The sequence below is a fragment of the Furipterus horrens genome, unplaced genomic scaffold (genome assembly GCF_987537825.1).
Source record: "Furipterus horrens unplaced genomic scaffold, mFurHor1.1.pri manual_scaffold_11, whole genome shotgun sequence".
NCBI classification, from domain to species: Eukaryota; Metazoa; Chordata; class Mammalia; order Chiroptera; family Furipteridae; genus Furipterus; species Furipterus horrens.
In genome coordinates this window covers 39,542,578-39,614,666 of record NW_028327181.1, presented here as the reverse complement: position 1 = coordinate 39,614,666, position 72,089 = coordinate 39,542,578, and positions in this window count along the sequence as shown.

Genomic DNA, 72,089 nt, shown 5'->3' with positions numbered 1-72,089 from the left:
AGATTTTGTTCAAAAATTACTCAGTCTGTGTTCTAACAGAATATGGACTAAGTCTATGTTTAAAGAATACTCACTCAGCTCAGTGTTCTAACATAAGACTCACTTAGCCTGTGTTCTAACAGAATGTGGTTTCAGATCAAAAATTACTAACTCAGTCTGTGTTCTAACAGAATGTGGACTCAGATTTTGTTCAAAAATTACTCAGTCTGTGTTCTAACAGAATATGGACTCAGTCTATGTTTAAAGAATACTCACTCAGCCTGTGTTTTAGCAGAACGCTCACTTAGCCTGTGTTCTAACAGAATGTGGACTCAGATACTGTTCAAAAATTACTAACTCAGTCTGTGTTCTAACAGAATTTGGACGCAGTCTCTGTTTAAAAAATACTCACTCACCTCAGTGTTCTAACAGAACACTCACGTAGCCTGTGTTCTAACAGAACACTAACTCAGCCTGTGTTCTAACAAAATGTGGATTCAGATCAAAAATTACTAACGCAGTCTGTGTTCTAACAGAATATGGACTTAGATTTTGTTCAAAAATTACTCAGTCTGTGTTCTAACAGAATATGGACTCAGTCTATGTTTAAAGAATACTCACTCAGCCAGTATTTTACCAGAGTATGGACTCAGCCTGTGTTCTAACAGAATACTCACACAGCCTGTGTTCTAACAGAATATGTACTCAGTCTATATTTAAAGAATACTCACTCACCTCAGTATTCTAACAGAACACTCACGTAGCCAGTGTTCTAACAGAATACTAACTCAGCCTGTGTTCTAAAAGAATGTGGACTCAGATTTTGTTCAAAAATTACTCAGTCTGTTTCTAACAGAATATGGAGTCAGTCTATGTTTAAAGAATACTCACTCAACCAGTATTTTACCAGAGTATGGACTCAGCCTGTGTTCTACCAGAATACTCACACAGCCTGTGTTCTAACAGAATATGGACTCAGTCTATATTTAAAGAATACTCACTGACCTCAGTATTCTAACAGAACACTCACGTACCCTGTGTTCTAACAGAACACTAACTCAGCCTGTTTTCTAACAGAATGTCGATTCAGATCAAAAATTACTAACGCAGTCTGTGTTCTAACAGAATATGGACTTAGATGTTGTTCAAAAATTACTCAGTCTGTGTTCTAACAGAATATGGACTCAGTCTATGTTTAAAGAATACTCACTCAGCCAATATTTGACCAGAGTATGGACTCAGCCTGTGTTCTAACAGAATACTCACACAGCCTGTGTTCTAACAGAATATGGACTCAGTCTATATTTAAAGAATACTCACTCACCTCAGTATTCCTACAGAACACTCACGTAGCCAGTGTTCTAACAGAATACTAACTCAGCCTGGGTTCTAACAGAATGTGCATTCAGATCAAATATTACTAACTCAGTCTGTGTTCTAACAGAATGTGGACTCAGATTTTGTTCAAAAATTACTCAGTCTGTGTTCTAACAGAATATGGACTAAGTCTATGTTTAAAGAATACTCACTCAGCTCAGTGTTCTAACATAACACTCACTTAGCCTGTGTTCTAAGAGAATGTGGTTTCAGATCAAAAATTACTAACTCAGTCTGTGTTCTAACAGAATGTGGACTCAGATTTTGTTCAAAAATTACTCAGTCTGTGTTCTAACAGAATATGGACTCAGTCTATGTTTAAAGAATACTCACTCAGCCAGTGTTCTACCAGAATATGGATTCAGACTATTTTCAAAAATACTCACTCAGCCTGTGTTCTAGCAGAACGCTCACTTAGCCTGTGTTCTAACAGAATGTGGACTCAGATATTGTACAAAAATTACTAACTCAGTCTGTGTTCTAACAGAATTTGGACGCAGTCTCTGTTTAAAAAATACTCACTCACCTCAGTGTTCTAACAGAACACTCACGTAGCCTGTGTTCTAACAGAACACTAACTCAGCCTGTTTTCCAGCAGAATGTGGATTCAGATCAAAAATTACTAACGCAGTCTGTGTTCTAACAGAATATGGACTTAGATTTTGTTCAAAAATTACTCAGTCTGTGTTCTAACAGAATATGGACTCAGTCTATGTTTAAAGAATACTCACTCAGCCAGTATTTTACCAGAGTATGGACTCAGCCTGTGTTCTAACAGAATACTCACACAGCCTGTGTTCTAACAGAATATGTACTCAGTCTATATTTAAAGAATACTCACTCACCTCAGTATTCTAACAGAACACTCACGTAGCCAGTGTTCTAACAGAATACTAACTCAGCCTGTGTTCTAACAGAATGTGGATTCAGATCAAAAATTACTAACTCAGTCTGTGTTCTAACAGAATGTGGACTCAGATTTTGTTCAAAAATTACTCAGTCTGTTTCTAACAGAATATGGTCTCAGTCTATGTTTAAAGAATACTCACTCAGCCAGTATTTTAACAGAGTATGGACTCAGCCTGTGTTCTAACAGAATACTCACACAGCCTGTGTTCTAACAGAATATGGACTCAGTCTATATTTAAAGAATACTCACTCACCTCAGTATTCTAACAGAACACTCACGTAGCCTGTGTTCTAACAGAACACTAACTCAGCCTGCTTTCTAACAGAATGTGGATTCAGATCAAATATTACTAACGAAGTCTGTGTTCTAACAGAATGTGGACTCAGATTTTGTTCAAAAATTACTCAGTCTGTTTCTAACAGAATATGGTCTCAGTCTATGTTTAAAGAATACTCACTCAGCCAGTATTTTACCAGAGTATGGACTCAGCCTGTGTTCTAACAGAATACTCACACAGCCTGTGTTCTAACAGAATATGGACTCAGTCTATATTTAAAGAATACTCACTCACCTCAGTATTCTAACAGAACACTCACGTAGCCTGTGTTCTAACAGAACACTAACTCAGCCTGCTTTCTAACAGAATGTGGATTCAGATCAAATATTACTAACGAAGTCTGTGTTCTAACAGAATATGGACTTAGATTTTGTTCAAAAATTACTCAGTCTGTGTTCTAACAGAATATGGACTCAGTCTATGTTTAAAGAATACTCACTCAGCTAATATTTTACCAGAGTATGTACTCGGCCTGTGTTCTAACAGAATACTCACACAGCCTGTGTTCTAACAGAATATGGACTCAGTCTATACTTAAAGAATACTGACTCACCTCAGTATTCCAACAGAACACTCACGTAGCCAGTGTTGTAACAGAATACTAACTCAGCCTGTGTTCTAACAGAATGTGGATTCAGATCAAATATTACTAACTCAGTCTGTGTTCTGACAGAATGTGGACTCAGATTTTGTTCAAAATTACTCAGTCTGTGTTCTAACAGAATATGGGTTCAGATCAAAAATTACTAACTCAGTCTGTGTTCTAACAGAATGTGGGTTCAGATCAAAAATTACTAACTCAGTCTGTGTTCTAACAGAATGTGGGTTCAGATCAAAAATTACTAACTCAGTCTGTGTTCTAACAGAATATGAACTCAGATTTTGTTCAAAAATTACTCAGTCTGTGTTCTAACAGAATATGGACTCAGTCTATATTTAAAGAATACTCACTCACCTCAGTATTCTAACAGAACACTCACGTAGCCAGTGTTCTAACAGAATACTAACTCATCCTGTGTTCTAACAGAATGTGGATTCAGATCAAAAATTACTAACTCAATCTGTGTTCTAACAGAATGTGGACTCAGATTTTGTTCAAAAATTACTCAGTCTGTTTCTAACAAAATATGGTCTCAGTCTTTGTTTAAAGAATACTCACTCAGCTCAGTGTTCTAACATAACACTCACTTAGCCTGTGTTCTAACAGAATGTGGTTTCAGATCAAAAATTACTAACTCAGTCTGTGTTCTAACAGAATATGAACTCAGATTTTGTTCAAAAATTACTCAGTCTGTGTTCTAACAGAATATGGACTCAGTCTATGTTTAAAGAATACTCACTCAGCCAGTGTTCTACCAGAATATGGATTCAGACTATTTTCAAGAATACTCACTCAGCCTGTGTTCTAGCAGAACGCTCACTTAGCCTGTATTCTAACAGAATGTGTACTCAGATATTGTTCAAAAATTACTTACTCAGTCTGTGTTCTAACAGAATTTGGACGCAGTCTCTGTTTAAAAAATACTCACTCACCTCAGTATTCTAACAGAACACTCACGTAGCCTGTGTTCTAACAGAACACTAACTCAGCCTGTTTTCTAACAAAATGTGGATTCAGATCAAAAATTACTAACGCAGTCTGTGTTCTAACAGAATATGGACTTAGATTTTGTTCAAAAATTACTCAGTCTGTGTTCTAACAGAATATGGACTCAGTCTATGTTTAAAGAATACTCACTCAGCCAGTATTTTACCAGAGTATGGACTCAGCCTGTGTTCTAACAGAATACTCACACAGCCTGTGTTCTAACAGAATATGTACTCAGTCTATATTTAAAGAATACTCACTCACCTCAGTATTCTAACAGAACACTCATGTAGCCAGTGTTCTAACAGAATACTAACTCAGCCTGTGTTCTAACAGAATGTGGACTCAGATTTTGTTCAAAAATTACTCAGTCTGTTTCTAACAGAATATGGAGTCAGTCTATGTTTAAAGAATACTCACTCAACCAGTATTTTACCAGAGTATGGACTCAGCCTGTGTTCTAACAGAATACTCACACAGCCTGTGTTCTAACAGAATATGGACTCAGTCTATATTTAAAGAATACTCACTCACCTCAGTATTCTAACAGAACACTCACGTAGCCAGTGTTCTAACAGAATACTAACTCAGCCTGTGTTCTAACAGAATGTGGATTCAGATCAAAAATTACTAAGTCTGTGTTCTAACAGAATGTGGACTCAGATTTTGTTCAAAAATTACTCAGTCTGTTTCTAACAGAATATGGTCTCAGTCTATGTTTTAAGATTACTCACTCAGCCAGTATTTTACCAGAGTATGGACTCAGCCTGTGTTCTAACAGAATACTCACACAGCCTGTGTTCTAACAGAATATGTACTCAGTCTATATTTAAAGAATACTCACTCACCTCAGTATTCTAACAGAACACTCATGTAGCCAGTGTTCTAACAGAATACTAACTCAGCCTGTGTTCTAACAGAATGTGGACTCAGATTTTGTTCAAAAATTACTCAGTCTGTTTCTAACAGAATATGGAGTCAGTCTATGTTTAAAGAATACTCACTCAACCAGTATTTTACCAGAGTATGGACTCAGCCTGTGTTCTAACAGAATACTCACACAGCCTGTGTTCTAACAGAATATGGACTCAGTCTATATTTAAAGAATACTCACTAACCTCAGTATTCCAACAGAACACTCATGTAGCCAGTGTTCTAACAGAATACTAACTCAGCCTGTGTTCTAACGGAATGTGGATTCAGATCAAATATTACTAACTCAGTCTGTGTTCTAACAGAATGTGGACTCAGATTTTGTTCAAAAATTATTCAGCCTGTGTTCTAACAGAATGTGGATTCAGATCAAAAATTACTAACTCAGTCTGTGTTCTAACAGAATGTGGGTTCAGATCAAAAATTACTAACTCAGTCTGTGTTCTAACAGAATATGAACTCAGATTTTGTTCAAAAATTACTCAGTCTGTGTTCTAACAGAATATGGACTCAGTCTATATTTAAAGAATACTCACTCACCTCAGTATTCTAACAGAACACTCACGTAGCCAGTGTTCTAACAGAATACTAACTCATCCTGTGTTCTAACAGAATGTGGATTCAGATCAAAAATTACTAACTCAGTCTGTGTTCTAACAGAATGTGGACTCAGATTTTGTTCAAAAATTACTCAGTCTGTGTTCTAACAGAATATGGACTAAGTCTATGTTTAAAGAATACTCACTCAGCTCAGTGTTCTAACATAACACTCACTTAGCCTGTGTTCTAACAGAATGTGGGTTCAGATTAAAAATTACTAACTCAGTCTGTGTTCTAACAGAATATGAACTCAGATTTTGTTCAAAAATTACTAAGTCTGTGTTCTAACAGAATATGGACTCAGTCTATGTTTAAAGAATACTCACTCAGCCAGTGTTCTACCAGAATATGGATTCAGACTATTTTCAAGAATACTCACTCAGCCTGTGTTCTAGCAGAACGCTCACTTAGCCTGTATTCTAACAGAATGTGTACTCAGATATTGTTCAAAAATTACTTAGTCTGTGTTCTAACAGAATTTGGACGCAGTCTCTGTTTAAAAAATACTCACTCACCTCAGTATTTTAACAGAACACTCACGTAGCCTGTGTTCTAACAGAACACTAACTCAGCCTGTTTTCTAACAAAATGTGGATTCAGATCAAAAATTACTAACGCAGTCTGTGTTCTAATAGAATATGGACTTAGATTTTGTTCAAAAATTACTCAGTCTGTGTTCTAACAGAATATGGACTCAGTCTATGTTTAAAGAATACTCACTCAGCCAGTATTTTACCAGAGTATGGACTCAGCCTGTGTTCTAACAGAATGTGGACTCAGATTTTGTTCAAAAATTACTCAGTCTGTTTCTAACAGAATATGGAGTCAGTCTATGTTTAAAGAATACTCACTCAACCAGTATTTTACCAGAGTATGGACTCAGCCTGTGTTCTAACAGAATACTCACACAGCCTGTGTTCTAACAGAATATGGACTCAGTCTATATTTAAAGAATACTCACTCACCTCAGTATTCTAACAGAACACTCACGTAGCCAGTGTTCTAACAGAATACTAACTCAGCCTGTGTTCTAACAGAATGTGGATTCAGATCAAAAATTACTAAGTCTGTGTTCTAACAGAATGTGGACTCAGATTTTGTTCAAAAATTACTCAGTCTGTTTCTAACAGAATATGGTCTCAGTCTATGTTTTAAGATTACTCACTCAGCCAGTATTTTACCAGAGTATGGACTCAGCCTGTGTTCTAACAGAATACTCACACAGCCTGTGTTCTAACAGAATATGGACTCAGTCTATATTTAAAGAATACTCACTAACCTCAGTATTCCAACAGAACACTCATGTAGCCAGTGTTCTAACAGAATACTAACTCAGCCTGTGTTCTAACGGAATGTGGATTCAGATCAAATATTACTAACTCAGTCTGTGTTCTAACAGAATGTGGACTCAGATTTTGTTCAAAAATTATTCAGCCTGTGTTCTAACAGAATGTGGATTCAGATCAAAAATTACTAACTCAGTCTGTGTTCTAACAGAATGTGGGTTCAGATCAAAAATTACTAACTCAGTCTGTGTTCTAACAGAATATGAACTCAGATTTTGTTCAAAAATTACTCAGTCTGTGTTCTAACAGAATATGGACTCAGTCTATATTTAAAGAATACTCACTCACCTCAGTATTCTAACAGAACACTCACGTAGCCAGTGTTCTAACAGAATACTAACTCATCCTGTGTTCTAACAGAATGTGGATTCAGATCAAAAATTACTAACTCAGTCTGTGTTCTAACAGAATGTGGACTCAGATTTTGTTCAAAAATTACTCAGTCTGTTTCTAACAAAATATGGTCTCAGTCTTTGTTTAAAGAATACTCACTCAGCTCATTTTTCTAACATAACACTCACTTAGCCTGTGTTCTAACAGAATGTGGTTTCAGATCAAAAATTACTAACTCAGTCTGTGTTCTAACAGAATTTGGACGCAGTCTCTGTTTAAAAAATACTCACTCACCTCAGTATTCTAACAGAACACTCACGTAGCCTGTGTTCTAACAGAACACTAACTCAGCCTGTTTTCTAACAAAATGTGGATTCAGATCAAAAATTACTAACGCAGTCTGTGTTCTAACAGAATATGGACTTAGATTTTGTTCAAAAATTACTCAGTCTGTGTTCTAACAGAATATGGACTCAGTCTATGTTTAAAGAATACTCACTCAGCCAGTATTTTACCAGAGTATGGACTCAGCCTGTGTTCTAACAGAATACTCACACAGCCTGTGTTCTAACAGAATATGTACTCAGTCTATATTTAAAGAATACTCACTCACCTCAGTATTCTAACAGAACACTCACGTAGCCAGTGTTCTAACAGAATACTAACTCAGCCTGTGTTCTAACAGAATGTGGACTCAGATTTTGTTCAAAAATTACTCAGTCTGTTTCTAACAGAATATGGAGTCAGTCTATGTTTAAAGAATACTCACTCAACCAGTATTTTACCAGAGTATGGACTCAGCCTGTGTTCTAACAGAATACTCACACAGCCTGTGTTCTAACAGAATATGGACTCAGTCTATATTTAAAGAATACTCACTCACCTCAGTATTCTAACAGAACACTCACGTAGCCAGTGTTCTAACAGAATACTAACTCAGCCTGTGTTCTAACAGAATGTGGATTCAGATCAAAAATTACTAACTCAGCCTGTGTTCTAACAGAATGTGGACTCAGATTTTGTTCAAAAATTACTCAGTCTGTTTCTAACAGAATATGGACTCAGTCTATGTTTAAAGAATACTCACTCAACCAGTATTTTACCAGAGTATGGACTCAGCCTGTGTTCTAACAGAATACTCACACAGCCTGTGTTCTAACAGAATATGGACTCAGTCTATATTTAAAGAATACTCACTCACCTCAGTATTCTAACAGAACACTCACGTAGCCAGTGTTCTAACAGAATACTAACTCAGCCTGTGTTCTAACAGAATGTGGATTCAGATCAAAAATTACTTAGTCTGTGTTCTAACAGAATGTGGACTCAGATTTTGTTCAAAAATTACTCAGTCTGTTTCTAACAGAATATGGTCTCAGTCTATGTTTTAAGATTACTCACTCAGCCAGTATTTTACCAGAGTATGGACTCAGCCTGTGTTCTAACAGAATACTCACACAGCCTGTGTTCTAACAGAATATGGACTCAGTCTATATTTAAAGAATACTCACTAACCTCAGTATTCCAACAGAATACTCATGTAGCCAGTGTTCTAACAGAATACTAACTCAGCCTGTGTTCTAACGGAATGTGGATTCAGATCAAATATTACTAACTCAGTCTGTGTTCTAACAGAATGTGGACTCAGATTTTGTTCAAAAATTATTCAGCCTGTGTTCTAACAGAATGTGGATTCAGATCAAAAATTACTAACTCAGTCTGTGTTCTAACAGAATGTGGGTTCAGATCAAAAATTACTAACTCAGTCTGTGTTCTAACAGAATATGAACTCAGATTTTGTTCAAAAATTACTCAGTCTGTGTTCTAACAGAATATGGACTCAGTCTATATTTAAAGAATACTCACTCACCTCAGTATTCTAACAGAACACTCACGTAGCCAGTGTTCTAACAGAATACTAACTCATCCTGTGTTCTAACAGAATGTGGATTCAGATCAAAAATTACTAACTCAGTCTGTGTTCTAACAGAATGTGGACTCAGATTTTGTTCAAAAATTACTCAGTCTGTGTTCTAACAGAATATGGACTCAGTCTATGTTTAAAGAATACTCACTCAGCCAGTGTTCTACCAGAATATGGATTCAGACTATTTTCAAGAATACTCACTCAGCCTGTGTTCTAGCAGAACGCTCACTTAGCCTGTATTCTAACAGAATGTGTACTCAGATATTGTTCAAAAATTACTTACTCAGTCTGTGTTCTAACAGAATTTGGACGCAGTCTCTGTTTAAAAAATACTCACTCACCTCAGTATTCTAACAGAACACTCACGTAGCCTGTGTTCTAACAGAACACTAACTCAGCCTGTTTTCTAACAAAATGTGGATTCAGATCAAAAATTACTAACGCAGTCTGTGTTCTAACAGAATATGGACTTAGATTTTGTTCAAAAATTACTCAGTCTGTGTTCTAACAGAATATGGACTCAGTCTATGTTTAAAGAATACTCACTCAGCCAGTATTTTACCAGAGTATGGACTCAGCCTGTGTTCTAACAGAATACTCACACAGCCTGTGTTCTAACAGAATATGTACTCAGTCTATATTTAAAGAATACTCACTCACCTCAGTATTCTAACAGAACACTCATGTAGCCAGTGTTCTAACAGAATACTAACTCAGCCTGTGTTCTAACAGAATGTGGACTCAGATTTTGTTCAAAAATTACTCAGTCTGTTTCTAACAGAATATGGAGTCAGTCTATGTTTAAAGAATACTCACTCAACCAGTATTTTACCAGAGTATGGACTCAGCCTGTGTTCTAACAGAATACTCACACAGCCTGTGTTCTAACAGAATATGGACTCAGTCTATATTTAAAGAATACTCACTCACCTCAGTATTCTAACAGAACACTCACGTAGCCAGTGTTCTAACAGAATACTAACTCAGCCTGTGTTCTAACAGAATGTGGATTCAGATCAAAAATTACTAAGTCTGTGTTCTAACAGAATGTGGACTCAGATTTTGTTCAAAAATTACTCAGTCTGTTTCTAACAGAATATGGTCTCAGTCTATGTTTTAAGATTACTCACTCAGCCAGTATTTTACCAGAGTATGGACTCAGCCTGTGTTCTAACAGAATACTCACACAGCCTGTGTTCTAACAGAATATGGACTCAGTCTATATTTAAAGAATACTCACTAACCTCAGTATTCCAACAGAACACTCATGTAGCCAGTGTTCTAACAGAATACTAACTCAGCCTGTGTTCTAACGGAATGTGGATTCAGATCAAATATTACTAACTCAGTCTGTGTTCTAACAGAATGTGGGTTCAGATCAAAAATTACTAACTCAGTCTGTGTTCTAACAGAATATGAACTCAGATTTTGTTCAAAAATTACTCAGTCTGTGTTCTAACAGAATATGGACTCAGTCTATATTTAAAGAATACTCACTCACCTCAGTATTCTAACAGAACACTCACGTAGCCAGTGTTCTAACAGAATACTAACTCATCCTGTGTTCTAACAGAATGTGGATTCAGATCAAAAATTACTAACTCAGTCTGTGTTCTAACAGAATGTGGACTCAGATTTTGTTCAAAAATTACTCAGTCTGTTTCTAACAAAATATGGTCTCAGTCTTTGTTTAAAGAATACTCACTCAGCTCAGTGTTCTAACATAAGACTCACTTAGCCTGTGTTCTAACAGAATGTGGTTTCAGATCAAAAATTACTAACTCAGTCTGTGTTCTAACAGAATTTGGACGCAGTCTCTGTTTAAAAAATACTCACTCACCTCAGTATTCTAACAGAACACTCACGTAGCCTGTGTTCTAACAGAACACTAACTCAGCCTGTTTTCTAACAAAATGTGGATTCAGATCAAAAATTACTAACGCAGTCTGTGTTCTAACAGAATATGGACTTAGATTTTGTTCAAAAATTACTCAGTCTGTGTTCTAACAGAATGTGGACTCAGATTTTGTTCAAAAATTACTCAGTCTGTTTCTAACAGAATATGGAGTCAGTCTATGTTTAAAGAATACTCACTCAACCAGTATTTTACCAGAGTATGGACTCAGCCTTTGTTCTAACAGAATACTCACACAGCCTGTGTTCTAACAGAATATGGACTCAGTCTATATTTAAAGAATACTCACTCACCTCAGTATTCTAACAGAACACTCACGTAGCCAGTGTTCTAACAGAATACTAACTCAGCCTGTGTTCTAACAGAATGTGGATTCAGATCAAAAATTACTAACTCAGTCTGTGTTCTAACAGAATGTGGACTCAGATTTTGTTCAAAAATTACTCAGTCTGTTTCTAACAGAATATGGTCTCAGTCTATGTTTAAAGATTACTCACTCAGCCAGTATTTTACCAGAGTATGGACTCAGCCTGTGTTCTAACAGAATACTCACACAGCCTGTGTTCTAACAGAATATGGACTCAGTCTATATTTAAAGAATACTCACTCACCTCAGTATTCTCACAGAAAACTCACGTAGCCTGTGTTCTAACAGAACACTAACTCAGCCTGCTTTCTAACAGAATGTGGATTCAGATCAAATATTACTAACTCAGTCTGTGTTCTAACAGAATGTGGACTCAGATTTTGTTCAAAAATTACTCAGTCTGTTTCTAACAAAATATGGTCTCAGTCTTTGTTTAAAGAATACTCACTCAGCTCAGTGTTCTAACATAACACTCACTTAGCCTGTGTTCTAACAGAATGTGGTTTCAGTTCAAAAATTACTAACTCAGTCTGTGTTCTAACAGAATTTGGACGCAGTCTCTGTTTAAAAAATACTCACTCACCTCAGTATTCTAACAGAACACTCACGTAGCCTGTGTTCTAACAGAACACTAACTCAGCCTGTTTTCTAACAAAATGTGGATTCAGATCAAAAATTACTAACGCAGTCTGTGTTCTAACAGAATATGGACTTAGATTTTGTTCAAAAATTACTCAGTCTGTGTTCTAACAGAATGTGGACTCAGATTTTGTTCAAAAATTACTCAGTCTGTTTCTAACAGAATATGGAGTCAGTCTATGTTTAAAGAATACTCACTCAACCAGTATTTTACCAGAGTATGGACTCAGCCTGTGTTCTAACAGAATACTCACACAGCCTGTGTTCTAACAGAATATGGACTCAGTCTATATTTAAAGAATACTCACTCACCTCAGTATTCCAACAGAACACTCACGTAGCCAGTGTTGTAACAGAATACTAACTCAGCCTGTGTTCTAACAGAATGTGGATTCAGATCAAATATTACTAACTCAGTCTGTGTTCTAACAGAATGTGGACTCAGATTTTGTTCAAAATTACTCAGTCTCTGTTCTAACAGAATATGGACTAAGTCTATGTTTAAAGAATACTCACTCAGCTCAGTGTTCTAACATAACACTCACTTAGCCTGTGTTCTAACAGAATGTGGGTTCAGATCAAATATTACTAACTCAGTCTGTGTTCTAACAGAATGTGGACTCAGATTTTGTTCAAAAATTACTCAGTCTGTTTCTAACAGAATATGGACTCAGTCTATGTTTAAAGAATACTCACTCAGCCAGTATTTTACCAGAGTATGGACTCAGCCTGTGTTCTAACAGAATACTCACACAGCCTGTGTTCTAACAGAATATGGACTCAGTCTATATTTAAAGAATACTCACTCACCTCAGTATTCTAACAGAACACTCACGTAGCCTGTGTTCTAACAGAACAGTAACTCAGCCTGTTTTCTAACAAAATGTGGATTCAGATCAAAAATTACTAACGCAGTCTGTGTTCTAACAGAATATGGACTTAGATTTTGTTCAAAAATTACTCAGTCTGTGTTCTAACAGAATATGGACTCAGTCTATGTTTAAAGAATACTCACTCAGCCAGTATTTTACCAGAGTATGGACTCAGCCTGTGTTCTAACAGAATACTCACACAGCCTGTGTTCTAACAGAATATGGACTCAGTCTATATTTAAAGAATACTCACTAACCTCAGTATTCCAACAGAACACTCATGTAGCCAGTGTTATAACAGAATACTAACTCAGCCTGTGTTCTAACGGAATGTGGATTCAGATCAAATATTACTAACTCAGTCTGTGTTCTAACAGAATGTGGACTCAGATTTTGTTCAAAAATTATTCAGCCTGTGTTCTAACAGAATGTGGATTCAGATCAAAAATTACTAACTCAGTCTGTGTTCTAACAGAATGTGGGTTCAGATCAAAAATTACTAACTCAGTCTGTGTTCTAACAGAATATGAACTCAGATTTTGTTCAAAAATTACTCAGTCTGTGTTCTAACAGAATATGGACTCAGTCTATATTTAAAGAATACTCACTCACCTCAGTATTCTAACAGAACACTCACGTAGCCAGTGTTCTAACAGAATACTAACTCATCCTGTGTTCTAACAGAATGTGGATTCAGATCAAAAATTACTAACTCAGTCTGTGTTCTAACAGAATATGAACTCAGATTTTGTTCAAAAATTACTCAGTCTGTGTTCTAACAGAATATGGACTCAGTCTATGTTTAAAGAATACTCACTCAGCCAGTGTTCTACCAGAATATGGATTCAGACTATTTTCAAGAATACTCACTCAGCCTGTGTTCTAGCAGAACGCTCACTTAGCCTGTGTTCTAACAGAATGTGTACTCAGATATTGTTCAAAAATTACTTACTCAGTCTGTGTTCTAACAGAATTTGGACGCAGTCTCTGTTTAAAAAGTACTCACTCACCTCAGTATTCTAACAGAACACTCACGTAGCCTGTGTTCTAACAGAACACTAACTCAGCCTGTTTTCTAACAAAATGTGGATTCAGATCAAAAATTGCTAACGCAGTCTGTGTTCTAACAGAATATGGACTTAGATTTTGTTCAAAAATTACTCAGTCTGTGTTCTAACAGAATATGGACTCAGTCTATGTTTAAAGAATACTCACTCAGCCAGTATTTTACCAGAGTATGGACTCAGCCTGTGTTCTAACAGAATACTCACACAGCCTGTGTTCTAACAGAATATGGACTCAGTCTATATTTAAAGAATACTCACTCACCTCAGTATTCTAACAGAACACTCACGTAGCCAGTGTTCTAACAGAATACTAACTCAGCCTGTGTTCTAACAGAATGTGGATTCAGATCAAAAATTACTAACTCAGTCTGTGTTCTAACAGAATGTGGACTCAGATTTTGTTCAAAAATTACTCAGTCTGTTTCTAACAGAATATGGTCTCAGTCTATGTTTAAAGATTAGTCACTCAGCAAGTATTTTACCAGAGTATGGACTCAGCCTGTGTTCTAACAGAATACTCACACAGCCTGTGTTCTAACAGAATATGGACTCAGTCTATATTTAAAGAATACTCACTCACCTCAGTATTCTAACAGAACACTCACGTAGCCTGTGTTCTAACAGAACACTAACTCAGCCTGCTTTCTAACAGAATGTGGATTCAGATCAAATATTACTAACGCAGTCTGTGTTCTAACAGAATATGGACTTAGATTTTGTTCAAAAATTACTCAGTCTGTGTTCTAACAGAATATGGACTCAGTCTATGTTTAAAGAATACTCACTCAGCCAATATTTTACCAGAGTATGGACTCGGCCTGTGTTCTAACAGAATACTCACACAGCCTGTGTTCTAACAGAATATGGACTCAGTCTATATTTAAAGAATACTGAATCACCTCAGTATTCCAACAGAACACTCACGTAGCCAGTGTTGTAACAGAATACTAACTCAGCCTGTGTTCTAACAGAATGTGGATTCAGATCAAATATTACTAACTCAGTCTGTGTTCTAACAGAATGTGGACTCAGATTTTGTTCAAAATTACTCAGTGTGTGTTCTAACAGAATATGGACTTAGTCTATGTTTAAAGAATACTCACTCAGCTCAGTGTTCTAACATAACACTCACTTAGCCTGTGTTCTAACAGAATGTGGGTTCAGATCAAATATTACTAACTCAGTCTGTGTTCTAACAGAATGTGGACTCAGATTTTGTTCAAAAATTACTCAGTCTGTGTTCTAACAGAATATGGACTAAGTCTATGTTTAAAGAATACTCACTCAGCTCAGTGTTCTAACATAAGACTCACTTAGCCTGTGTTCTAACAGAATGTGGTTTCAGATCAAAAATTACTAACTCAGTCTGTGTTCTAACAGAATGTGGACTCAGATTTTGTTCAAAAATTACTCAGTCTGTGTTCTAACAGAATATGGACTCAGTCTATGTTTAAAGAATACTCACTCAGCCTGTGTTTTAGCAGAACGCTCACTTAGCCTGTGTTCTAACAGAATGTGGACTCAGATATTGTTCAAAAATTACTAACTCAGTCTGTGTTCTAACAGAATTTGGACGCAGTCTCTGTTTAAAAAATACTCACTCACCTCAGTGTTCTAACAGAACACTCACGTAGCCTGTGTTCTAACAGAACACTAACTCAGCCTGTTTTCTAACAAAATGTGGATTCAGATCAAAAATTACTAACGCAGTCTGTGTTCTAACAGAATATGGACTTAGATTTTGTTCAAAAATTACTCAGTCCGTGTTCTAACAGAATATGGACTCAGTCTATGTTTAAAGAATACTCACTCAGCCAGTATTTTACCAGAGTATGGACTCAGCATGTGTTCTAACAGAATACTCACACAGCCTGTGTTCTAACAGAATATGTACTCAGTCTATATTTAAAGAATACTCACTCACCTCAGTATTCTAACAGAACACTCACGTAGCCAGTGTTCTAACAGAATACTAACTCAGCCTGTGTTCTAACAGAATGTGGACTCAGATTTTGTTCAAAAATTACTCAGTCTGTTTCTAACAGAATATGGAGTCAGTCTATGTTTAAAGAATACTCACTCAACCAGTATTTTACCAGAGTATGGACTCAGCCTGTGTTCTAACAGAATACTCACACAGCCTGTGTTCTAACAGAATATGGACTCAGTCTATATTTAAAGAATACTCATTCACCTCAGTTTTCTAACAGAACACTCACGTACCCTGTGTTCTAACAGAACACTAACTCAGCCTGTTTTCTAACAGAATGTGGATTCAGACCAAAATTACTAACGCAGTCTGTGTTCTAACAGAATATGGACTTAGATTTTGTTCAAAAATTACTCAGTCTGTGTTCTAACAGAATATGGACTCAGTCTATGTTTAAAGAATACTCACTCAGCCAGTATTTTACCAGAGTATGGACTCAGCCTGTGTTCTAACAGAATACTCACACAGCCTGTGTTCTAACAGAATATGGACTCAGTCTATATTTAAAGAATACTCACTCACCTCAGTATTCCTACAGAACACTCACGTAGCCAGTGTTCTAACAGAATACTAACTCAGCCTGTGTTCTAACAGAATGTGGATTCAGATCAAATATTACTAACTCAGTCTGTGTTCTAACAGAATGTGGACTCAGATTTTGTTCAAAAATTACTCAGTCTGTGTTCTAACAGAATGTGGATTCAGATCAAAAATTACTAACTCAGTCTGTGTTCTAACAGAATGTGGGTTCAGATCAAAAATTACTAACTCAGTCTGTGTTCTAACAGAATATGAACTCAGATTTTGTTCAAAAATTACTCAGTCTGTGTTCTAACAGAATATGGACTCAGTCTATATTTAAAGAATACTCACTCACCTCAGTATTCTAACAGAACACTCACGTAGCCAGTGTTCTAACAGAATACTAACTCATCCTGTGTTCTAACAGAATGTGGATTCAGATCAAAAATTACTAACTCAGTCTGTGTTCTAACAGAATGTGGACTCAGATTTTGTTCAAAAATTACTCAGTCTGTTTCTAACAGAATATGGTCTCAGTCTTTGTTTAAAGAATACTCACTCAGCTCAGTGTTCTAACATAACACTCACTTAGCCTGTGTTCTAACAGAATGTGGTTTCAGATCAAAAATTACTAACTCAGTCTGTGTTCTAACAGAATATGAACTCAGATTTTGTTCAAAAATTACTCAGTCTGTGTTCTAACAGAATATGGACTCAGTCTATGTTTAAAGAATACTCACTCAGCCAGTGTTCTACCAGAATATGGATTCAGACTATTTTCAAGAATACTCACTCAGCCTGTGTTCTAGCAGAACGCTCACTTTGCCTGTGTTCTAACAGAATGTGTACTCAGATACTGTTCAAAAATTACTAACTCAGTCTGTGTTCTAACAGAATTTGGACGCAGTCTCTGTTTAAAAAATACTCACTCACCTCAGTGTTCTAACAGAACACTCACGTAGCCTGTGTTCTAACAGAACACTAACTCAGCCTGTGTTCTAACAAAATGTGGATTCAGATCAAAAATTACTAACGCAGTCTGTGTTCTAACAGATTATGGACTTAGATTTTGTTCAAAAATTACTCAGTCTGTGTTCTAACAGAATATGGACTCAGTCTATGTTTAAAGAATACTCACTCAGCCAGTATTTTACCAGAGTATGGACACAGCCTGTGTTCTAACAGAATACTCACACAGCCTGTGTTCTAACAGAATATGTACTCAGTCTATATTTAAAGAATACTCACTCACCTCAGTATTCTAACAGAACACTCACGTAGCCAGTGTTCTAACAGAATACTAACTCAGCCTGTGTTCTAAAAGAATGTGGACTCAGATTTTGTTCAAAAATTACTCAGTCTGTTTCTAACAGAATATGGACTCAGTCTATGTTTAAAGAATACTCACTCAGCCAGTATTTTACCAGAGTATGGACTCAGCCTGTGTTCTAACAGAATACTCACACAGCCTGTGTTCTAACAGAATATGGACTCAGTCTATATTTAAAGAATACTCACTCACCTCAGTATTCTAACAGAACACTCACGTAGCCTGTGTTCTAACAGAACAGTAACTCAGCCTGTTTTCTAACAAAATGTGGATTCAGATCAAAAATTACTAACGCAGTCTGTGTTCTAACAGAATATGGACTTAGATTTTGTTCAAAAATTACTCAGTCTGTGTTCTAACAGAATATGGACTCAGTCTATGTTTAAAGAATACTCACTCAGCCAGTATTTTACCAGAGTATGGACTCAGCCTGTGTTCTAACAGAATACTCACACAGCCTGTGTTCTAACAGAATATGGACTCAGTCTATATTTAAAGAATATTCACTAACCTCAGTATTCCAACAGAACACTCATGTAGCCAGTGTTATAACAGAATACTAACTCAGCCTGTGTTCTAACGGAATGTGGATTCAGATCAAATATTACTAACTCAGTCTGTGTTCTAACAGAATGTGGACTCAGATTTTGTTCAAAAATTATTCAGCCTGTGTTCTAACAGAATGTGGATTCAGATCAAAAATTACTAACTCAGTCTGTGTTCTAACAGAATGTGGGTTCAGATCAAAAATTACTAACTCAGTCTGTGTTCTAACAGAATATGAACTCAGATTTTGTTCAAAAATTACTCAGTCTGTGTTCTAAGAGAATATGGACTCAGTCTATATTTAAAGAATACTCACTCACCTCAGTATTCTAACAGAACACTCACGTAGCCAGTGTTCTAACAGAATACTAACTCATCCTGTGTTCTAACAGAATGTGGATTCAGATCAAAAATTACTAACTCAGTCTGTGTTCTAACAGAATGTGGACTCAGATTTTGTTCAAAAATTACTCAGTCTGTTTCTAACAAAATATGGTCTCAGTCTTTGTTTAAAGAATACTCACTCAGCTCAGTGTTCTAACATAACACTCACTTAGCCTGTGTTCTAACAGAATGTGGTTTCAGATCAAAAATTACTAACTCAGTCTGTGTTCTAACAGAATATGAACTCAGATTTTGTTCAAAAATTACTCAGTCTGTGTTCTAACAGAATATGGACTCAGTCTATGTTTAAAGAATACTCACTCAGCCAGTGTTCTACCAGAATATGGATTCAGACTATTTTCAAGAATACTCACTCAGCCTGTGTTCTAGCAGAACGCTCACTTAGCCTGTGTTCTAACAGAATGTGTACTCAGATATTGTTCAAAAATTACTTACTCAGTCTGTGTTCTAACAGAATTTGGACGCAGTCTCTGTTTAAAAAATACTCACTCACCTCAGTATTCTAACAGAACACTCACGTAGCCTGTGTTCTAACAGAACACTAACTCAGCCTGTTTTCTAACAAAATGTGGATTCAGATCAAAAATTGCTAACGCAGTCTGTGTTCTAACAGAATATGGACTTAGATTTTGTTCAAAAATTACTCAGTCTGTGTTCTAACAGAATATGGACTCAGTCTATGTTTAAAGAATACTCACTCAGCCAGTATTTTACCAGAGTATGGACTCAGCCTGTGTTCTAACAGAATACTCACACAGCCTGTGTTATAACAGAATATGGACTCAGTCTATATTTAAAGAATACTCACTCACCTCAGTATTCTAACAGAACACTCACGTAGCCAGTGTTCTAACAGAATACTAACTCAGCCTGTGTTCTAACAGAATGTGGTTTCAGATCAAAAATTACTAACTCAGTCTGTGTTCTAACAGAATGTGGACTCAGATTTTGTTCAAAAATTACTCAGTCTGTTTCTAACAGAATATGGTCTCAGTCTATGTTTAAAGATTACTCACTCAGCCAGTATTTTACCAGAGTATGGACTCAGCCTGTGTTCTAACAGAATACTCACACAGCCTGTGTTCTAACAGAATATGGACTCAGTCTATATTTAAAGAATACTCACTCACCTCAGTATTCTAACAGAACACTCACGTAGCCTGTGTTCTAACAGAACACTAACTCAGCCTGCTTTCTAACAGAATGTGGATTCAGATCAAATATTACTAACGCAGTCTGTGTTCTAACAGAATATGGACTTAGATTTTGTTCAAAAATTACTCAGTCTGTGTTCTAACAGAATATGGACTCAGTCTATGTTTAAAGAATACTCACTCAGCCAATATTTTACCAGAGTATGGACTCGGCCTGTGTTCTAACAGAATACTCACACAGCCTGTGTTCTAACAGAATATGGACTCAGTCTATATTTAAAGAATACTGAATCACCTCAGTATTCCAACAGAACACTCACGTAGCCAGTGTTGTAACAGAATACTAACTCAGCCTGTGTTCTAACAGAATGTGGATTCAGATCAAATATTACTAACTCAGTCTGTGTTCTAACAGAATGTGGACTCAGATTTTGTTCAAAATTACTCAGTGTGTGTTCTAACAGAATATGGACTTAGTCTATGTTTAAAGAATACTCACTCAGCTCAGTGTTCTAACATAACACTCACTTAGCCTGTGTTCTAACAGAATGTGGGTTCAGATCAAATATTACTAACTCAGTCTGTGTTCTAACAGAATGTGGACTCAGATTTTGTTCAAAAATTACTCAGTCTGTTTATAACAGAATATGGACTCAGTCTATGTTTAAAGAATACTCACTCAGCCAGTATTTTACCAGAGTATGGACTCAGCCTGTGTTCTAACAGAATACTCACACAGCCTGTGTTCTAACAGAATATGGACTCAGTCTATATTTAAAGAATACTCACTCACCTCAGTATTCTAACAGAACACTCACGTAGCCTGTGTTCTAACAGAACAGTAACTCAGCCTTTTTTCTAACAGAATGTGGATTCAGATCAAAAATTATTAACGCAGTCTGTGTTCTAACAGAATATGGACTTAGATTTTGTTCAAAAATTACTCAGTCTGTGTTCTAACAGAATATGGACTCAGTCTATGTTTAAAGAATACTCACTCAGCCAATATTTTACCAGAGTATGGACTCAGCCTGTGTTCTAACAGAATACTCACACAGCCTGTGTTCTAACAGAATATGGACTCAGTCTATATTTAAAGAATACTCACTCACCTCAGTATTCCAACAGAACACTCATGTAGCCAGTGTTCTAACAGAATACTAACTCAGCCTGTGTTCTAACGGAATGTGGATTCAGATCAAATATTACTAACTCAGTCTGTGTTCTAACAGAATGTGGACTCAGATTTTGTTCAAAAATTACTCAGTCTGTGTTCTAACAGAATATGGACTAAGTCTATGTTTAAAGAATACTCACTCAGCTCAGTGTTCTAACATAAGACTCACTTAGCCTGTGTTCTAACAGAATGTGGTTTCAGATCAAAAATTACTAACTCAGTCTGTGTTCTAACAGAATGTGGACTCAGATTTTGTTCAAAAATTACTCAGTCTGTTTCTAACAGAATATGGTCTCAGTCTTTGTTTAAAGAATACTCACTCAGCTCAGTGTTCTAACATAACACTCACTTAGCCTGTGTTCTAACAGAATGTGGTTTCAGATCAAAAATTACTAACTCAGTCTGTGTTCTAACAGAATATGAACTCAGATTTTGTTCAAAAATTACTCAGTCTGTGTTCTAACAGAATATGGACTCAGTCTATGTTTAAAGAATACTCACTCAGCCAGTGTTCTACCAGAATATGGATTCAGACTATTTTCAAGAATACTCACTCAGCCTGTGTTCTAGCAGAACGCTCACTTTGCCTGTGTTCTAACAGAATGTGTACTCAGATACTGTTCAAAAATTACTAACTCAGTCTGTGTTCTAACAGAATTTGGACGCAGTCTCTGTTTAAAAAATACTCACTCACCTCAGTGTTCTAACAGAACACTCACGTAGCCTGTGTTCTAACAGAACACTAACTCAGCCTGTGTTCTAACAAAATGTGGATTCAGATCAAAAATTACTAACGCAGTCTGTGTTCTAACAGATTATGGACTTAGATTTTGTTCAAAAATTACTCAGTCTGTGTTCTAACAGAATATGGACTCAGTCTATGTTTAAAGAATACTCACTCAGCCAGTATTTTACCAGAGTATGGACACAGCCTGTGTTCTAACAGAATACTCACACAGCCTGTGTTCTAACAGAATATGTACTCAGTCTATATTTAAAGAATACTCACTCACCTCAGTATTCTAACAGAACACTCACGTAGCCAGTGTTCTAACAGAATACTAACTCAGCCTGTGTTCTAAAAGAATGTGGACTCAGATTTTGTTCAAAAATTACTCAGTCTGTTTCTAACAGAATATGGACTCAGTCTATGTTTAAAGAATACTCACTCAGCCAGTATTTTACCAGAGTATGGACTCAGCCTGTGTTCTAACAGAATACTCACACAGCCTGTGTTCTAACAGAATATGGACTCAGTCTATATTTAAAGAATACTCACTCACCTCAGTATTCTAACAGAACACTCACGTAGCCTGTGTTCTAACAGAACAGTAACTCAGCCTGTTTTCTAACAAAATGTGGATTCAGATCAAAAATTACTAACGCAGTCTGTGTTCTAACAGAATATGGACTTAGATTTTGTTCAAAAATTACTCAGTCTGTGTTCTAACAGAATATGGACTCAGTCTATGTTTAAAGAATACTCACTCAGCCAGTATTTTACCAGAGTATGGACTCAGCCTGTGTTCTAACAGAATACTCACACAGCCTGTGTTCTAACAGAATATGGACTCAGTCTATATTTAAAGAATACTCACTAACCTCAGTATTCCAACAGAACACTCATGTAGCCAGTGTTATAACAGAATACTAACTCAGCCTGTGTTCTAACGGAATGTGGATTCAGATCAAATATTACTAACTCAGTCTGTGTTCTAACAGAATGTGGACTCAGATTTTGTTCAAAAATTATTCAGCCTGTGTTCTAACAGAATGTGGATTCAGATCAAAAATTACTAACTCAGTCTGTGTTCTAACAGAATGTGGGTTCAGATCAAAAATTACTAACTCAGTCTGTGTTCTAACAGAATATGAACTCAGATTTTGTTCAAAAATTACTCAGTCTGTGTTCTAACAGAATATGGACTCAGTCTATATTTAAAGAATACTCACTCACCTCAGTATTCTAACAGAACACTCACGTAGCCAGTGTTCTAACAGAATACTAACTCATCCTGTGTTCTAACAGAATGTGGATTCAGATCAAAAATTACTAACTCAGTCTGTGTTCTAACAGAATGTGGACTCAGATTTTGTTCAAAAATTACTCAGTCTGTTTCTAACAAAATATGGTCTCAGTCTTTGTTTAAAGAATACTCACTCAGCTCAGTGTTCTAACATAACACTCACTTAGCCTGTGTTCTAACAGAATGTGGTTTCAGATCAAAAATTACTAACTCAGTCTGTGTTCTAACAGAATATGAACTCAGATTTTGTTCAAAAATTACTCAGTCTGTGTTCTAACAGAATATGGACTCAGTCTATGTTTAAAGAATACTCACTCAGCCAGTGTTCTACCAGAATATGGATTCAGACTATTTTCAAGAATACTCACTCAGCCTGTGTTCTAGCAGAACGCTCACTTAGCCTGTGTTCTAACAGAATGTGTACTCAGATATTGTTCAAAAATTACTTACTCAGTCTGTGTTCTAACAGAATTTGGACGCAGTCTCTGTTTAAAAAATACTCACTCACCTCAGTATTCTAACAGAACACTCACGTAGCCTGTGTTCTAACAGAACACTAACTCAGCCTGTTTTCTAACAAAATGTGGATTCAGATCAAAAATTGCTAACGCAGTCTGTGTTCTAACAGAATATGGACTTAGATTTTGTTCAAAAATTACTCAGTCTGTGTTCTAACAGAATATGGACTCAGTCTATGTTTAAAGAATACTCACTCAGCCAGTATTTTACCAGAGTATGGACTCAGCCTGTGTTCTAACAGAATACTCACACAGCCTGTGTTATAACAGAATATGGACTCAGTCTATATTTAAAGAATACTCACTCACCTCAGTATTCTAACAGAACACTCACGTAGCCAGTGTTCTAACAGAATACTAACTCAGCCTGTGTTCTAACAGAATATGGACTCAGTCTATATTTAAAGAATACTCACTCACCTCAGTATTCTAACAGAACACTCACGTAGCCTGTGTTCTAACAGAACACTAACTCAGCCTGCTTTCTAACAGAATGTGGATTCAGATCAAATATTACTAACGCAGTCTGTGTTCTAACAGAATATGGACTTAGATTTTGTTCAAAAATTACTCAGTCTGTGTTCTAACAGAATATGGACTCAGTCTATGTTTAAAGAATACTCACTCAGCCAATATTTTACCAGAGTATGGACTCGGCCTGTGTTCTAACAGAATACTCACACAGCCTGTGTTCTAACAGAATATGGACTCAGTCTATATTTAAAGAATACTGAATCACCTCAGTATTCCAACAGAACACTCACGTAGCCAGTGTTGTAACAGAATACTAACTCAGCCTGTGTTCTAACAGAATGTGGATTCAGATCAAATATTACTAACTCAGTCTGTGTTCTAACAGAATGTGGACTCAGATTTTGTTCAAAATTACTCAGTGTGTGTTCTAACAGAATATGGACTTAGTCTATGTTTAAAGAATACTCACTCAGCTCAGTGTTCTAACATAACACTCACTTAGCCTGTGTTCTAACAGAATGTGGGTTCAGATCAAATATTACTAACTCAGTCTGTGTTCTAACAGAATGTGGACTCAGATTTTGTTCAAAAATTACTCAGTCTGTTTATAACAGAATATGGACTCAGTCTATGTTTAAAGAATACTCACTCAGCCAGTATTTTACCAGAGTATGGACTCAGCCTGTGTTCTAACAGAATACTCACACAGCCTGTGTTCTAACAGAATATGGACTCAGTCTATATTTAAAGAATACTCACTCACCTCAGTATTCTAACAGAACACTCACGTAGCCTGTGTTCTAACAGAACAGTAACTCAGCCTTTTTTCTAACAGAATGTGGATTCAGATCAAAAATTATTAACGCAGTCTGTGTTCTAACAGAATATGGACTTAGATTTTGTTCAAAAATTACTCAGTCTGTGTTCTAACAGAATATGGACTCAGTCTATGTTTAAAGAATACTCACTCAGCCAATATTTTACCAGAGTATGGACTCAGCCTGTGTTCTAACAGAATACTCACACAGCCTGTGTTCTAACAGAATATGGACTCAGTCTATATTTAAAGAATACTCACTCACCTCAGTATTCCAACAGAACACTCATGTAGCCAGTGTTCTAACAGAATACTAACTCAGCCTGTGTTCTAACGGAATGTGGATTCAGATCAAATATTACTAACTCAGTCTGTGTTCTAACAGAATGTGGACTCAGATTTTGTTCAAAAATTACTCAGTCTGTGTTCTAACAGAATATGGACTAAGTCTATGTTTAAAGAATACTCACTCAGCTCAGTGTTCTAACATAAGACTCACTTAGCCTGTGTTCTAACAGAATGTGGTTTCAGATCAAAAATTACTAACTCAGTCTGTGTTCTAACAGAATGTGGACTCAGATTTTGTTCAAAAATTACTCAGTCTGTGTTCTAACAGAATATGGACTCAGTCTATGTTTAAAGAATACTCACTCAGACTGTGTTTTAGCAGAACGCTCACTTAGCCTGTGTTCTAACAGAATGTGGACTCAGATATTGTTCAAAAATTACTAACTCAGTCTGTGTTCTAACAGAATTTGGACGCAGTCTCTGTTTAAAAAATACTCACTCACCTCAGTGTTCTAACAGAACACTCACGTAGCCTGTGTTCTAACAGAACACTAACTCAGCCTGTTTTCTAACAAAATGTGGATTCAGATCAAAAATTACTAACGCAGTCTGTGTTCTAACAGAATATGGACTTAGATTTTGTTCAAAAATTACTCAGTCCGTGTTCTAACAGAATATGGACTCAGTCTATGTTTAAAGAATACTCACTCAGCCAGTATTTTACCAGAGTATGGACTCAGCCTGTGTTCTAACAGAATACTCACACAGCCTGTGTTCTAAAAGAATATGTACTCAGTCTATATTTAAAGAATACTCACTCACCTCAGTATTCTAACAGAACACTCACGTAGCCAGTGTTCTAACAGAATACTAACTCAGCCTGTGTTCTAACAGAATGTGGACTCAGATTTTGTTCAAAAATTACTCAGTCTGTTTCTAACAGAATATGGAGTCAGTCTATGTTTAAAGAATACTCACTCAACCAGTATTTTACCAGAGTATGGACTCAGCCTGTGTTCTAACAGAATACTCACACAGCCTGTGTTCTAACAGAATATGGACTCAGTCTATATTTAAAGAATACTCACTCACCTCAGTTTTCTAACAGAACACTCACGTACCCTGTGTTCTAACAGAACACTAACTCAGCCTGTTTTCTAACAGAATGTGGATTCAGACCAAAATTACTAACGCAGTCTGTGTTCTAACAGAATATGGACTTAGATTTTGTTCAAAAATTACTCAGTCTGTGTTCTAACAGAATATGGACTCAGTCTATGTTTAAAGAATACTCACTCAGCCAGTATTTTACCAGAGTATGGACTCAGCCTGTGTTCTAACAGAATACTCACACAGCCTGTGTTCTAACAGAATATGGACTCAGTCTATATTTAAAGAATACTCACTCACCTCAGTATTCCTACAGAACACTCACGTAGCCAGTGTTCTAACAGAATACTAACTCAGCCTGTGTTCTAACAGAATGTGGATTCAGATCAAATATTACTAACTCAGTCTGTGTTCTAACAGAATGTGGACTCAGATTTTGTTCAAAAATTACTCAGTCTGTGTTCTAACAGAATGTGGATTCAGATCAAAAATTACTAACTCAGTCTGTGTTCTAACAGAATGTGGGTTCAGATCAAAAATTACTAACTCAGTCTGTGTTCTAACAGAATATGAACTCAGATTTTGTTCAAAAATTACTCAGTCTGTGTTCTAACAGAATATGGACTCAGTCTATATTTAAAGAATACTCACTCACCTCAGTATTCTAACAGAACACTCACGTAGCCAGTGTTCTAACAGAATACTAACTCATCCTGTGTTCTAACAGAATGTGGATTCAGATCAAAAATTACTAACTCAGTCTGTGTTCTAACAGAATGTGGACTCAGATTTTGTTCAAAAATTACTCAGTCTGTTTCTAACAGAATATGGTCTCAGTCTTTGTTTAAAGAATACTCACTCAGCTCAGTGTTCTAACATAACACTCACTTAGCCTGTGTTCTAACAGAATGTGGTTTCAGATCAAAAATTACTAACTCAGTCTGTGTTCTAACAGAATATGAACTCAGATTTTGTTCAAAAATTACTCAGTCTGTGTTCTAACAGAATATGGACTCAGTCTATGTTTAAAGAATACTCACTCAGCCAGTGTTCTACCAGAATATGGATTCAGACTATTTTCAAGAATACTCACTCAGCCTGTGTTCTAGCAGAACGCTCACTTTGCCTGTGTTCTAACAGAATGTGTACTCAGATACTGTTCAAAAATTACTAACTCAGTCTGTGTTCTAACAGAATTTGGGCGCAGTCTCTGTTTAAAAAATACTCACTCACCTCAGTGTTCTAACAGAACACTCACGTAGCCTGTGTTCTAACAGAACACTAACTCAGCCTGTGTTCTAACAAAATGTGGATTCAGATCAAAAATTACTAACGCAGTCTGTGTTCTAACAGAATATGGACTTAGATTTTGTTCAAAAATTACTCAGTCTGTGTTCTAACAGAATATGGACTCAGTCTATGTTTAAAGAATACTCACTCAGCCAGTATTTTACCAGAGTATGGACTCAGCCTGTGTTCTAACAGAATACTCACACAGCCTGTGTTCTAACAGAATATGTACTCAGTCTATATTTAAAGAATACTCACTCACCTCAGTATTCTAACAGAACACTCACGTAGCCAGTGTTCTAACAGAATACTAACTCAGCCTGTGTTCTAAAAGAATGTGGACTCAGATTTTGTTCAAAAATTACTCAGTCTGTTTCTAACAGAATATGGAGTCAGTCTATGTTTAAAGAATACTCACTCAACCAGTATTTTACCAGAGTATGGACTCAGCCTGTATTCTACCAGAATACTCACACAGCCTGTGTTCTAACAGAATATGGACTCAGTCTATATTTAAAGAATACTCACTGACCTCAGTATTCTAACAGAACACTCACGTACCCTGTGTTCTAACAGAACACTAACTCAGCCTGTTTTCTAACAGAATGTCGATTCAGATCAAAAATTACTAACGCAGTCTGTGTTCTAACAGAATATGGACTTAGATGTTGTTCAAAAATTACTCAGTCTGTGTTCTAACAGAATATGGACTCAGTCTATGTTTAAAGAATACTCACTCAGCCAATATTTGACCAGAGTATGGACTCAGCCTGTGTTCTAACAGAATACTCACACAGCCTGTGTTCTAACAGAATATGGACTCAGTCTATATTTAAAGAATACTCACTCACCTCAGTATTCCTACAGAACACTCACGTAGCCAGTGTTCTAACAGAATACTAACTCAGCCTGTGTTCTAACAGAATGTGCATTCAGATCAAATATTACTAACTCAGTCTGTGTTCTAACAGAATGTGGACTCAGATTTTGTTCAAAAATTACTCAGTCTGTGTTCTAACAGAATATGGACTAAGTCTATGTTTAAAGAATACTCACTCAGCTCAGTGTTCTAACATAACACTCACTTAGCCTGTGTTCTAACAGAATGTGGTTTCAGATCAAAAATTACTAACTCAGTCTGTGTTCTAACAGAATGTGGACTCAGATTTTGTTCAAAAATTACTCAGTCTGTGTTCTAACAGAATATGGACTCAGTCTATGTTTAAAGAATACTCACTCAGCCAGTGTTCTACCAGAATATGGATTCAGACTATTTTCAAAAATACTCACACAGCCTGTGTTCTAGCAGAACGCTCACTTAGCCTGTGTTCTAACAGAATGTGGACTCAGATATTGTACAAAAATTACTAACTCAGTCTGTGTTCTAACAGAATTTGGACGCAGTCTCTGTTTAAAAAATACTCACTCACCTCAGTGTTCTAACAGAACACTCACGTAGCCTGTGTTCTAAGAGAACACTAACTCAGCCTGTTTTCTAACAGAATGTGGATTCAGATCAAAAATTACTAACGCAGTCTGTGTTCTAACAGAATATGGACTTAGATTTTGTTCAAAAATTACTCAGTCTGTGTTCTAACAGAATATGGACTCAGTCTATGTTTAAAGAATACTCACTCAGCCAGTATTTTACCAGAGTATGGACTCAGCCTGTGTTCTAACAGAATACTCACACAGCCTGTGTTCTAACAGAATATGTACTCAGTCTATATTTAAAGAATACTCACTCACCTCAGTATTCTAACAGAACACTCACGTAGCCAGTGTTCTAACAGAATACTAACTCAGCATGTGTTCTAACAGAATGTGGATTCAGATCAAAAATTACTAACTCAGTCTGTGTTCTAACAGAATGTGGACTCAGATTTTGTTCAAAAATTACTCAGTCTGTTTCTAACAGAATATAGTCTCAGTCTATGTTTAAAGAATACTCACTCAGCCAGTATTTTACCAGAGTATGGACTCAGCCTGTGTTCTAACAGAATACTCACACAGCCTGTGTTCTAACAGAATATGGACTCAGTCTATATTTAAAGAATACTCACTCACCTCAGTATTCTAACAGAACACTCACGTAGCCTGTGTTCTAACAGAACACTAACTCAGCCTGCTTTCTAACAGAATGTGGATTCAGATCAAATATTACTAACGAAGTCTGTGTTCTAACAGAATATGGACTTAGATTTTGTTCAAAAATTACTCAGTCTGTGTTCTAACAGAATATGGACTCAGTCTATGTTTAAAGAATACTCACTCAGCCAATATTTTACCAGAGTATGTACTCGGCCTGTGTTCTAACAGAATACTCACACAGCCTGTGTTCTAATAGAATATGGACTCAGTCTATATTTAAAGAATACTGACTCACCTCAGTATTCCAACAGAACACTCACGTAGCCAGTGTTGTAACAGAATACTAACTCAGCCTGTGTTCTAACAGAATGTGGATTCAGATCAAATATTACTAACTCAGTCTGTGTTCTAACAGAATGTGGACTCAGATTTTGTTCAAAATTACTCAGTCTGTGTTCTAACAGAATATGGACTAAGTCTATGTTTAAAGAATACTCACTCAGCTCAGTGTTCTAACATAACACTCACTTAGCCTGTGTTCTAACAGAATGTGGGTTCAGATCAAATATTACTAACTCAGCCTGTGTTCTAACAGAATGTGGATTCAGATCAAAAATTACTAACTCAGTCTGTGTTCTAACAGAATGTGGGTTCAGATCAAAAATTACTAACTCAGTCTGTGTTCTAACAGAATATGAACTCAGATTTTGTTCAAAAATTACTCAGTCTGTGTTCTAACAGAATATGGACTCAGTCTATATTTAAAGAATACTCACTCACCTCAGTATTCTAACAGAACACTCACGTAGCCTGTGTTCTAACAGAACACTAACTCAGCCTGTTTTCTAACAAAATGTGGATTCAGATCAAAAATTGCTAACGCAGTCTGTGTTCTAACAGAATATGGACTTAGATTTTGTTCAAAAATTACTCAGTCTGTGTTCTAACAGAATATGGACTCAGTCTATGTTTAAAGAATACTCACTCAGCCAGTATTTTACCAGAGTATGGACTCAGCCTGTGTTCTAACAGAATACTCACACAGCCTGTGTTCTAACAGAATATGGACTCAGTCTATATTTAAAGAATACTCACTCACCTCAGTATTCTAACAGAACACTCACGTAGCCAGTGTTCTAACAGAATACTAACTCAGCCTGTGTTCTAACAGAATGTGGATTCAGATCAAAAATTACTAACTCAGTCTGTGTTCTAACAGAATGTGGACTCAGATTTTGTTCAAAAATTACTCAGTCTGTTTCTAACAGAATATGGTCTCAGTCTATGTTTAAAGATTACTCACTCAGCCAGTATTTTACCAGAGTATGGACTCAGCCTGTGTTCTAACAGAATACTCACACAGCCTGTGTTCTAACAGAATATGGACTCAGTCTATATTTAAAGAATACTCACTCACCTCAGTATTCTAACAGAACACTCACGTAGCCTGTGTTCTAACAGAACACTAACTCAGCCTGCTTTCTAACAGAATGTGGATTCAGATCAAATATTACTAACGCAGTCTGTGTTCTAACAGAATATGGACTTAGATTTTGTTCAAAAATTACTCAGTCTGTGTTCTAACAGAATATGGACTCAGTCTATGTTTAAAGAATACTCACTCAGCCAATATTTTACCAGAGTATGGACTCGGCCTGTGTTCTAACAGAATACTCACACAGCCTGTGTTCTAACAGAATATGGACTCAGTCTATATTTAAAGAATAATGAATCACCTCAGTATTCCAACAGAACACTCACGTAGCCAGTGTTGTAACAGAATACTAACTCAGCCTGTGTTCTAACAGAATGTGGATTCAGATCAAATATTACTAACTCAGTCTGTGTTCTAACAGAATGTGGACTCAGATTTTGTTCAAAATTACTCAGTGTGTGTTCTAACAGAATATGGACTTAGTCTATGTTTAAAGAATACTCACTCAGCTCAGTGTTCTAACATAACACTCACTTAGCCTGTGTTCTAACAGAATGTGGGTTCAGATCAAATATTACTAACTCAGTCTGTGTTCTAACAGAATGTGGACTCAGATTTTGTTCAAAAATTACTCAGTCTGTTTATAACAGAATATGGACTCAGTCTATGTTTAAGGAATACTCACTCAGCCAGTATTTTACCAGAGTATGGACTCAGCCTGTGTTCTAACAGAATACTCACACAGCCTGTGTTCTAACAGAATATGTACTCAGTCTATATTTAAAGAATACTCACTCACCTCAGTATTCTAACAGAACACTCACGTAGCCAGTGTTCTAACAGAATACTAACTCAGCCTGTGTTCTAACAGAATGTGGACTCAGATTTTGTTCAAAAATTACTCAGTCTGTTTCTAACAGAATATGGAGTCAGTCTATGTTTAAAGAATACTCACTCAACCAGTATTTTACCAGAGTATGGACTCAGCCTGTGTTCTAACAGAATACTCACACAGCCTGTGTTCTAACAGAATATGGACTCAGTCTATATTTAAAGAATACTCACTCACCTCAGTTTTCTAACAGAACACTCACGTACCCTGTGTTCTAACAGAACACTAACTCAGCCTGTTTTCTAACAGAATGTGGATTCAGACCAAAATTACTAACGCAGTCTGTGTTCTAACAGAATATGGACTTAGATTTTGTTCAAAAATTACTCAGTCTGTGTTCTAACAGAATATGGACTCAGTCTATGTTTAAAGAATACTCACTCAGCCAGTATTTTACCAGAGTATGGACTCAGCCTGTGTTCTAACAGAATACTCACACAGCCTGTGTTCTAACAGAATATGGACTCAGTCTATATTTAAAGAATACTCACTCACCTCAGTATTCCTACAGAACACTCACGTAGCCAGTGTTCTAACAGAATACTAACTCAGCCTGTGTTCTAACAGAATGTGGATTCAGATCAAATATTACTAACTCAGTCTGTGTTCTAACAGAATGTGGACTCAGATTTTGTTCAAAAATTACTCAGTCTGTGTTCTAACAGAATGTGGATTCAGATCAAAAATTACTAACTCAGTCTGTGTTCTAACAGAATGTGGGTTCAGATCAAAAATTACTAACTCAGTCTGTGTTCTAACAGAATATGAACTCAGATTTTGTTCAAAAATTACTCAGTCTGTGTTCTAACAGAATATGGACTCAGTCTATATTTAAAGAATACTCACTCACCTCAGTATTCTAACAGAACACTCACGTAGCCAGTGTTCTAACAGAATACTAACTCATCCTGTGTTCTAACAGAATGTGGATTCAGATCAAAAATTACTAACTCAGTCTGTGTTCTAACAGAATGTGGACTCAGATTTTGTTCAAAAATTACTCAGTCTGTTTCTAACAGAATATGGTCTCAGTCTTTGTTTAAAGAATACTCACTCAGCTCAGTGTTCTAACATAACACTCACTTAGCCTGTGTTCTAACAGAATGTGGTTTCAGATCAAAAATTACTAACTCAGTCTGTGTTCTAACAGAATATGAACTCAGATTTTGTTCAAAAATTACTCAGTCTGTGTTCTAACAGAATATGGACTCAGTCTATGTTTAAAGAATACTCACTCAGCCAGTGTTCTACCAGAATATGGATTCAGACTATTTTCAAGAATACTCACTCAGCCTGTGTTCTAGCGGAACGCTCACTTTGCCTGTGTTCTAACAGAATGTGTACTCAGATACTGTTCAAAAATTACTAACTCAGTCTGTGTTCTAACAGAATTTGGACGCAGTCTCTGTTTAAAAAATACTCACTCACCTCAGTGTTCTAACAGAACACTCACGTAGCCTGTGTTCTAACAGAACACTAACTCAGCCTGTGTTCTAACAAAATGTGGATTCAGATCAAAAATTACTAACGCAGTCTGTGTTCTAACAGAATATGGACTTAGATTTTGTTCAAAAATTACTCAGTCTGTGTTCTAACAGAATATGGACTCAGTCTATGTTTAAAGAATACTCACTCAGCCAGTATTTTACCAGAGTATGGACTCAGCCTGTGTTCTAACAGAATACTCACACAGCCTGTGTTCTAACAGAATATGTACTCAGTCTATATTTAAAGAATACTCACTCACCTCAGTATTCTAACAGAACACTCACGTAGCCAGTGTTCTAACAGAATACTAACTCAGCCTGTGTTCTAAAAGAATGTGGACTCAGATTTTGTTCAAAAATTACTCAGTCTGTTTCTAACAGAATATGGAGTCAGTCTATGTTTAAAGAATACTCACTCAACCAGTATTTTACCAGAGTATGGACTCAGCCTGTATTCTACCAGAATACTCACACAGCCTGTGTTCTAACAGAATATGGACTCAGTCTATATTTAAAGAATACTCACTGACCTCAGTATTCTAACAGAACACTCACGTACCCTGTGTTCTAACAGAACACTAACTCAGCCTGTTTTCTAACAGAATGTCGATTCAGATCAAAAATTACTAACGCAGTCTGTGTTCTAACAGAATATGGACTTAGATGTTGTTCAAAAATTACTCAGTCTGTGTTCTAACAGAATATGGACTCAGTCTATGTTTAAAGAATACTCACTCAGCCAGTATTTTACCAGAGTATGGACTCAGCCTGTGTTCTAACAGAATACTCACACAGCCTGTGTTCTAACAGAATATGTACTCAGTCTATATTTAAAGAATACTCACTCACCTCAGTATTCTAACAGAACACTCATGTAGCCAGTGTTCTAACAGAATACTAACTCAGCCTGTGTTCTAACAGAATGTGGACTCAGATTTTGTTCAAAAATTACTCAGTCTGTTTCTAACAGAATATGGAGTCAGTCTATGTTTAAAGAATACTCACTCAACCAGTATTTTACCAGAGTATGGACTCAGCCTGTGTTCTAACAGAATACTCACACAGCCTGTGTTCTAACAGAATATGGACTCAGTCTATATTTAAAGAATACTCACTCACCTCAGTATTCTAACAGAACACTCACGTAGCCAGTGTTCTAACAGAATACTAACTCAGCCTGTGTTCTAACAGAATGTGGATTCAGATCAAAAATTACTAAGTCTGTGTTCTAACAGAATGTGGACTCAGATTTTGTTCAAAAATTACTCAGTCTGTTTCTAACAGAATATGGTCTCAGTCTATGTTTTAAGATTACTCACTCAGCCAGTATTTTACCAGAGTATGGACTCAGCCTGTGTTCTAACAGAATACTCACACAGCCTGTGTTCTAACAGAATATGGACTCAGTCTATATTTAAAGAATACTCACTAACTTCAGTATTCCAACAGAACACTCATGTAGCCAGTGTTCTAACAGAATACTAACTCAGCCTGTGTTCTAACGGAATGTGGATTCAGATCAAATATTACTAACTCAGTCTGTGTTCTAACAGAATGTGGACTCAGATTTTGTTCAAAAATTATTCAGCCTGTGTTCTAACAGAATGTGGATTCAGATCAAAAATTACTAACTCAGTCTGTGTTCTAACAGAATGTGGGTTCAGATCAAAAATTACTAACTCAGTCTGTGTTCTAACAGAATATGAACTCAGATTTTGTTCAAAAATTACTCAGTCTGTGTTCTAACAGAATATGGACTCAGTCTATATTTAAAGAATACTCACTCACCTCAGTATTCTAACAGAACACTCACGTAGCCAGTGTTCTAACAGAATACTAACTCATCCTGTGTTCTAACAGAATGTGGATTCAGATCAAAAATTACTAACTCAGTCTGTGTTCTAACAGAATGTGGACTCAGATTTTGTTCAAAAATTACTCAGTCTGTGTTCTAACAGAATATGGACTAAGTCTATGTTTAAAGAATACTCACTCAGCTCAGTGTTCTAACATAACACTCACTTAGCCTGTGTTCTAACAGAATGTGGGTTCAGATTAAAAATTACTAACTCAGTCTGTGTTCTAACAGAATATGAACTCAGATTTTGTTCAAAAATTACTCAGTCTGTGTTCTAACAGAATATGGACTCAGTCTATGTTTAAAGAATACTCACTCAGCCAGTGTTCTACCAGAATATGGATTCAGACTATTTTCAAGAATACTCACTCAGCCTGTGTTCTAGCAGAACGCTCACTTAGCCTGTATTCTAACAGAATGTGTACTCAGATATTGTTCAAAAATTACTTACTCAGTCTGTGTTCTAACAGAATTTGGACGCAGTCTCTGTTTAAAAAATACTCACTCACCTCAGTATTCTAACAGAACACTCACGTAGCCTGTGTTCTAACAGAACACTAACTCAGCCTGTTTTCTAACAAAATGTGGATTCAGATCAAAAATTACTAACGCAGTCTGTGTTCTAACAGAATATGGACTTAGATTTTGTTCAAAAATTACTCAGTCTGTGTTCTAACAGAATATGGACTCAGTCTATGTTTAAAGAATACTCACTCAGCCAGTATTTTACCAGAGTATGGACTCAGCCTGTGTTCTAACAGAATACTCACACAGCCTGTGTTCTAACAGAATATGTACTCAGTCTATATTTAAAGAATACTCACTCACCTCAGTATTCTAACAGAACACTCATGTAGCCAGTGTTCTAACAGAATACTAACTCAGCCTGTGTTCTAACAGAATGTGGACTCAGATTTTGTTCAAAAATTACTCAGTCTGTTTCTAACAGAATATGGAGTCAGTCTATGTTTAAAGAATACTCACTCAACCAGTATTTTACCAGAGTATGGACTCAGCCTGTGTTCTAACAGAATACTCACACAGCCTGTGTTCTAACAGAATATGGACTCAGTCTATATTTAAAGAATACTCACTCACCTCAGTATTCTAACAGAACACTCACGTAGCCAGTGTTCTAACAGAATACTAACTCAGCCTGTGTTCTAACAGAATGTGGATTCAGATCAAAAATTACTAAGTCTGTGTTCTAACAGAATGTGGACTCAGATTTTGTTCAAAAATTACTCAGTCTGTTTCTAACAGAATATGGTCTCAGTCTATGTTTTAAGATTACTCACTCAGCCAGTATTTTACCAGAGTATGGACTCAGCCTGTGTTCTAACAGAATACTCACACAGCCTGTGTTCTAACAGAATATGGACTCAGTCTATATTTAAAGAATACTCACTAACCTCAGTATTCCAACAGAACACTCATGTAGCCAGTGTTCTAACAGAATACTAACTCAGCCTGTGTTCTAACGGAATGTGGATTCAGATCAAATATTACTAACTCAGTCTGTGTTCTAACAGAATGTGGACTCAGATTTTGTTCAAAAATTATTCAGCCTGTGTTCTAACAGAATGTGGATTCAGATCAAAAATTACTAACTCAGTCTGTGTTCTAACAGAATGTGGGTTCAGATCAAAAATTACTAACTCAGTCTGTGTTCTAACAGAATATGAACTCAGATTTTGTTCAAAAATTACTCAGTCTGTGTTCTAACAGAATATGGACTCAGTCTATATTTAAAGAATACTCACTCACCTCAGTATTCTAACAGAACACTCACGTAGCCAGTGTTCTAACAGAATACTAACTCATCCTGTGTTCTAACAGAATGTGGATTCAGATCAAAAATTACTAACTCAGTCTGTGTTCTAACAGAATGTGGACTCAGATTTTGTTCAAAAATTACTCAGTCTGTGTTCTAACAGAATATGGACTAAGTCTATGTTTAAAGAATACTCACTCAGCTCAGTGTTCTAACATAACACTCACTTAGCCTGTGTTCTAACAGAATGTGGGTTCAGATTAAAAATTACTAACTCAGTCTGTGTTCTAACAGAATATGAACTCAGATTTTGTTCAAAAATTACTCAGTCTGTGTTCTAACAGAATATGGACTCAGTCTATGTTTAAAGAATACTCACTCAGCCAGTGTTCTACCAGAATATGGATTCAGACTATTTTCAAGAATACTCACTCAGCCTGTGTTCTAGCAGAACGCTCACTTTGCCTGTGTTCTAACAGAATGTGTACTCAGATACTGTTCAAAAATTACTAACTCAGTCTGTGTTCTAACAGAATTTGGACGCAGTCTCTGTTTAAAAAATACTCACTCACCTCAGTGTTCTAACAGAACACTCACGTAGCCTGTGTTCTAACAGAACACTAACTCAGCCTGTGTTCTAACAAAATGTGGATTCAGATCAAAAATTACTAACGCAGTCTGTGTTCTAACAGAATATGGACTTAGATTTTGTTCAAAAATTACTCAGTCTGTGTTCTAACAGAATATGGACTCAGTCTATGTTTAACGAATACTCACTCAGCCAGTATTTTACCAGAGTATGGACTCAGCCTGTGTTCTAACAGAATACTCACACAGCCTGTGTTCTAACAGAATATGTACTCAGTCTATATTTAAAGAATACTCACTCACCTCAGTATTCTAACAGAACACTCACGTAGCCAGTGTTCTAACAGAATACTAACTCAGCCTGTGTTCTAAAAGAATGTGGACTCAGATTTTGTTCAAAAATTACTCAGTCTGTTTCTAACAGAATATGGAGTCAGTCTATGTTTAAAGAATACTCACTCAACCAGTATTTTACCAGAGTATGGACTCAGCCTGTATTCTACCAGAATACTCACACAGCCTGTGTTCTAACAGAATATGGACTCAGTCTATATTTAAAGAATACTCACTGACCTCAGTATTCTAACAGAACACTCACGTACCCTGTGTTCTAACAGAACACTAACTCAGCCTGTTTTCTAACAGAATGTCGATTCAGATCAAAAATTACTAACGCAGTCTGTGTTCTAACAGAATATGGACTTAGATGTTGTTCAAAAATTACTCAGTCTGTGTTCTAACAGAATATGGACTCAGTCTATGTTTAAAGAATACTCACTCAGCCAATATTTGACCAGAGTATGGACTCAGCCTGTGTTCTAACAGAATACTCACACAGCCTGTGTTCTAACAGAATATGGACTCAGTCTATATTTAAAGAATACTCACTCACCTCAGTATTCCTACAGAACACTCACGTAGCCAGTGTTCTAACAGAATACTAACTCAGCCTGTGTTCTAACAGAATGTGGACTCAGATTTTGTTCAAAAATTACTCAGTCTGTTTCTAACAGAATATGGAGTCAGTCTATGTTTAAAGAATACTCACTCAACCAGTATTTTACCAGAGTATGGACTCAGCCTGTGTTCTAACAGAATACTCACACAGCCTGTGTTCTAACAGAATATGGACTCAGTCTATATTTAAAGAATACTCACTCACCTCAGTATTCTAACAGAACACTCACGTAGCCAGTGTTCTAACAGAATACTAACTCAGCCTGTGTTCTAACAGAATGTGGATTCAGATCAAAAATTACTAAGTCTGTGTTCTAACAGAATGTGGACTCAGATTTTGTTCAAAAATTACTCAGTCTGTTTCTAACAGAATATGGTCTCAGTCTATGTTTTAAGATTACTCACTCAGCCAGTATTTTACCAGAGTATGGACTCAGCCTGTGTTCTAACAGAATACTCACACAGCCTGTGTTCTAACAGAATATGGACTCAGTCTATATTTAAAGAATACTCACTAACTTCAGTATTCCAACAGAACACTCATGTAGCCAGTGTTCTAACAGAATACTAACTCAGCCTGTGTTCTAACGGAATGTGGATTCAGATCAAATATTACTAACTCAGTCTGTGTTCTAACAGAATGTGGACTCAGATTTTGTTCAAAAATTATTCAGCCTGTGTTCTAACAGAATGTGGATTCAGATCAAAAATTACTAACTCAGTCTGTGTTCTAACAGAATGTGGGTTCAGATCAAAAATTACTAACTCAGTCTGTGTTCTAACAGAATATGAACTCAGATTTTGTTCAAAAATTACTCAGTCTGTGTTCTAACAGAATATGGACTCAGTCTATATTTAAAGAATACTCACTCACCTCAGTATTCTAACAGAACACTCACGTAGCCAGTGTTCTAACAGAATACTAACTCATCCTGTGTTCTAACAGAATGTGGATTCAGATCAAAAATTACTAACTCAGTCTGTGTTCTAACAGAATGTGGACTCAGATTTTGTTCAAAAATTACTCAGTCTGTGTTCTAACAGAATATGGACTAAGTCTATGTTTAAAGAATACTCACTCAGCTCAGTGTTCTAACATAACACTCACTTAGCCTGTGTTCTAACAGAATGTGGGTTCAGATTAAAAATTACTAACTCAGTCTGTGTTCTAACAGAATATGAACTCAGATTTTGTTCAAAAATTACTCAGTCTGTGTTCTAACAGAATATGGACTCAGTCTATGTTTAAAGAATACTCACTCAGCCAGTGTTCTACCAGAATATGGATTCAGACTATTTTCAAGAATACTCACTCAGCCTGTGTTCTAGCAGAACGCTCACTTAGCCTGTATTCTAACAGAATGTGTACTCAGATATTGTTCAAAAATTACTTACTCAGTCTGTGTTCTAACAGAATTTGGACGCAGTCTCTGTTTAAAAAATACTCACTCACCTCAGTATTCTAACAGAACACTCACGTAGCCTGTGTTCTAACAGAACACTAACTCAGCCTGTTTTCTAACAAAATGTGGATTCAGATCAAAAATTACTAACGCAGTCTGTGTTCTAACAGAATATGGACTTAGATTTTGTTCAAAAATTACTCAGTCTGTGTTCTAACAGAATATGGACTCAGTCTATGTTTAAAGAATACTCACTCAGCCAGTATTTTACCAGAGTATGGACTCAGCCTGTGTTCTAACAGAATACTCACACAGCCTGTGTTCTAACAGAATATGTACTCAGTCTATATTTAAAGAATACTCACTCACCTCAGTATTCTAACAGAACACTCATGTAGCCAGTGTTCTAACAGAATACTAACTCAGCCTGTGTTCTAACAGAATGTGGACTCAGATTTTGTTCAAAAATTACTCAGTCTGTTTCTAACAGAATATGGAGTCAGTCTATGTTTAAAGAATACTCACTCAACCAGTATTTTACCAGAGTATGGACTCAGCCTGTGTTCTAACAGAATACTCACACAGCCTGTGTTCTAACAGAATATGGACTCAGTCTATATTTAAAGAATACTCACTCACCTCAGTATTCTAACAGAACACTCACGTAGCCAGTGTTCTAACAGAATACTAACTCAGCCTGTGTTCTAACAGAATGTGGATTCAGATCAAAAATTACTAAGTCTGTGTTCTAACAGAATGTGGACTCAGATTTTGTTCAAAAATTACTCAGTCTGTTTCTAACAGAATATGGTCTCAGTCTATGTTTTAAGATTACTCACTCAGCCAGTATTTTACCAGAGTATGGACTCAGCCTGTGTTCTAACAGAATACTCACACAGCCTGTGTTCTAACAGAATATGGACTCAGTCTATATTTAAAGAATACTCACTAACCTCAGTATTCCAACAGAACACTCATGTAGCCAGTGTTCTAACAGAATACTAACTCAGCCTGTGTTCTAACGGAATGTGGATTCAGATCAAATATTACTAACTCAGTCTGTGTTCTAACAGAATGTGGACTCAGATTTTGTTCAAAAATTATTCAGCCTGTGTTCTAACAGAATGTGGATTCAGATCAAAAATTACTAACTCAGTCTGTGTTCTAACAGAATGTGGGTTCAGATCAAAAATTACTAACTCAGTCTGTGTTCTAACAGAATATGAACTCAGATTTTGTTCAAAAATTACTCAGTCTGTGTTCTAACAGAATATGGACTCAGTCTATATTTAAAGAATACTCACTCACCTCAGTATTCTAACAGAACACTCACGTAGCCAGTGTTCTAACAGAATACTAACTCATCCTGTGTTCTAACAGAATGTGGATTCAGATCAAAAATTACTAACTCAGTCTGTGTTCTAACAGAATGTGGACTCAGATTTTGTTCAAAAATTACTCAGTCTGTGTTCTAACAGAATATGGACTAAGTCTATGTTTAAAGAATACTCACTCAGCTCAGTGTTCTAACATAACACTCACTTAGCCTGTGTTCTAACAGAATGTGGGTTCAGATTAAAAATTACTAACTCAGTCTGTGTTCTAACAGAATATGAACTCAGATTTTGTTCAAAAATTACTCAGTCTGTGTTCTAACAGAATATGGACTCAGTCTATGTTTAAAGAATACTCACTCAGCCAGTGTTCTACCAGAATATGGATTCAGACTATTTTCAAGAATACTCACTCAGCCTGTGTTCTAGCAGAACGCTCACTTTGCCTGTGTTCTAACAGAATGTGTACTCAGATACTGTTCAAAAATTACTAACTCAGTCTGTGTTCTAACAGAATTTGGACGCAGTCTCTGTTTAAAAAATACTCACTCACCTCAGTGTTCTAACAGAACACTCACGTAGCCTGTGTTCTAACAGAACACTAACTCAGCCTGTGTTCTAACAAAATGTGGATTCAGATCAAAAATTACTAACGCAGTCTGTGTTCTAACAGAATATGGACTTAGATTTTGTTCAAAAATTACTCAGTCTGTGTTCTAACAGAATATGGACTCAGTCTATGTTTAACGAATACTCACTCAGCCAGTATTTTACCAGAGTATGGACTCAGCCTGTGTTCTAACAGAATACTCACACAGCCTGTGTTCTAACAGAATATGTACTCAGTCTATATTTAAAGAATACTCACTCACCTCAGTATTCTAACAGAACACTCACGTAGCCAGTGTTCTAACAGAATACTAACTCAGCCTGTGTTCTAAAAGAATGTGGACTCAGATTTTGTTCAAAAATTACTCAGTCTGTTTCTAACAGAATATGGAGTCAGTCTATGTTTAAAGAATACTCACTCAACCAGTATTTTACCAGAGTATGGACTCAGCCTGTATTCTACCAGAATACTCACACAGCCTGTGTTCTAACAGAATATGGACTCAGTCTATATTTAAAGAATACTCACTGACCTCAGTATTCTAACAGAACACTCACGTACCCTGTGTTCTAACAGAACACTAACTCAGCCTGTTTTCTAACAGAATGTCGATTCAGATCAAAAATTACTAACGCAGTCTGTGTTCTAACAGAATATGGACTTAGATGTTGTTCAAAAATTACTCAGTCTGTGTTCTAACAGAATATGGACTCAGTCTATGTTTAAAGAATACTCACTCAGCCAATATTTGACCAGAGTATGGACTCAGCCTGTGTTCTAACAGAATACTCACACAGCCTGTGTTCTAACAGAATATGGACTCAGTCTATATTTAAAGAATACTCACTCACCTCAGTATTCCTACAGAACACTCACGTAGCCAGTGTTCTAACAGAATACTAACTCAGCCTGTGTTCTAACAGAATGTGCATTCAGATCAAATATTACTAACTCAGTCTGTGTTCTAACAGAATGTGGACTCAGATTTTGTTCAAAAATTACTCAGTCTGTGTTCTAACAGAATATGGACTAAGTCTATGTTTAAAGAATACTCACTCAGCTCAGTGTTCTAACATAACACTCACTTAGCCTGTGTTCTAACAGAATGTGGTTTCAGATCAAAAATTACTAACTCAGTCTGTGTTCTAACAGAATGTGGACTCAGATTTTGTTCAAAAATTACTCAGTCTGTGTTCTAACAGAATATGGACTCAGTCTATGTTTAAAGAATACTCACTCAGCCAGTGTTCTACCAGAATATGGATTCAGACTATTTTCAAAAATACTCACACAGCCTGTGTTCTAGCAGAACGCTCACTTAGCCTGTGTTCTAACAGAATGTGGACTCAGATATTGTACAAAAATTACTAACTCAGTCTGTGTTCTAACAGAATTTGGACGCAGTCTCTGTTTAAAAAATACTCACTCACCTCAGTGTTCTAACAGAACACTCACGTAGCCTGTGTTCTAAGAGAACACTAACTCAGCCTGTTTTCTAACAGAATGTGGATTCAGATCAAAAATTACTAACGCAGTCTGTGTTCTATCAGAATATGGACTTAGATTTTGTTCAAAAATTACTCAGTCTGTGTTCTAACAGAATATGGACTCAGTCTATGTTTAAAGAATACTCACTCAGCCAGTATTTTACCAGAGTATGGACTCAGCCTGTGTTCTAACAGAATACTCACACAGCCTGTGTTCTAACAGAATATGTACTCAGTCTATATTTAAAGAATACTCACTCACCTCAGTATTCTAACAGAACACTCACGTAGCCAGTGTTCTAACAGAATACTAACTCAGCATGTGTTCTAACAGAATGTGGATTGAGATAAAAAATTACTAACTCAGTCTGTGTTCTAACAGAATGTGGACTCAGATTTTGTTCAAAAATTACTCAGTCTGTTTCTAACAGAATATAGTCTCAGTCTATGTTTAAAGAATACTCACTCAGCCAGTATTTTACCAGAGTATGGACTCAGCCTGTGTTCTAACAGAATACTCACACAGCCTGTGTTCTAACAGAATATGGACTCAGTCTATATTTAAAGAATACTCACTCACCTCAGTATTCTAACAGAACACTCACGTAGCCTGTGTTCTAACAGAACACTAACTCAGCCTGCTTTCTAACAGAATGTGGATTCAGATCAAATATTACTAACGAAGTCTGTGTTCTAACAGAATATGGACTTAGATTTTGTTCAAAAATTACTCAGTCTGTGTTCTAACAGAATATGGACTCAGTCTATGTTTAAAGAATACTCACTCAGCCAATATTTTACCAGAGTATGTACTCGTCCTGTGTTCTAACAGAATACTCACACAGCCTGTGTTCTAATAGAATATGGACTCAGTCTATATTTAAAGAATACTGACTCACCTCAGTATTCCAACAGAACACTCACGTAGCCAGTGTTGTAACAGAATACTAACTCAGCCTGTGTTCTAACAGAATGTGGATTCAGATCAAATATTACTAACTCAGTCTGTGTTCTAACAGAATGTGGACTCAGATTTTGTTCAAAATTACTCAGTCTGTGTTCTAACAGAATATGGACTAAGTCTATGTTTAAAGAATACTCACTCAGCTCAGTGTACTAACATAACACTCACTTAGCCTGTGTTCTAACAGAATGTGGGTTCAGATCAAAAATTACTAACTCAGCCTGTGTTCTAACAGAATGTGGATTCAGATCAAAAATTACTAACTCAGTCTGTGTTCTAACAGAATGTGGGTTCAGATCAAAAATTACTAACTCAGTCTGTGTTCTAACAGAATATGAACTCAGATTTTGTTCAAAAATTACTCAGTCTGTGTTCTAACAGAATATGGACTCAGTCTATGTTTAAAGAATACTCACTCAGCCAGTGTTCTACCAGAATATGGATTCAGACTATTTTCAAGAATACTCACTCAGCCTGTGTTCTAGCAGAACGCTCACTTAGCCTGTATTCTAACAGAATGTGTACTCAGATATTGTTCAAAAATTACTTACTCAGTTTGTGTTCTAACAGAATTTGGACGCAGTCTCTGTTTAAAAAATACTCACTCACCTCAGTATTCTAACAGAACACTCACGTAGCCTGTGTTCTAACAGAACACTAACTCAGTCTGTTTTCTAACAAAATGTGGATTCAGATCAAAAATTACTAACGCAGTCTGTGTTCTAACAGAATATGGACTTAGATTTTGTTCAAAAATTACTCAGTCTGTGTTCTAACAGAATATGGACTCAGTCTATGTTTAAAGAATACTCACTCAGCCAGTATTTTACCAGAGTATGGACTCAGCCTGTGTTCTAACAGAATACTCACACAGCCTGTGTTCTAACAGAATATGTACTCAGTCTATATTTAAAGAATACTCACTCACCTCAGTATTCTAACAGAACACTCATGTAGCCAGTGTTCTAACAGAATACTAACTCAGCCTGTGTTCTAACAGAATGTGGACTCAGATTTTGTTCAAAAATTACTCAGTCTGTTTCTAACAGAATATGGAGTCAGTCTATGTTTAAAGAATACTCACTCAACCAGTATTTTACCAGAGTATGGACTCAGCCTGTGTTCTAACAGAATACTCACACAGCCTGTGTTCTAACAGAATATGGACTCAGTCTATATTTAAAGAATACTCACTCACCTCAGTATTCTAACAGAACACTCACGTAGCCAGTGTTCTAACAGAATACTAACTCAGCCTGTGTTCTAACAGAATGTGGATTCAGATCAAAAATTACTAAGTCTGTGTTCTAACAGAATGTGGACTCAGATTTTGTTCAAAAATTACTCAGTCTGTTTCTAACAGAATATGGTCTCAGTCTATGTTTTAAGATTACTCACTCAGCCAGTATTTTACCAGAGTATGGACTCAGCCTGTGTTCTAACAGAATACTCACACAGCCTGTGTTCTAACAGAATATGGACTCAGTCTATATTTAAAGAATACTCACTAACCTCAGTATTCCAACAGAACACTCATGTAGCCAGTGTTCTAACAGAATACTAACTCAGCCTGTGTTCTAACGGAATGTGGATTCAGATCAAATATTACTAACTCAGTCTGTGTTCTAACAGAATGTGGACTCAGATTTTGTTCAAAAATTATTCAGCCTGTGTTCTAACAGAATGTGGATTCAGATCAAAAATTACTAACTCAGTCTGTGTTCTAACAGAATGTGGGTTCAGATCAAAAATTACTAACTCAGTCTGTGTTCTAACAGAATATGAACTCAGATTTTGTTCAAAAATTACTCAGTCTGTGTTCTAACAGAATATGGACTCAGTCTATATTTAAAGAATACTCACTCACCTCAGTATTCTAACAGAACACTCACGTAGCCAGTGTTCTAACAGAATACTAACTCAGCCTGTGTTCTAACAGAATGTGGATTCAGATCAAAAATTACTAACTCAGTCTGTGTTCTAACAGAATGTGGACTCAGATTTTGTTCAAAAATTACTCAGTCTGTGTTCTAACAGAATATGGACTAAGTCTATGTTTAAAGAATACTCACTCAGCTCAGTGTTCTAACATAACACTCACTTAGCCTGTGTTCTAACAGAATGTGGGTTCAGATCAAAAATTACTAACTCAGTCTGTGTTCTAACAGAATATGAACTCAGATTTTGTTCAAAAATTACTCAGTCTGTGTTCTAACAGAATATGGACTCAGTCTATGTTTAAAGAATACTCACTCAGCCAGTGTTCTACCAGAATATGGATTCAGACTATTTTCAAGAATACTCACTCAGCCTGTGTTCTAGCAGAACGCTCACTTAGCCTGTATTCTAACAGAATGTGTACTCAGATATTGTTCAAAAATTACTTACTCAGTCTGTGTTCTAACAGAATTTAGACGCAGTCTCTGTTTAAAAAATACTCACTCACCTCAGTATTCTAACAGAACACTCACGTAGCCTGTGTTCTAACAGAACACTAAGCCTGTTTTCTAACAAAATGTGGATTCAGATCAAAAATTACTAACGCAGTCTGTGTTCTAACAGAATATGGACTTAGATTTTGTTCAAAAATTACTCAGTCTGTGTTCTAACAGAATATGGACTCAGTCTATGTTTAAAGAATACTCACTCAGCCAGTATTTTACCAGAGTATGGACTCAGCCTGTGTTCTAACAGAATACTCACACAGCCTGTGTTCTAACAGAATATGTACTCAGTCTATATTTAAAGAATACTCACTCACCTCAGTATTCTAACAGAACACTCATGTAGCCAGTGTTCTAACAGAATACTAACTCAGCCTGTGTTCTAACAGAATGTGGACTCAGATTTTGTTCAAAAATTACTCAGTCTGTTTCTAACAGAATATGGAGTCAGTCTATGTTTAAAGAATACTCACTCAACCAGTATTTTACCAGAGTATGGACTCAGCCTGTGTTCTAACAGAATACTCACACAGCCTGTGTTCTAACAGAATATGGACTCAGTCTATATTTAAAGAATACTCACTCACCTCAGTATTCTAACAGAACACTCACGTAGCCAGTGTTCTAACAGAATACTAACTCAGCCTGTGTTCTAACAGAATGTGGATTCAGATCAAAAATTACTAAGTCTGTGTTCTAACAGAATGTGGACTCAGATTTTGTTCAAAAATTACTCAGTCTGTTTCTAACAGAATATGGTCTCAGTCTATGTTTTAAGATTACTCACTCAGCCAGTATTTTACCAGAGTATGGACTCAGCCTGTGTTCTAACAGAATACTCACACAGCCTGTGTTCTAACAGAATATGGACTCAGTCTATATTTAAAGAATACTCACTAACCTCAGTATTCCAACAGAACACTCATGTAGCCAGTGTTCTAACAGAATACTAACTCAGCCTGTGTTCTAACGGAATGTGGATTCAGATCAAATATTACTAACTCAGTCTGTGTTCTAACAGAATGTGGACTCAGATTTTGTTCAAAAATTATTCAGCCTGTGTTCTAACAGAATGTGGACTCAGATTTTGTTCAAAAATTATTCAGCCTGTGTTCTAACAGAATGTGGATTCAGATCAAAAATTACTAACTCAGTCTGTGTTCTAACAGAATGTGGGTTCAGATCAAAAATTACTAACTCAGTCTGTGTTCTAACAGAATATGAACTCAGATTTTTTTCAAAAATTACTCAGTCTGTGTTCTAACAGAATATGGACTCAGTCTATGTTTAAAGAATACTCACTCAGCCAGTGTTCTACCAGAATATGGATTCAGACTATTTTCAAGAATACTCACTCAGCCTGTGTTCTAGCAGAACGCTCACTTAGCCTGTATTCTAACAGAATGTGTACTCAGATATTGTTCAAAAATTACTTACTCAGTCTGTGTTCTAACAGAATTTGGACGCAGTCTCTGTTTAAAAAATACTCACTCACCTCAGTATTCTAACAGAACACTCACGTAGCCTGTGTTCTAACAGAACACTAAGCCTGTTTTCTAACAAAATGTGGATTCAGATCAAAAATTACTAACGCAGTCTGTGTTCTAACAGAATATGGACTTAGATTTTGTTCAAAAATTACTCAGTCTGTGTTCTAACAGAATATGGACTCAGTCTATGTTTAAAGAATACTCACTCAGCCAGTATTTTACCAGAGTATGGACTCAGCCTGTGTTCTAACAGAATACTCACACAGCCTGTGTTCTAACAGAATATGTACTCAGTCTATATTTAAAGAATACTCACTCACCTCAGTATTCTAACAGAACACTCATGTAGCCAGTGTTCTAACAGAATACTAACTCAGCCTGTGTTCTAACAGAATGTGGACTCAGATTTTGTTCAAAAATTACTCAGTCTGTTTCTAACAGAATATGGAGTCAGTCTATGTTTAAAGAATACTCACTCAACCAGTATTTTACCAGAGTATGGACTCAGCCTGTGTTCTAACAGAATACTCACACAGCCTGTGTTCTAACAGAATATAGACTCAGTCTATATTTAAAGAATACTCACTCACCTCAGTATTCTAACAGAACACTCACGTAGCCAGTGTTCTAACAGAATACTAACTCAGCCTGTGTTCTAACAGAATGTGGATTCAGATCAAAAATTACTAAGTCTGTGTTCTAACAGAATGTGGACTCAGATTTTGTTCAAAAATTACTCAGTCTGTTTCTAACAGAATATGGTCTCAGTCTATGTTTTAAGATTACTCACTCAGCCAGTATTTTACCAGAGTATGGACTCAGCCTGTGTTCTAACAGAATACTCACACAGCCTGTGTTCTAACAGAATATGGACTCAGTCTATATTTAAAGAATACTCACTAACCTCAGTATTCCAACAGAACACTCATGTAGCCAGTGTTCTAACAGAATACTAACTCAGCCTGTGTTCTAACGGAATGTGGATTCAGATCAAATATTACTAACTCAGTCTGTGTTCTAACAGAATGTGGACTCAGATTTTGTTCAAAAATTATTCAGCCTGTGTTCTAACAGAATGTGGATTCAGATCAAAAATTACTAACTCAGTCTGTGTTCTAACAGAATGTGGGTTCAGATCAAAAATTACTAACTCAGTCTGTGTTCTAACAGAATATGAACTCAGATTTTGTTCAAAAATTACTCAGTCTGTGTTCTAACAGAATATGGACTCAGTCTATATTTAAAGAATACTCACTCACCTCAGTATTCTAACAGAACACTCACGTAGCCAGTGTTCTAACAGAATACTAACTCATCCTGTGTTCTAACAGAATGTGGATTCAGATCAAAAATTACTAACTCAGTCTGTGTTCTAACAGAATGTGGACTCAGATTTTGTTCAAAAATTACTCAGTCTGTGTTCTAACAGAATATGGACTAAGTCTATGTTTAAAGAATACTCACTCAGCTCAGTGTTCTAACATAACACTCACTTAGCCTGTGTTCTAACAGAATGTGGGTTCAGATTAAAAATTACTAACTCAGTCTGTGTTCTAACAGAATATGAACTCAGATTTTGTTCAAAAATTACTCAGTCTGTGTTCTAACAGAATATGGACTCAGTCTATGTTTAAAGAATACTCACTCAGCCAGTGTTCTACCAGAATATGGATTCAGACTATTTTCAAGAATACTCACTCAGCCTGTGTTCTAGCAGAACGCTCACTTAGCCTGTATTCTAACAGAATGTGTACTCAGATATTGTTCAAAAATTACTTACTCAGTCTGTGTTCTAACAGAATTTGGACGCAGTCTCTGTTTAAAAAATACTCACTCACCTCAGTATTCTAACAGAACACTCACGTAGCCTGTGTTCTAACAGAACACTAACTCAGCCTGTTTTCTAACAAAATGTGGATTCAGATCAAAAATTACTAACGCAGTCTGTGTTCTAACAGAATATGGACTTAGATTTTGTTCAAAAATTACTCAGTCTGTGTTCTAACAGAATATGGACTCAGTCTATGTTTAAAGAATACTCACTCAGCCAGTATTTTACCAGAGTATGGACTCAGCCTGTGTTCTAACAGAATACTCACACAGCCTGTGTTCTAACAGAATATGTACTCAGTCTATATTTAAAGAATACTCACTCACCTCAGTATTCTAACAGAACACTCATGTAGCCAGTGTTCTAACAGAATACTAACTCAGCCTGTGTTCTAACAGAATGTGGACTCAGATTTTGTTCAAAAATTACTCAGTCTGTTTCTAACAGAATATGGAGTCAGTCTATGTTTAAAGAATACTCACTCAACCAGTATTTTACCAGAGTATGGACTCAGCCTGTGTTCTAACAGAATACTCACACAGCCTGTGTTCTAACAGAATATGGACTCAGTCTATATTTAAAGAATACTCACTCACCTCAGTATTCTAACAGAACACTCACGTAGCCAGTGTTCTAACAGAATACTAACTCAGCCTGTGTTCTAACAGAATGTGGATTCAGATCAAAAATTACTAAGTCTGTGTTCTAACAGAATGTGGACTCAGATTTTGTTCAAAAATTACTCAGTCTGTTTCTAACAGAATATGGTCTCAGTCTATGTTTTAAGATTACTCACTCAGCCAGTATTTTACCAGAGTATGGACTCAGCCTGTGTTCTAACAGAATACTCACACAGCCTGTGTTCTAACAGAATATGGACTCAGTCTATATTTAAAGAATACTCACTAACCTCAGTATTCCAACAGAACACTCATGTAGCCAGTGTTCTAACAGAATACTAACTCAGCCTGTGTTCTAACGGAATGTGGATTCAGATCAAATATTACTAACTCAGTCTGTGTTCTAACAGAATGTGGATTCAGATCAAAAATTACTAACTCAGTCTGTGTTCTAACAGAATGTGGGTTCAGATCAAAAATTACTAACTCAGTCTGTGTTCTAACAGAATATGAACTCAGATTTTTTTCAAAAATTACTCAGTCTGTGTTCTAACAGAATATGGACTCAGTCTATGTTTAAAGAATACTCACTCAGCCAGTGTTCTACCAGAATATGGATTCAGACTATTTTCAAGAATACTCACTCAGCCTGTGTTCTAGCAGAACGCTCACTTAGCCTGTATTCTAACAGAATGTGTACTCAGATATTGTTCAAAAATTACTTACTCAGTCTGTGTTCTAACAGAATTTGGACGCAGTCTCTGTTTAAAAAATACTCACTCACCTCAGTATTCTAACAGAACACTCACGTAGCCTGTGTTCTAACAGAACACTAAGCCTGTTTTCTAACAAAATGTGGATTCAGATCAAAAATTACTAACGCAGTCTGTGTTCTAACAGAATATGGACTTAGATTTTGTTCAAAAATTACTCAGTCTGTGTTCTAACAGAATATGGACTCAGTCTATGTTTAAAGAATACTCACTCAGCCAGTATTTTACCAGAGTATGGACTCAGCCTGTGTTCTAACAGAATACTCACACAGCCTGTGTTCTAACAGAATATGTACTCAGTCTATATTTAAAGAATACTCACTCACCTCAGTATTCTAACAGAACACTCATGTAGCCAGTGTTCTAACAGAATACTAACTCAGCCTGTGTTCTAACAGAATGTGGACTCAGATTTTGTTCAAAAATTACTCAGTCTGTTTCTAACAGAATATGGAGTCAGTCTATGTTTAAAGAATACTCACTCAACCAGTATTTTACCAGAGTATGGACTCAGCCTGTGTTCTAACAGAATACTCACACAGCCTGTGTTCTAACAGAATATAGACTCAGTCTATATTTAAAGAATACTCACTCACCTCAGTATTCTAACAGAACACTCACGTAGCCAGTGTTCTAACAGAATACTAACTCAGCCTGTGTTCTAACAGAATGTGGATTCAGATCAAAAATTACTAAGTCTGTGTTCTAACAGAATGTGGACTCAGATTTTGTTCAAAAATTACTCAGTCTGTTTCTAACAGAATATGGTCTCAGTCTATGTTTTAAGATTACTCACTCAGCCAGTATTTTACCAGAGTATGGACTCAGCCTGTGTTCTAACAGAATACTCACACAGCCTGTGTTCTAACAGAATATGGACTCAGTCTATATTTAAAGAATACTCACTAACCTCAGTATTCCAACAGAACACTCATGTAGCCAGTGTTCTAACAGAATACTAACTCAGCCTGTGTTCTAACGGAATGTGGATTCAGATCAAATATTACTAACTCAGTCTGTGTTCTAACAGAATGTGGACTCAGATTTTGTTCAAAAATTATTCAGCCTGTGTTCTAACAGAATGTGGATTCAGATCAAAAATTACTAACTCAGTCTGTGTTCTAACAGAATGTGGGTTCAGATCAAAAATTACTAACTCAGTCTGTGTTCTAACAGAATATGAACTCAGATTTTGTTCAAAAATTACTCAGTCTGTGTTCTAACAGAATATGGACTCAGTCTATATTTAAAGAATACTCACTCACCTCAGTATTCTAACAGAACACTCACGTAGCCAGTGTTCTAACAGAATACTAACTCATCCTGTGTTCTAACAGAATGTGGATTCAGATCAAAAATTACTAACTCAGTCTGTGTTCTAACAGAATGTGGACTCAGATTTTGTTCAAAAATTACTCAGTCTGTGTTCTAACAGAATATGGACTAAGTCTATGTTTAAAGAATACTCACTCAGCTCAGTGTTCTAACATAACACTCACTTAGCCTGTGTTCTAACAGAATGTGGGTTCAGATTAAAAATTACTAACTCAGTCTGTGTTCTAACAGAATATGAACTCAGATTTTGTTCAAAAATTACTCAGTCTGTGTTCTAACAGAATATGGACTCAGTCTATGTTTAAAGAATACTCACTCAGCCAGTGTTCTACCAGAATATGGATTCAGACTATTTTCAAGAATACTCACTCAGCCTGTGTTCTAGCAGAACGCTCACTTAGCCTGTATTCTAACAGAATGTGTACTCAGATATTGTTCAAAAATTACTTACTCAGTCTGTGTTCTAACAGAATTTGGACGCAGTCTCTGTTTAAAAAATACTCACTCACCTCAGTATTCTAACAGAACACTCACGTAGCCTGTGTTCTAACAGAACACTAACTCAGCCTGTTTTCTAACAAAATGTGGATTCAGATCAAAAATTACTAACGCAGTCTGTGTTCTAACAGAATATGGACTTAGATTTTGTTCAAAAATTACTCAGTCTGTGTTCTAACAGAATATGGACTCAGTCTATGTTTAAAGAATACTCACTCAGCCAGTATTTTACCAGAGTATGGACTCAGCCTGTGTTCTAACAGAATACTCACACAGCCTGTGTTCTAACAGAATATGTACTCAGTCTATATTTAAAGAATACTCACTCACCTCAGTATTCTAACAGAACACTCATGTAGCCAGTGTTCTAACAGAATACTAACTCAGCCTGTGTTCTAACAGAATGTGGACTCAGATTTTGTTCAAAAATTACTCAGTCTGTTTCTAACAGAATATGGAGTCAGTCTATGTTTAAAGAATACTCACTCAACCAGTATTTTACCAGAGTATGGACTCAGCCTGTGTTCTAACAGAATACTCACACAGCCTGTGTTCTAACAGAATATGGACTCAGTCTATATTTAAAGAATACTCACTCACCTCAGTATTCTAACAGAACACTCACGTAGCCAGTGTTCTAACAGAATACTAACTCAGCCTGTGTTCTAACAGAATGTGGATTCAGATCAAAAATTACTAAGTCTGTGTTCTAACAGAATGTGGACTCAGATTTTGTTCAAAAATTACTCAGTCTGTTTCTAACAGAATATGGTCTCAGTCTATGTTTTAAGATTACTCACTCAGCCAGTATTTTACCAGAGTATGGACTCAGCCTGTGTTCTAACAGAATACTCACACAGCCTGTGTTCTAACAGAATATGGACTCAGTCTATATTTAAAGAATACTCACTAACCTCAGTATTCCAACAGAACACTCATGTAGCCAGTGTTCTAACAGAATACTAACTCAGCCTGTGTTCTAACGGAATGTGGATTCAGATCAAATATTACTAACTCAGTCTGTGTTCTAACAGAATGTGGACTCAGATTTTGTTCAAAAATTATTCAGCCTGTGTTCTAACAGAATGTGGATTCAGATCAAAAATTACTAACTCAGTCTGTGTTCTAACAGAATGTGGATTCAGATCAAAAATTACTAACTCAGTCTGTGTTCTAACAGAATGTGGACTCAGATTTTGTTCAAAAATTACTCAGTCTGTGTTCTAACAGAATATGGACTAAGTCTATGTTTAAAGAATACTCACTCAGCTCAGTGTTCTAACATAACACTCACTTAGCCTGTGTTCTAACAGAATGTGGGTTCAGATCAAAAATTACTAACTCAGTCTGTGTTCTAACAGAATATGAACTCAGATTTTGTTCAAAAATTACTCAGTCTGTGTTCTAACAGAATATGGACTCAGTCTATGTTTAAAGAATACTCACTCAGCCAGTGTTCTACCAGAATATGGATTCAGACTATTTTCAAGAATACTCACTCAGCCTGTGTTCTAGCAGAACGCTCACTTAGCCTGTATTCTAACAGAATGTGTACTCAGATATTGTTCAAAAATTACTTACTCAGTCTGTGTTCTAACAGAATTTAGACGCAGTCTCTGTTTAAAAAATACTCACTCACCTCAGTATTCTAACAGAACACTCACGTAGCCTGTGTTCTAACAGAACACTAAGCCTGTTTTCTAACAAAATGTGGATTCAGATCAAAAATTACTAACGCAGTCTGTGTTCTAACAGAATATGGACTTAGATTTTGTTCAAAAATTACTCAGTCTGTGTTCTAACAGAATATGGACTCAGTCTATGTTTAAAGAATACTCACTCAGCCAGTATTTTACCAGAGTATGGACTCAGCCTGTGTTCTAACAGAATACTCACACAGCCTGTGTTCTAACAGAATATGTACTCAGTCTATATTTAAAGAATACTCACTCACCTCAGTATTCTAACAGAACACTCATGTAGCCAGTGTTCTAACAGAATACTAACTCAGCCTGTGTTCTAACAGAATGTGGACTCAGATTTTGTTCAAAAATTACTCAGTCTGTTTCTAACAGAATATGGAGTCAGTCTATGTTTAAAGAATACTCACTCAACCAGTATTTTACCAGAGTATGGACTCAGCCTGTGTTCTAACAGAATACTCACACAGCCTGTGTTCTAACAGAATATGGACTCAGTCTATATTTAAAGAATACTCACTCACCTCAGTATTCTAACAGAACACTCATGTAGCCAGTGTTCTAACAGAATACTAACTCAGCCTGTGTTCTAACAGAATGTGGACTCAGATTTTGTTCAAAAATTACTCAGTCTGTTTCTAACAGAATATGGAGTCAGTCTATGTTTAAAGAATACTCACTCAACCAGTATTTTACCAGAGTATGGACTCAGCCTGTGTTCTAACAGAATACTCACACAGCCTGTGTTCTAACAGAATATGGACTCAGTCTATATTTAAAGAATACTCACTCACCTCAGTATTCTAACAGAACACTCACGTAGCCAGTGTTCTAACAGAATACTAACTCAGCCTGTGTTCTAACAGAATGTGGATTCAGATCAAAAATTACTAAGTCTGTGTTCTAACAGAATGTGGACTCAGATTTTGTTCAAAAATTACTCAGTCTGTTTCTAACAGAATATGGTCTCAGTCTATGTTTTAAGATTACTCACTCAGCCAGTATTTTACCAGAGTATGGACTCAGCCTGTGTTCTAACAGAATACTCACACAGCCTGTGTTCTAACAGAATATGGACTCAGTCTATATTTAAAGAATACTCACTAACCTCAGTATTCCAACAGAACACTCATGTAGCCAGTGTTCTAACAGAATACTAACTCAGCCTGTGTTCTAACGGAATGTGGATTCAGATCAAATATTACTAACTCAGTCTGTGTTCTAACAGAATGTGGACTCAGATTTTGTTCAAAAATTATTCAGCCTGTGTTCTAACAGAATGTGGATTCAGATCAAAAATTACTAACTCAGTCTGTGTTCTAACAGAATGTGGGTTCAGATCAAAAATTACTAACTCAGTCTGTGTTCTAACAGAATATGAACTCAGATTTTGTTCAAAAATTACTCAGTCTGTGTTCTAACAGAATATGGACTCAGTCTATATTTAAAGAATACTCACTCACCTCAGTATTCTAACAGAACACTCACGTAGCCAGTGTTCTAACAGAATACTAACTCATCCTGTGTTCTAACAGAATGTGGATTCAGATCAAAAATTACTAACTCAGTCTGTGTTCTAACAGAATGTGGACTCAGATTTTGTTCAAAAATTACTCAGTCTGTGTTCTAACAGAATATGGACTAAGTCTATGTTTAAAGAATACTCACTCAGCTCAGTGTTCTAACATAACACTCACTTAGCCTGTGTTCTAACAGAATGTGGGTTCAGATCAAAAATTACTAACTCAGTCTGTGTTCTAACAGAATATGAACTCAGATTTTGTTCAAAAATTACTCAGTCTGTGTTCTAACAGAATATGGACTCAGTCTATGTTTAAAGAATACTCACTCAGCCAGTGTTCTACCAGAATATGGATTCAGACTATTTTCAAGAATACTCACTCAGCCTGTGTTCTAGCAGAACGCTCACTTAGCCTGTATTCTAACAGAATGTGTACTCAGATATTGTTCAAAAATTACTTACTCAGTCTGTGTTCTAACAGAATTTAGACGCAGTCTCTGTTTAAAAAATACTCACTCACCTCAGTATTCTAACAGAACACTCACGTAGCCTGTGTTCTAACAGAACACTAAGCCTGTTTTCTAACAAAATGTGGATTCAGATCAAAAATTACTAACGCAGTCTGTGTTCTAACAGAATATGGACTTAGATTTTGTTCAAAAATTACTCAGTCTGTGTTCTAACAGAATATGGACTCAGTCTATGTTTAAAGAATACTCACTCAGCCAGTATTTTACCAGAGTATGGACTCAGCCTGTGTTCTAACAGAATACTCACACAGCCTGTGTTCTAACAGAATATGTACTCAGTCTATATTTAAAGAATACTCACTCACCTCAGTATTCTAACAGAACACTCATGTAGCCAGTGTTCTAACAGAATACTAACTCAGCCTGTGTTCTAACAGAATGTGGACTCAGATTTTGTTCAAAAATTACTCAGTCTGTTTCTAACAGAATATGGAGTCAGTCTATGTTTAAAGAATACTCACTCAACCAGTATTTTACCAGAGTATGGACTCAGCCTGTGTTCTAACAGAATACTCACACAGCCTGTGTTCTAACAGAATATGGACTCAGTCTATATTTAAAGAATACTCACTCACCTCAGTATTCTAACAGAACACTCACGTAGCCAGTGTTCTAACAGAATACTAACTCAGCCTGTGTTCTAACAGAATGTGGATTCAGATCAAAAATTACTAAGTCTGTGTTCTAACAGAATGTGGACTCAGATTTTGTTCAAAAATTACTCAGTCTGTTTCTAACAGAATATGGTCTCAGTCTATGTTTTAAGATTACTCACTCAGCCAGTATTTTACCAGAGTATGGACTCAGCCTGTGTTCTAACAGAATACTCACACAGCCTGTGTTCTAACAGAATATGGACTCAGTCTATATTTAAAGAATACTCACTAACCTCAGTATTCCAACAGAACACTCATGTAGCCAGTGTTCTAACAGAATACTAACTCAGCCTGTGTTCTAACGGAATGTGGATTCAGATCAAATATTACTAACTCAGTCTGTGTTCTAACAGAATGTGGACTCAGATTTTGTTCAAAAATTATTCAGCCTGTGTTCTAACAGAATGTGGATTCAGATCAAAAATTACTAACTCAGTCTGTGTTCTAACAGAATGTGGATTCAGATCAAAAATTACTAACTCAGTCTGTGTTCTAACAGAATGTGGACTCAGATTTTGTTCAAAAATTACTCAGTCTGTGTTCTAACAGAATATGGACTAAGTCTATGTTTAAAGAATACTCACTCAGCTCAGTGTTCTAACATAACACTCACTTAGCCTGTGTTCTAACAGAATGTGGGTTCAGATCAAAAATTACTAACTCAGTCTGTGTTCTAACAGAATATGAACTCAGATTTTGTTCAAAAATTACTCAGTCTGTGTTCTAACAGAATATGGACTCAGTCTATGTTTAAAGAATACTCACTCAGCCAGTGTTCTACCAGAATATGGATTCAGACTATTTTCAAGAATACTCACTCAGCCTGTGTTCTAGCAGAACGCTCACTTAGCCTGTATTCTAACAGAATGTGTACTCAGATATTGTTCAAAAATTACTTACTCAGTCTGTGTTCTAACAGAATTTAGACGCAGTCTCTGTTTAAAAAATACTCACTCACCTCAGTATTCTAACAGAACACTCACGTAGCCTGTGTTCTAACAGAACACTAAGCCTGTTTTCTAACAAAATGTGGATTCAGATCAAAAATTACTAACGCAGTCTGTGTTCTAACAGAATATGGACTTAGATTTTGTTCAAAAATTACTCAGTCTGTGTTCTAACAGAATATGGACTCAGTCTATGTTTAAAGAATACTCACTCAGCCAGTATTTTACCAGAGTATGGACTCAGCCTGTGTTCTAACAGAATACTCACACAGCCTGTGTTCTAACAGAATATGTACTCAGTCTATATTTAAAGAATACTCACTCACCTCAGTATTCTAACAGAACACTCATGTAGCCAGTGTTCTAACAGAATACTAACTCAGCCTGTGTTCTAACAGAATGTGGACTCAGATTTTGTTCAAAAATTACTCAGTCTGTTTCTAACAGAATATGGAGTCAGTCTATGTTTAAAGAATACTCACTCAACCAGTATTTTACCAGAGTATGGACTCAGCCTGTGTTCTAACAGAATACTCACACAGCCTGTGTTCTAACAGAATATGGACTCAGTCTATATTTAAAGAATACTCACTCACCTCAGTATTCTAACAGAACACTCACGTAGCCAGTGTTCTAACAGAATACTAACTCAGCCTGTGTTCTAACAGAATGTGGATTCAGATCAAAAATTACTAAGTCTGTGTTCTAACAGAATGTGGACTCAGATTTTGTTCAAAAATTACTCAGTCTGTTTCTAACAGAATATGGTCTCAGTCTATGTTTTAAGATTACTCACTCAGCCAGTATTTTACCAGAGTATGGACTCAGCCTGTGTTCTAACAGAATACTCACACAGCCTGTGTTCTAACAGAATATGGACTCAGTCTATATTTAAAGAATACTCACTAACCTCAGTATTCCAACAGAACACTCATGTAGCCAGTGTTCTAACAGAATACTAACTCAGCCTGTGTTCTAACGGAATGTGGATTCAGATCAAATATTACTAACTCAGTCTGTGTTCTAACAGAATGTGGACTCAGATTTTGTTCAAAAATTATTCAGCCTGTGTTCTAACAGAATGTGGATTCAGATCAAAAATTACTAACTCAGTCTGTGTTCTAACAGAATGTGGGTTCAGATCAAAAATTACTAACTCAGTCTGTGTTCTAACAGAATATGAACTCAGATTTTGTTCAAAAATTACTCAGTCTGTGTTCTAACAGAATATGGACTCAGTCTATATTTAAAGAATACTCACTCACCTCAGTATTCTAACAGAACACTCACGCAGCCAGTGTTCTAACAGAATACTAACTCATCCTGTGTTCTAAAAGAATGTGGATTCAGATCAAAAATTACTAACTCAATCTGTGTTCTAACAGAATGTGGACTCAGATTTTGTTCAAAAATTACTCAGTCTGTTTCTAACAAAATATGGTCTCAGTCTTTGTTTAAAGAATACTCACTCAGCTCAGTGTTCTAACATAACACTCACTTAGCCTGTGTTCTAACAGAATGTGGTTTCAGATCAAAAATTACTAACTCAGTCTGTGTTCTAACAGAATATGAACTCAGATTTTGTTCAAAAATTACTCAGTCTGTGTTCTAACAGAATATGGACTCAGTCTATGTTTAAAGAATACTCACTCAGCCAGTGTTCTACCAGAATATGGATTCAGACTATTTTCAACAATACTCACTCAGCCTGTGTTCTAGCAGAACGCTCACTTAGCCTGTATTCTAACAGAATGTGTACTCAGATATTGTTCAAAAATTACTTACTCAGTCTGTGTTCTAACAGAATTTGGACGCAGTCTCTGTTTAAAAAATACTCACTCACCTCAGTATTCTAACAGAACACTCACGTAGCCTGTGTTCTAACAGAACACTAACTCAGCCTGTTTTCTAACAAAATGTGGATTCAGATCAAAAATTACTAACGCAGTCTGTGTTCTAACAGAATATGGACTTAGATTTTGTTCAAAAATTACTCAGTCTGTGTTCTAACAGAATATGGACTCAGTCTATGTTTAAAGAATACTCACTCAGCCAGTATTTTACCAGAGTATGGACTCAGCCTGTGTTCTAACAGAATACTCACACAGCCTGTGTTCTAACAGAATATGTACTCAGTCTATATTTAAAGAATACTCACTCACCTCAGTATTCTAACAGAACACTCATGTAGCCAGTGTTCTAACAGAATACTAACTCAGCCTGTGTTCTAACAGAATGTGGACTCAGATTTTGTTCAAAAATTACTCAGTCTGTTTCGAACAGAATATGGAGTCAGTCTATGTTTAAAGAATACTCACTCAACCAGTATTTTACCAGAGTATGGACTCAGCCTGTGTTCTAACAGAATACTCACACAGCCTGTGTTCTAACAGAATATGGACTCAGTCTATATTTAAAGAATACTCACTCACCTCAGTATTCTAACAGAACACTCACGTAGCCAGTGTTCTAACAGAATACTAACTCAGCCTGTGTTCTAACAGAATGTGGATTCAGATCAAAAATTACTAAGTCTGTGTTCTAACAGAATGTGGACTCAGATTTTGTTCAAAAATTACTCAGTCTGTTTCTAACAGAATATGGTCTCAGTCTATGTTTTAAGATTACTCACTCAGCCAGTATTTTACCAGAGTATGGACTCAGCCTGTGTTCTAACAGAATACTCACACAGCCTGTGTTCTAACAGAATATGGACTCAGTCTATATTTAAAGAATACTCACTAACCTCAGTATTCCAACAGAACACTCATGTAGCCAGTGTTCTAACAGAATACTAACTCATCCTGTGTTCTAACAGAATGTGGATTCAGATCAAAAATTACTAACTCAATCTGTGTTCTAACAGAATGTGGACTCAGATTTTGTTCAAAAATTACTCAGTCTGTTTCTAACAAAATATGGTCTCAGTCTTTGTTTAAAGAATACTCACTCAGCTCAGTGTTCTAACATAACACTCACTTAGCCTGTGTTCTAACAGAATGTGGTTTCAGATCAAAAATTACTAACTCAGTCTGTGTTCTAACAGAATATGAACTCAGATTTTGTTCAAAAATTACTCAGTCTGTGTTCTAACAGAATATGGACTCAGTCTATGTTTAAAGAATACTCACTCAGCCAGTGTTCTACCAGAATATGGATTCAGACTATTTTCAACAATACTCACTCAGCCTGTGTTCTAGCAGAACGCTCACTTAGCCTGTATTCTAACAGAATGTGTACTCAGATATTGTTCAAAAATTACTTACTCAGTCTGTGTTCTAACAGAATTTGGACGCAGTCTCTGTTTAAAAAATACTCACTCACCTCAGTATTCTAACAGAACACTCACGTAGCCTGTGTTCTAACAGAACACTAACTCAGCCTGTTTTCTAACAAAATGTGGATTCAGATCAAAAATTACTAACGCAGTCTGTGTTCTAACAGAATATGGACTTAGATTTTGTTCAAAAATTACTCAGTCTGTGTTCTAACAGAATATGGACTCAGTCTATGTTTAAAGAATACTCACTCAGCCAGTATTTTACCAGAGTATGGACTCAGCCTGTGTTCTAACAGAATACTCACACAGCCTGTGTTCTAACAGAATATGTACTCAGTCTATATTTAAAGAATACTCACTCACCTCAGTATTCTAACAGAACACTCATGTAGCCAGTGTTCTAACAGAATACTAACTCAGCCTGTGTTCTAACAGAATGTGGACTCAGATTTTGTTCAAAAATTACTCAGTCTGTTTCGAACAGAATATGGAGTCAGTCTATGTTTAAAGAATACTCACTCAACCAGTATTTTACCAGAGTATGGACTCAGCCTGTGTTCTAACAGAATACTCACACAGCCTGTGTTCTAACAGAATATGGACTCAGTCTATATTTAAAGAATACTCACTCACCTCAGTATTCTAACAGAACACTCACGTAGCCAGTGTTCTAACAGAATACTAACTCAGCCTGTGTTCTAACAGAATGTGGATTCAGATCAAAAATTACTAAGTCTGTGTTCTAACAGAATGTGGACTCAGATTTTGTTCAAAAATTACTCAGTCTGTTTCTAACAGAATATGGTCTCAGTCTATGTTTTAAGATTACTCACTCAGCCAGTATTTTACCAGAGTATGGACTCAGCCTGTGTTCTAACAGAATACTCACACAGCCTGTGTTCTAACAGAATATGGACTCAGTCTATATTTAAAGAATACTCACTAACCTCAGTATTCCAACAGAACACTCATGTAGCCAGTGTTCTAACAGAATACTAACTCATCCTGTGTTCTAACAGAATGTGGATTCAGATCAAAAATTACTAACTCAATCTGTGTTCTAACAGAATGTGGACTCAGATTTTGTTCAAAAATTACTCAGTCTGTTTCTAACAAAATATGGTCTCAGTCTTTGTTTAAAGAATACTCACTCAGCTCAGTGTTCTAACATAACACTCACTTAGCCTGTGTTCTAACAGAATGTGGTTTCAGATCAAAAATTACTAACTCAGTCTGTGTTCTAACAGAATATGAACTCAGATTTTGTTCAAAAATTACTCAGTCTGTGTTCTAACAGAATATGGACTCAGTCTATGTTTAAAGAATACTCACTCAGCCAGTGTTCTACCAGAATATGGATTCAGACTATTTTCAACAATACTCACTCAGCCTGTGTTCTAGCAGAACGCTCACTTAGCCTGTATTCTAACAGAATGTGTACTCAGATATTGTTCAAAAATTACTTACTCAGTCTGTGTTCTAACAGAATTTGGACGCAGTCTCTGTTTAAAAAATACTCACTCACCTCAGTATTCTTACAGAACACTCACGTAGCCTGTGTTCTAACAGAACACTAACTCAGCCTGTTTTCTAACAAAATGTGGATTCAGATCAAAAATTACTAACGCAGTCTGTGTTCTAACAGAATATGGACTTAGATTTTGTTCAAAAATTACTCAGTCTGTGTTCTAACAGAATATGGACTCAGTCTATGTTTAAAGAATACTCACTCAGCCAGTATTTTACCAGAGTATGGACTCAGCCTGTGTTCTAACAGAATACTCACACAGCCTGTGTTCTAACAGAATATGTACTCAGTCTATATTTAAAGAATACTCACTCACCTCAGTATTCTAACAGAACACTCATGTAGCCAGTGTTCTAACAGAATACTAACTCAGCCTGTGTTCTAACAGAATGTGGACTCAGATTTTGTTCAAAAATTACTCAGTCTGTTTCTAACAGAATATGGAGTCAGTCTATGTTTAAAGAATACTCACTCAACCAGTATTTTACCAGAGTATGGACTCAGCCTGTGTTCTAACAGAATACTCACACAGCCTGTGTTCTAACAGAATATGGACTCAGTCTATATTTAAAGAATACTCACTCACCTCAGTATTCTAACAGAACACTCACGTAGCCAGTGTTCTAACAGAATACTAACTCAGCCTGTGTTCTAACAGAATGTGGATTCAGATCAAAAATTACTAAGTCTGTGTTCTAACAGAATGTGGACTCAGATTTTGTTCAAAAATTACTCAGTCTGTTTCTAACAGAATATGGTCTCAGTCTATGTTTTAAGATTACTCACTCAGCCAGTATTTTACCAGAGTATGGACTCAGCCTGTGTTCTAACAGAATACTCACACAGCCTGTGTTCTAACAGAATATGGACTCAGTCTATATTTAAAGAATACTCACTAACCTCAGTATTCCAACAGAACACTCATGTAGCCAGTGTTCTAACAGAATACTAACTCAGCCTGTGTTCTAACGGAATGTGGATTCAGATCAAATATTACTAACTCAGTCTGTGTTCTAACAGAATGTGGACTCAGATTTTGTTCAAAAATTATTCAGCCTGTGTTCTAACAGAATGTGGATTCAGATCAAAAATTACTAACTCAGTCTGTGTTCTAACAGAATGTGGGTTCAGATCAAAAATTACTAACTCAGTCTGTGTTCTAACAGAATATGAACTCAGATTTTGTTCAAAAATTACTCAGTCTGTGTTCTAACAGAATATGGACTCAGTCTATATTTAAAGAATACTCACTCACCTCAGTATTCTAACAGAACACTCACGTAGCCAGTGTTCTAACAGAATACTAACTCATCCTGTGTTCTAACAGAATGTGGATTCAGATCAAAAATTACTAACTCAGTCTGTGTTCTAACAGAATGTGGACTCAGATTTTGTTCAAAAATTACTCAGTCTGTGTTCTAACAGAATATGGACTAAGTCTATGTTTAAAGAATACTCACTCAGCTCAGTGTTCTAACATAACACTCACTTAGCCTGTGTTCTAACAGAATGTGGGTTCAGATCAAAAATTACTAACTCAGTCTGTGTTCTAACAGAATATGAACTCAGATTTTGTTCAAAAATTACTCAGTCTGTGTTCTAACAGAATATGGACTCAGTCTATGTTTAAAGAATACTCACTCAGCCAGTGTTCTACCAGAATATGGATTCAGACTATTTTCAAGAATACTCACTCAGCCTGTGTTCTAGCAGAACGCTCACTTAGCCTGTATTCTAACAGAATGTGTACTCAGATATTGTTCAAAAATTACTTACTCAGTCTGTGTTCTAACAGAATTTGGACGCAGTCTCTGTTTAAAAAATACTCACTCACCTCAGTATTCTAACAGAACACTCACGTAGCCTGTGTTCTAACAGAACACTAACTCAGCCTGTTTTCTAACAAAATGTGGATTCAGATCAAAAATTACTAACGCAGTCTGTGTTCTAACAGAATATGGACTTAGATTTTGTTCAAAAATTACTCAGTCTGTGTTCTAACAGAATATGGACTCAGTCTATGTTTAAAGAATACTCACTCAGCCAGTATTTTAACAGAGTATGGACTCAGCCTGTGTTCTAACAGAATACTCACACAGCCTGTGTTCTAACAGAATATGTACTCAGTCTATATTTAAAGAATACTCACTCACCTCAGTATTCTAACAGAACACTCATGTAGCCAGTGTTCTAACAGAATACTAACTCAGCCTGTGTTCTAACAGAATGTGGACTCAGATTTTGTTCAAAAATTACTCAGTCTGTTTCGAACAGAATATGGAGTCAGTCTATGTTTAAAGAATACTCACTCAACCAGTATTTTACCAGAGTATGGACTCAGCCTGTGTTCTAACAGAATACTCACACAGCCTGTGTTCTAACAGAATATGGACTCAGTCTATATTTAAAGAATACTCACTCACCTCAGTATTCTAACAGAACACTCATGTAGCCAGTGTTCTAACAGAATACTAACTCAGCCTGTGTTCTAACAGAATGTGGACTCAGATTTTGTTCAAAAATTACTCAGTCTGTTTCTAACAGAATATGGAGTCAGTCTATGTTTAAAGAATACTCACTCAACCAGTATTTTACCAGAGTATGGACTCAGCCTGTGTTCTAACAGAATACTCACACAGCCTGTGTTCTAACAGAATATGGACTCAGTCTATATTTAAAGAATACTCACTCACCTCAGTATTCTAACAGAACACTCACGTAGCCAGTGTTCTAACAGAATACTAACTCAGCCTGTGTTCTAACAGAATGTGGATTCAGATCAAAAATTACTAAGTCTGTGTTCTAACAGAATGTGGACTCAGATTTTGTTCAAAAATTACTCAGTCTGTTTCTAACAGAATATGGTCTCAGTCTATGTTTTAAGATTACTCACTCAGCCAGTATTTTACCAGAGTATGGACTCAGCCTGTGTTCTAACAGAATACTCACACAGCCTGTGTTCTAACAGAATATGGACTCAGTCTATATTTAAAGAATACTCACTAACCTCAGTATTCCAACAGAACACTCATGTAGCCAGTGTTCTAACAGAATACTAACTCAGCCTGTGTTCTAACGGAATGTGGATTCAGATCAAATATTACTTACTCAGTCTGTGTTCTAACAGAATGTGGACTCAGATTTTGTTCAAAAATTATTCAGCCTGTGTTCTAACAGAATGTGGATTCAGATCAAAAATTACTAACTCAGTCTGTGTTCTAACAGAATGTGGGTTCAGATCAAAAATTACTAACTCAGTCTGTGTTCTAACAGAATATGAACTCAGATTTTGTTCAAAAATTACTCAGTCTGTGTTCTAACAGAATATGGACTCAGTCTATATTTAAAGAATACTCACTCACCTCAGTATTCTAACAGAACACTCACGTAGCCAGTGTTCTAACAGAATACTAACTCATCCTGTGTTCTAACAGAATGTGGATTCAGATCAAAAATTACTAACTCAGTCTGTGTTCTAACAGAATGTGGACTCAGATTTTGTTCAAAAATTACTCAGTCTGTTTCTAACAAAATATGGTCTCAGTCTTTGTTTAAAGAATACTCACTCAGCTCAGTGTTCTAACATAACACTCACTTAGCCTGTGTTGTAACAGAATGTGGTTTCAGATCAAAAATTACTAACTCAGTCTGTGTTCTAACAGAATTTGGACGCAGTCTCTGTTTAAAAAATACTCACTCACCTCAGTATTCTAACAGAACACTCACGTAGCCTGTGTTCTAACAGAACACTAACTCAGCCTGTTTTCTAACAAAATGTGGATTCAGATCAAAAATTACTAACGCAGTCTGTGTTCTAACAGAATATGGACTTAGATTTTGTTCAAAAATTACTCAGTCTGTGTTCTAACAGAATGTGGACTCAGATTTTGTTCAAAAATTACTCAGTCTGTTTCTAACAGAATATGGAGTCAGTCTATGTTTAAAGAATACTCACTCAACCAGTATTTTACCAGAGTATGGACTCAGCCTGTGTTCTAACAGAATACTCACACAGCCTGTGTTCTAACAGAATATGGACTCAGTCTATATTTAAAGAATACTCACTCACCTCAGTATTCTAACAGAACACTCACGTAGCCAGTGTTCTAACAGAATACTAACTCAGCCTGTGTTCTAACAGAATGTGGATTCAGATCAAAAATTACTAAGTCTGTGTTCTAACAGAATGTGGACTCAGATTTTGTTCAAAAATTACTCAGTCTGTTTCTAACAGAATATGGTCTCAGTCTATGTTTTAAGATTACTCACTCAGCCAGTATTTTACCAGAGTATGGACTCAGCCTGTGTTCTAACAGAATACTCACACAGCCTGTGTTCTAACAGAATATGGACTCAGTCTATATTTAAAGAATACTCACTAACCTCAGTATTCCAACAGAACACTCATGTAGCCAGTGTTCTAACAGAATACTAACTCAGCCTGTGTTCTAACGGAATGTGGATTCAGATCAAATATTACTAACTCAGTCTGTGTTCTAACAGAATGTGGACTCAGATTTTGTTCAAAAATTATTCAGCCTGTGTTCTAACAGAATGTGGATTCAGATCAAAAATTACTAACTCAGTCTGTGTTCTAACAGAATGTGGGTTCAGATCAAAAATTACTAACTCAGTCTGTGTTCTAACAGAATATGAACTCAGATTTTGTTCAAAAATTACTCAGTCTGTGTTCTAACAGAATATGGACTCAGTCTATATTTAAAGAATACTCACTCACCTCAGTATTCTAACAGAACACTCACGTAGCCAGTGTTCTAACAGAATACTAACTCATCCTGTGTTCTAACAGAATGTGGATTCAGATCAAAAATTACTAACTCAGTCTGTGTTCTAACAGAATGTGGACTCAGATTTTGTTCAAAAATTACTCAGTCTGTGTTCTAACAGAATATGGACTAAGTCTATGTTTAAAGAATACTCACTCAGCTCAGTGTTCTAACATAACACTCACTTAGCCTGTGTTCTAACAGAATGTGGGTTCAGATCAAAAATTACTAACTCAGTCTGTGTTCTAACAGAATATGAACTCAGATTTTGTTCAAAAATTACTCAGTCTGTGTTCTAACAGAATATGGACTCAGTCTATGTTTAAAGAATACTCACTCAGCCAGTGTTCTACCAGAATATGGATTCAGACTATTTTCAAGAATACTCACTCAGCCTGTGTTCTAGCAGAACGCTCACTTAGCCTGTATTCTAACAGAATGTGTACTCAGATATTGTTCAAAAATTACTTACTCAGTCTGTGTTCTAACAGAATTTGGACGCAGTCTCTGTTTAAAAAATACTCACTCACCTCAGTATTCTTACAGAACACTCACGTAGCCTGTGTTCTAACAGAACACTAACTCAGCCTGTTTTCTAACAAAATGTGGATTCAGATCAAAAATTACTAACGCAGTCTGTGTTCTAACAGAATATGGACTTAGATTTTGTTCAAAAATTACTCAGTCTGTGTTCTAACAGAATATGGACTCAGTCTATGTTTAAAGAATACTCACTCAGCCAGTATTTTACCAGAGTATGGACTCAGCCTGTGTTCTAACAGAATACTCACACAGCCTGTGTTCTAACAGAATATGTACTCAGTCTATATTTAAAGAATACTCACTCACCTCAGTATTCTAACAGAACACTCATGTAGCCAGTGTTCTAACAGAATACTAACTCAGCCTGTGTTCTAACAGAATGTGGACTCAGATTTTGTTCAAAAATTACTCAGTCTGTTTCTAACAGAATATGGAGTCAGTCTATGTTTAAAGAATACTCACTCAACCAGTATTTTACCAGAGTATGGACTCAGCCTGTGTTCTAACAGAATACTCACACAGCCTGTGTTCTAACAGAATATGGACTCAGTCTATATTTAAAGAATACTCACTCACCTCAGTATTCTAACAGAACACTCACGTAGCCAGTGTTCTAACAGAATACTAACTCAGCCTGTGTTCTAACAGAATGTGGATTCAGATCAAAAATTACTAAGTCTGTGTTCTAACAGAATGTGGACTCAGATTTTGTTCAAAAATTACTCAGTCTGTTTCTAACAGAATATGGTCTCAGTCTATGTTTTAAGATTACTCACTCAGCCAGTATTTTACCAGAGTATGGACTCAGCCTGTGTTCTAACAGAATACTCACACAGCCTGTGTTCTAACAGAATATGGACTCAGTCTATATTTAAAGAATACTCACTAACCTCAGTATTCCAACAGAACACTCATGTAGCCAGTGTTCTAACAGAATACTAACTCAGCCTGTGTTCTAACGGAATGTGGATTCAGATCAAATATTACTAACTCAGTCTGTGTTCTAACAGAATGTGGACTCAGATTTTGTTCAAAAATTATTCAGCCTGTGTTCTAACAGAATGTGGATTCAGATCAAAAATTACTAACTCAGTCTGTGTTCTAACAGAATGTGGGTTCAGATCAAAAATTACTAACTCAGTCTGTGTTCTAACAGAATATGAACTCAGATTTTGTTCAAAAATTACTCAGTCTGTGTTCTAACAGAATATGGACTCAGTCTATATTTAAAGAATACTCACTCACCTCAGTATTCTAACAGAACACTCACGTAGCCAGTGTTCTAACAGAATACTAACTCATCCTGTGTTCTAACAGAATGTGGATTCAGATCAAAAATTACTAACTCAATCTGTGTTCTAACAGAATGTGGACTCAGATTTTGTTCAAAAATTACTCAGTCTGTTTCTAACAAAATATGGTCTCAGTCTTTGTTTAAAGAATACTCACTCAGCTCAGTGTTCTAACATAACACTCACTTAGCCTGTGTTCTAACAGAATGTGGTTTCAGATCAAAAATTACTAACTCAGTCTGTGTTCTAACAGAATATGAACTCAGATTTTGTTCAAAAATTACTCAGTCTGTGTTCTAACAGAATATGGACTCAGTCTATGTTTAAAGAATACTCACTCAGCCAGTGTTCTACCAGAATATGGATTCAGACTATTTTCAAGAATACTCACTCAGCCTGTGTTCTAGCAGAACGCTCACTTAGCCTGTATTCTAACAGAATGTGTACTCAGATATTGTTCAAAAATTACTTACTCAGTCTGTGTTCTAACAGAATTTGGACGCAGTCTCTGTTTAAAAAATACTCACTCACCTCAGTATTCTAACAGAACACTCACGTAGCCTGTGTTCTAACAGAACACTAACTCACCTGTTTTCTAACAAAATGTGGATTCAGATCAAAAATTACTAACGCAGTCTGTGTTCTAACAGAATATGGACTTAGATTTTGTTCAAAAATTACTCAGTCTGTGTTCTAACAGAATATGGACTCAGTCTATGTTTAAAGAATACTCACTCAGCCAGTATTTTACCAGAGTATGGACTCAGCCTGTGTTCTAACAGAATACTCACACAGCCTGTGTTCTAACAGAATATGTACTCAGTCTATATTTAAAGAATACTCACTCACCTCAGTATTCTAACAGAACACTCATGTAGCCAGTGTTCTAACAGAATACTAACTCAGCCTGTGTTCTAACAGAATGTGGACTCAGATTTTGTTCAAAAATTACTCAGTCTGTTTCTAACAGAATATGGAGTCAGTCTATGTTTAAAGAATACTCACTCAACCAGTATTTTACCAGAGTATGGACTCAGCCTTTGTTCTAACAGAATACTCACACAGCCTGTGTTCTAACAGAATATGGACTCAGTCTATATTTAAAGAATACTCACTCACCTCAGTATTCTAACAGAACACTCACGTAGCCAGTGTTCTAACAGAATACTAACTCAGCCTGTGTTCTAACAGAATGTGGATTCAGATCAAAAATTACTAAGTCTGTGTTCTAACAGAATGTGGACTCAGATTTTGTTCAAAAATTACTCAGTCTGTTTCTAACAGAATATGGTCTCAGTCTATGTTTTAAGATTACTCACTCAGCCAGTATTTTACCAGAGTATGGACTCAGCCTGTGTTCTAACAGAATACTCACACAGCCTGTGTTCTAACAGAATATGGACTCAGTCTATATTTAAAGAATACTCACTAACCTCAGTATTCCAACAGAACACTCATGTAGCCAGTGTTCTAACAGAATACTAACTCAGCCTGTGTTCTAACGGAATGTGGATTCAGATCAAATATTACTAACTCAGTCTGTGTTCTAACAGAATGTGGACTCAGATTTTGTTCAAAAATTATTCAGCCTGTGT